General features: G+C 40.2%; 1 protein-coding gene and 1 long non-coding RNA gene across 2 annotated transcripts; one reads left to right on the top strand and one right to left on the bottom strand.

Annotated features, from left to right (window-relative positions):
* Positions 1 to 12318: 12318 nt before the first annotated feature.
* On the bottom strand, positions 12319 to 32615 carry LOC118356730. Its single transcript, XR_004819922.1, has 3 exons — positions 32201 to 32615; positions 21384 to 21600; positions 12319 to 12816 (listed from the first exon to the last, which is right to left on the bottom strand). It is a non-coding gene; the product is annotated as an uncharacterized LOC118356730 (long non-coding RNA).
* On the top strand, positions 22914 to 68357 carry NEIL3 (nei like DNA glycosylase 3). Its single transcript, XM_027599525.1, has 10 exons — positions 22914 to 23072; positions 37001 to 37128; positions 45877 to 46011; positions 46296 to 46509; positions 48744 to 48818; positions 50425 to 50591; positions 58758 to 58912; positions 60363 to 60786; positions 66273 to 66447; positions 68015 to 68357. Exons 1-10 carry the CDS (start codon positions 22917 to 22919, stop codon positions 68195 to 68197), a joined length of 1812 nt encoding a protein of 603 aa, XP_027455326.1. The 5' UTR covers positions 22914 to 22916; the 3' UTR covers positions 68198 to 68357.
* Positions 68358 to 72089: the final 3732 nt, after the last annotated feature.

The raw sequence follows: 72089 nt of genomic DNA, 5'->3' as shown, positions 1-72089 counted from the left end.
TTTGTAAGAATCCTCATTCATTTGTTTGCTACATGATTCAGTACTTGTTTTTTTTTTTTTTTCCCAAAGAACTACTCAGTAGTCATCCTCTATACATACAGAAATAAAGAAAGCACACCTCTAAGTTTTTAGGCTCATCCAGTGCGGAAGGAGATAGGCACACATTCGGGTCATGTATAAAATACCTTTAAAGGCAGTTCCGAGATCTGAGGAGAAGCAAAACCCATGAATCGTGCTCTGCTCGCTACCTGTGGTTACTCTGGGAAAACGCGAAACAGGATGAGCCAGAGAACAGCACAGAACCGGGGAAGCTGGATTTGTTGAGCATGATCAGGTAGAAGAAGCTGAACTGATTAAATTCGAGGCTGGCGACCTTGACTTTCTTGTCTATAAAATGGTATGAATACCTATCTCATAAGGGGGCTATAAAGAATAAAAAAAGAGAGTATCATGATGGCAATATTCATAAAATATTTGTAGTCATTCTAATACAGCAAAATCCCTCAATAATAACCAGACTGCAGATGGAAGGTGGTCCGTGATTGGCACAGATACTCCCCAGCAGCTGACCTGAGTTCATCTCATTAGCTTTACCATGACAAGAACAACTCCATTCCTTGCCTCCTCCCCCCCGCTCTGCTCCCCCTCATTTTACATGGTTGAATCTTTGATCTATTTATAGCATTATGGGGGGGTATTTTACTATTGAAAACTACATACTAATTGTTTATATTATTCCACTCACTCCCTTCATTTAATCCTGTCAACTCTATGAAGCAGAGAATTCTTACCTTGAAGCCTAGAGGCTTCAAAGACATTATGTAATCAGCCCAAAGTCACTGGACTCCTAGGCGAGTATGGCCAGAATTCAAAGCTAGGGAGTCAGACTCCAGAGGTTCTATTGGTGTAATTCAGAGTTTGCAAACCCAGGCACACAGACCAAATCCCATCCACTACCTGTTTCTGTACAGCCCACAAGCTGAGCATGGCTTTTATATTTTCAAATGCTTGGAAGTGTTACCCTTAACTACTACTCTCAAACACTAGCTGGAAATTAGCTCTTAGTGCCAACTTAATAACATTTCTGAATGAATTCAACGCAAAATTACAAGGTCAAAGAGGGTTTATACGCAAAACTTACACTACAGTGAAGTCATTTTTATGACAACTAATGTTGTTTGAAACAAAGTAGTGTGAAAGCTCCATTATACATGGCATGTACTATTTAAAGTTAAAGCAAAAAACAAGATCTCCATTTCTACACGAATTTGCAGCAGCTATATTTTCCAAGTTCAAACCATGTATTTCCAACAGCGCTTTTCAGACCTTAATCAAAATGCAAGGGGGGAAAAAACCCTTCATATTTCAAAATTCAATTAACTGTGCAATCGAGGGGCTTCCACCTAATCTTCCTTTGGAAGTTACTAATATGCCATATAATGACATGCAAAAATCAAATATCAAGAGGAAAATATAATAGAATTCGATATGCCTCCCAGCTGATAAATATGCTCAATTAAAATCATATGCTCCTAAATGGACATTGCTGTTTGGCAATACCTATCTGTGTGAAAAGATATCTTCAAAGATGGAATACTTCAAGTTTAATTATGCACCAAGTTTAAGGATGAATCTGCAATTGATTTTGATGAGAGTGAAAACTGTGAACCTCAATTAAGCAAAATATTATCCCCCCAAAAGAAAATTCCATTCTTCTCATTAGTAGACCTGTATTTTTAAAAATGAACTAATTATCATTATTACATTTTGAATTTTATCAATACAAAATTTGTGGAAATCTGTCTTCTCTCATATAAATACCTACATGCTGTCCTCAATTTTGCTTCTAAATTAAAGATTTTATTTATTTACAACTTACTTCTGAGTGCCCAGCTGTCCTTAAGTCTACACCATTCTGTGTGGCAGGGTTTTGGATCTCCAGGGAGTAAGGGTCCTGGCTTCCCCTAACTGCCATGCTGTCTAAAGGAAGCTCTCGGGCTGTGTGAATGAACTCATCAATATCATATCATATTTTCATCAAGACGTAAGGAACAACGCCTCATGAGCGGGTGAGCCATGAACAGCTAGTTCCCAAGGTTTGAGGAGGAGAGGTCTTGGATGGAGGCAACATACAAGGCAAAGACTATGAAAAAGATCAACAAAATACATTCCAACACCTCTGGCTAAAAGACAAGCTGTTCAAAGGCAGTGATGGGGTTCCCTGGAGAATGGAGGGTAGTGAGGCTATCTCTCAGAATGACTTCTGAAATGTTTCCCCTCAGGCAAGCTTCACAGGATCTCTGTCCCTTTGGGTTACCCAGTGCCCTGACTGGGAGAACAACAGGAAGAAAATTGTGGGAAGGGGAGGGCCAGTAATGTTCTGATTAAAGGAATTTATACCAAGTACAAATATAATTTAATCTTTTTAGAATTATTTTATTTTTTAAAGGGAAATATTTATGCACAAATGGATGTCTAATTGGCAGCCTATGTGAGGGATCTATTTCTGAACAGGGCCTCTCCTCCCTTGAGAATCTCTTGCTTACTCAAGAGTGTGGCTGGCCCTTCCCACAGCCTCTATTTGACATATAAAATCCTTCTCTGTGGGAGGCTTTTTTTTTTTTTTTTGGAGATATTAAAAGGAGGCTTGAAGAATCAAAATGTGAAGGGAAAGGGAAATTTAATTGTCATTAAGTGTTTAAATGTAGTAGAATGAGAGGAAGTAAACAGATATTTATACTGATGGAAAAATAATGCAAAAATAAATAAGCTTAAATCACAAAAGAAATTGATGTAAAATAGAAAAATAAACCTTCCTAATGCCAGGGCAAGAATTTCCAAAATTGTGAAGAAATGGATTGATTGTCTTTACCTGCCTGTTTGTTTCCTAAGATTTATTTATTTATTAGAAAGAGAGCGTGCAGGGGGAGGGGGAGGGGCAGAGGGAAAAGGAGAGGCTCTCAAGCAGATTCCGCTGAGCGCAAAGCCCAATGTGATGCTCTATCTCACAACCCCGAGATCAAGGTTTGAGCCGAAATCAAGAATTGGTGCTTAACTGACTGAGCCACCCAGGCACCCCTGTCTTTACCTGCCTGTTTTGATTCATAAACTATCTTCTCTGCAACCCTCCACCAGTTATATGAATTACATATATGTTGAGTGATCATAAGAGCATGTGATATAATGTAATTTCCAATGACATGCTTTATTAATTACATTCCATGACCAGAATCAATGGGAAATGGAACAGTCTTCTTTACCTCAGAACATCTTACATACCCATGGTCAGTTTTATATATTTACACCCAGCCTAAGCCCCTTCTTTCTTGTCCTCTTTTGATATCAACACGTTTCTTCACCCAGCCTGGGCCTCTGGCTCTGTGTTCCGTGTGCAGCTCAGGGGTGCACTTCTGGATCCTTCTCTTCCCTATCATTTTGACATGGGCAGGTTGAGCATCTCAGGCTACCTTATTCAGGATCTACTCAGGCCTTCCTTGTGGATAATTCTAATGCATGCTGGTTTTCTTTCAAATGGGTAAAAATGGTATAATGATCATGTGATTTTAAAATATGCAAAGACCATGAAGTTTAATTTCCATGTATATTATAGACAGCTGTTGCTATTTTACTTTTCCTTTACATTTAGTTTTATTTTCTTTTTCTATTTCTTTTCTATTTCTTTTTTTCATGCAAGACTCTTTTCCTCCACTTGGTCTTTTTATTTCAAAAAGTACATTTAAATCTGCTTTTATATTTTATTTTAGTCTCTGTTAGTTTATATTACATGGCTGACCTTTTTTTTTTCCTACTAACCATGTAATTGTAGGGAAGTACAAGCAGCAAAATAGTACATTATTAGATAATTGTCCTTGTCATCAATGCCTGAATATCAAGACAGTAGGAGGCTAATGGAAAATACTTTGCAAAGCTACGAACATGTTGTGTATCTCAAGTTGCCAGGTGGGAAATGTGGGTTAAAGGACAGAGAGCGTCGAATCGGAAACTGGAGATGAGGGCTACATCGTTGGGCTCTAGTCTGTAATAGAAACACTTTCCATTGAGCAGCCCTTTGCACTAAACTCTATAAAGAAGGAAACATGCAAAAAAGGTCTTCAAGATTCCTTTTCAAAGTTACAATGAAGTTTAAAATCATTACAGATGGGATTATTAGAAATAAAGAAAATTATAGCACCTAGGAACCAGGAGGCCCAATATGATTCCGTAGCAGTCTCAATCTGCAAACGTTCAGGTTCTTACTGAATCATTAATGAAGTGAGCTGGACCATCAGGCTTGCACAAGTATAGACTTTGAGAAAATAAAACACGCTACAGAAAAGCCATCTGCAATCGTGAAATACTGAGGGGAGATGAAGGATTCTGAAACATCCTCAGGAAATAGATGTGAAGCCAGTGACCCTCCAAAATAATGCCAGAGGACAGGCTGATGTGAAGGAGTATGAAAATCTCAAAAGCCTTCGAACAATAGGAAGAATGCACATGTCAAATACAGAAATTGCTAGAAATCACACTAGAAATTGCTACTAGAAAAAAAGTGTCCTGAGCAAGAGTAGACCATTAGAAGATCTATCATTAGGATGGGGAGCTCTCTAGAGTAAGCAAGCAGAATACCGACGTAAATAGGTTTGGGGAAATAAACCACATTAAACAAGCATGCAGTGTAATTTTAGTTCCACTACATTAAAAGAGCATAGTATGTAATACACCTTGAAGAAAATAATATACCTTAATCCTGAATCCTGATGCTTTTTAAGAACCTTCTCTTGCCTTAGGAAAACATCTGTTCTTCCTCACTCGTGTCTCTGATGGGTGTGGGTCCTTTAGGTTAAACTGAATTCACCAATGAGGGTTGGGTTTTGTGACCTCTCGGTGAAATAGGATGACACTTCTCAAAGGATATACTGTAGTTAAAAGATAATTAAGGAAGGACCCAAGTTCAAGTTCAGTTTCAATCTTTTATCAGCCTATGGGACTTCAGACAACTAATCTAAACTTTTTCAGCATCCCTGGCTTCCTCTACAAGATGTGTACACTAATTATCCCTTGAGCAGGATAACTTAACAGTGCAATATCAAGCACTCACCGCTGTCCCCAGAACTGATAAATATTAGCCTTCTCTTTTTCCTCCAAATCCCGAAGTTTCTGGCAAACCTTGAACTCAGCGATGTCCTTGCGGAGTTCCATAATCAAGAAAATAGTACCTGCTAATGGGCATGTTGAGTAAATCCATTAATGATGAAAAACCAGAGCTAAAAAGTGGTATTGTCACTTTCTCAATGGATTCCTTTGGAGAACATGCACAGTATAAAAATCTTTAGCTGTAGATAGCTGACAGCAGTGGACAGTAGTGCTTATAATCAGAGATAAGCTAAGTGTGAACGAAATCTTGCTAACAATTTGGAAGCAGAAATAGGACAGTAAACATTATGCCCAGGACAATGCCATGCCCCTGTGGGCACTCAAAAATATAGGATGGTGATTATGACAATGATGAACGGGACCAGGCCCCGCAATCTGTGTCTAGAGCCATTAGCAAAAAGCCATGCACTTAGGCCGGGGAGGCTGTTGCCTCCTCGCCCTGTTGGCACTCATCTTCACACACCAGGTTACAGGGCAGTGATTTGGGAAGGGGAGGGCTTCGAGAAGACAGGAAATGGCCTGTTTTGTGACCCAAATATAATGCTGACGGTCTGTCATGAAACCCATTTTTAGTTTCTGCCTTCAAACCTGATTTACATTTTTGTTCCTCTTCAATGTCCTATCTTTGGGTTGCTAAATTTCCCCAAGGTGGGGAAAAATGTATTTTAAGCTTTCTGTGTCAGAAAACCATCAACTTACGGATATAGCTTGGAAGTTGCTTTAACTAACTATCTGAGGTAAAGCCCAGAGTGTCTTTATTTTCAAATAAGGTATTGATCAGGAGAAAGAGGGGGAAAGGCTAAATAAACAAATGGGTCAAGAAGAATTGAGAAATGCTTCTCTGTTTTTTGTCGTTTTTTTCTACAACAGGCAGATCACTTGCCATTACCTATTCTCCCTTCCCTCCCGGCTACAACAACTCCAACTTTGTTGGAGTTGATCATCAATGTCCCCAGTTTAATATGTAAATATCTTCACTTCCCCAGGTAACTTTGTAGCTGGGGGAAACTATGTTACCCAGTTCTGGCCACTAAGATATAGGCAGATTTTTCCGGGGGAAGCCACCCTTTCTCAATACAAGACAAAGCCTTGTGGGAAAACCTCCTGGACCTTTCCCTTTCTTCTTGCAGGGGAATAGGAATGTGATCCCTGGAGGAGCTCTCACAAACAAGAATACAAAGGCTACCCACTGAAGAAGGCAGAGGAGGGCAAGCGAGTCCTTGATGACCTAGCTGAGCGTCAGCATTAGCAGACTTGGGACTACCTATCTCTACCCCATCGGGTACGTAAGACAAATGATCCCTTTCTGTGTTTAAGCCACTATTTTTCAGATTTTATGTAGCTCAAAGCCAAACATGATATCATGCAGAAACGTATGTTATTGCCAGAATTGGTTTAAAGCTTAAAACGTACAAGGGTTGGAACCTGATCGTCTTGGATAAGCTCTCATGAAGGCTTTTTGTCAAGATTGTGGTAAAAGTCAACTTCCCAGAAAGAAAAAGATGCAGAGAAGTTCAAGGACTCCAGGAATCTGCCCTTACCCATCCCACAGGTGACTCTCTCTGAGTCCAAAATCCATGTAAAGGATACAGTGTTGTCCTCTCATGCAGTTTGCCTTAAAAACCCTTGTCTTTTAAAGCCAAAAAAAGAGTCTGCCTGATTTAACCGGCTAGAAATGAGCTGAGACACCACAGAAGGAAAATGAAGAGGCATTTGTTTCAGATGCCAGACAGTGCTAAGACTCAGTCCCTCCTTAGGGTGGGGTACTGAGACCCAAGTGCTCCAAGAGACTCTGTTATCTGTGATTCCAATCCTATTTGATCAAACCTCACTCCTGCCTCATCTACTCATTTCGCCTGGACTTTGTTTCTAGAAAAGTCTGCGTTGACTTAGCGTTTCCCACTAGCCTCAATTCTGCCAGTTTTTTGGCCTACGTATATCTATCTGGCTGCTCAGTCACCTCAGCCGCCTGGGTCACCATGGCTCATCTTTCTGTTCCCTTCCCCATGGAGTAGGTCCACTGTTCTTGTACCCACAGCCTTAATTTCTCTCTGTCTTATTTAGCTGAATGAGAAGAAAGCACAGGGGGGCCAAGGCAACACAAATCTCTTAGCTGGAAAAAATGATAAAAGGGCAAATTAAGAGCTTTTTTTTTTAATTAGGCAGACTTTCTGCAAACTGTAAAATAATCATGAGGCTTAATGCTGAAGAACTCAAAATAGCATTTCCAAAGTGTATTTCTTAGAATGCTTCTCAATGGTCAAATAGATTTGGGAAACTAGGTTCCATACTTCCCCGTTAGAGTTCCATAGTGAAGAGTTAAGACCCTTAGGAGTCCAGACAAAATAAACCACTTTTACCTTTCTTTTTTTTTTTTTAAAAGATTTTATTTGAGAGTGTGTGTGAGAGAGAGAGAGAGAGAGAGAGAGCACGAGACGGGGGAGCAGCAGAGGGAGAGGCAGGCTCCCCACTGAGCAGGGAGCTCAATGCGGGAATCGATCCCAGGACCCTGAGATCATGACCTGAGCCGAAGGCAGACGCTTAACCGACTGAGCCACCCAGACGCCCCATCTTTCTTTATTTAACCCAATGTTTCCAAACACTTCATTTTTCTTGGAAAACTTTTTTCAAATCACATCATGTGGGACAGAATTTGAGAAATGCTAACCTAAGGAGTGAAGTTAAAAATTTAAAATAATGGAGGGGGAGTATGTCTGTTGATTTCAGGCAAGAGTCAAGGTGACATTACAGTACAGTTGACCTTTGCACAACGTGGGGGTTAGGGACACCCACACCCCCTTTGCAAAATCTGTATATATCTTCTGACTCCCCCAAAACTTAATTACTAATATTCTACTGTTGACCAGAAACCTTACCAATATCATAAATAGTTGATTAACACATATTTCGTATGTTCTATGTATTATATACTGTATTCTTAAAGTAAGTTAGAGAAAAGAAAATATTATTAAGAAAATCATAAGGAAGAGAAGACACTTTTTTAGTACTGTACTGTATTTATCAAAAAATTAATCTGCATATAAGTGGGACCCACACAGTTCAAACCCATATTGCTCAAGGGGTCAAGAGATATTTTTAAATGGATATGAAAAGAATATTAAGAGCAGCACAAATTTGAAACCTTGAACAGAAATGTTATGAAGTTATAGCTCCCTCAGTAATTTATGATTCATAGGGCGGGGCCATTGATGTTTTCAGGCCAGAAGTTGACCAAAGGAATTCACCATGTCTTTTACTTTATGCTCCTAATTCTATCACAGAAAATAATTTGAAGCTAACATTTTCAACCCTCTTTAATTCATGGACATAGTCAGTTACAACTATAGAGTTGGAAGCGTCCTAAGAAATCACCGTGTCCAAATCCTCTGATTTTATGGATCGTGAAGCCAGGATTCCAAAACACAGATGATTTGTCCTGTGCTAAGGAACATGCCAATAGCTGAGCTAAACCCAAAACCATTTTTCCTGATTTTTACTCAGGGCCTGGTCACCAGACAGACACAGGTCAGTAGATTCTCCAGCCTCAGAATCCCTCCTCTGCAATGTAGTTCACTGCATGCACGGGCATCCACTTGGGCCCTTTGTGTCACTTCTGGGGGCCTCAAGAAAAAGGGGGACAGACACAAACATAATGATGCTCATGCTGCTTGCTGTCTGTGAGTAATTAAAGGCATTTGTCTCTGATCCAGGAGTCTCACATCTTCTGCCAGAATCTATGAAATAGTAATAGGTTAATTTATTAGCTTGTAAGTAGAATAAAAATTAAATGCCAGGCCTGCTATAAGCCTCCTAGTCAACGCTGGGGATAGTTACCTCTTCTTCTATTTTAAGTGACACTCTCTGTAGTATTTGCATTCTTTCTTTCTTAAATGTTTGCTAGAATTCACCAGTAGAGCCATCTGAGACACAAGTTTCAGTTGTGGGGAGCTTTTGATGACAAATTCAACTCCATTATTACAGGGCTACTCAGATTTTCTGTCATGTCGGTTTTGAAACTTGTGTTTTTCAAGGAATTTGTCCAATTCAGCTAAATTGTCATGCACATTGTCATAAAGTTGTTCAAAATATTCCCTTCTTATTCCTCTAATATCTATAGTATTAAAAAAAAAACCCTCTCATTTATTCCTGAAAATATTTGGTTTTCTTTTTAATTTTTTTGTCCTTATCAATCTACCTCTAGTTTGATGGATTTTATTCATCTTTTCAGATGCTTTGGTTTTGTTGATTTTCTACATTGTTTATTTTTTATTTCTTGGTTTATACTCATATTTATTATTTTTGTCCTTTTGTATATTTGCGTTCCAATTGCTTGTCTTTCTCTAGCTTCTTAAGGTAGGAATTTAGAGTAACCTTAAATTTTTTTTTAATCTTTAAAATCTTTTTTTCTTTCCTAATTTAAGAATTTCCTTTTTAAGACTGCTTTAGCAGCATCCTACAAATGCTCGTAGGTTATATTTTCATTATAGCTTTAGTCAAATTAAGTTTTCATTTCCTTTGTGATTTTTTTTTTATATTTGATCTCTGACATTTAGAAGGAGGTTCTTTAATTTCAAATGTTTGGGCTTATCTAGATATCTTAGGCTATTGATGTCTACACTAAGCCTATCATTATCAATTAACACGCTTTAAAACATCAAGCCTTTTAAATTTATTGAATAAGTTTCATTTCCCAACATATGGTTTATCTTGGAGATTTTACTACCTACATTTGATAAAGGATGGTAAAAATCTCCATTGGATTTGTCTATTTCTCCTGTTAGTTCTACCAGTGTTTGCTTTGGGTTTTTAGTATCAACATAGCTTATCCTTCAGGTTTCAACTCTCACGGCCACCATGTGAAGAGTGATGGCAGATTTGCTTTTGACTTTCTATCCAGCATTACCAACCTAGTACACCTCCCTAGTCTTCCCGCATGTATGAGTAATGTGTTGTTTCGGAGCACTGTGGAGGAGTGAACTTAAGCAACAAGCTCTTAGGATGCCATCATTCCTTGAGAGCATCAGCTCTGTGAACCAAAGCTATATTAAACGAAATCCACTGCCAGTCAAGCAAAACAAGGATAAGAGGGAATGGTGTACAAAATCAGAATGTCATAGGCATCACCAAACCAGAATTGATACTGGTAAATATCTTGAAGCAACATGTGACAGAACATGTTGCTTGTCTGCCTACCCAATATCCATCCTCTCCTTGGTTTTTGCCAAAGGAACCCTCCTTTACTTTTTATTGGCAATACAGCCAAAGAGGAAAAGAGAAGAGAAAAGAAGAGAAGCAAAGAGGAGAAAGGAAAGGGAGAAGAAAAGAAAAGAAAAAGTGTCTACACTATTTTTCAGACTCTATTACAGCAAATACTGATCATATGACATTGTTTGGTCAATGAAATAAGCTGAAAGCCACCAGTTTTGCTTTCCTGACATAGGTGCCAGCCCTTCTTCCTCACAGCTTTCTTATTCCTCCTGCCTGGAACACAGAAGGAGGTTCTATAGAGGTAGAGAAACATGGAGTATCTTGGAACCATGAGGCCGAAGGAACAGAAAGACAAAATAAAGCCAGGATGTTGATGATCTCATGCCACCACACCAACCTCACCTACCCATGTCCAGACTTAATATATGAGAAAAAGAAACCCTTATTTGTGAAGCTACCATAATTGTGTTTCCATTCTAAGCAGCTTAATATATATATATAAAATCCCAAACTAATACCAAAAGAGAAATTCTTAAGAAATTCACGAATCTATCAGAAGCCAAGTTCAAACTTCTGTTGGAGACTTATGCTACATTTTCTACTCTTCCAGAAGAGTTTCTATAAAGAAAAATCCTTAAAACTTTCTATGTTCATTCAAGAACCCTGTGCGGACTTTCTCCCATCCATCAGGCATCATTGTGAGAATCAGAAATCCTCCAAGTAGTGTTTTTCTCTCTTTGAAATATCACTTCCTCTAAAATGAAGCACTAAATCCAAGCCATACTGAGGAAGAGTATTGACTGCCCTGCTGTAAAACAATTCAACTTCCTATACAGTTTGAAAGACACTCTAAGGTGAAACCTGTACAAAATTATTTTCTTATCCGGAATCCTTGCAAATGTTTCTGTAAGTTGCTTGGCCTTTTCTATCTGAGTTGATGTCATGCTTACCCCTTCCCTTCTGGGGAGTTTTGAATTCCCGATGTGCTGGGCTAATCCATCCCTTTCGCATTAGCACTCAACCTCGGAAGCAAGTCCTGATGTGCATGTGCTGAGGAATTAATCACACTATTGATAATCAGGCTGTCACATAAATGGCTGCTGAAGCAAACCTCCACATCTAAAGTAGACCGTAATTCCAGTCAGTATTTAGGTACATCCAGGATATAGCTCTGGATGCCTTAGTCAAATTAGTGCAGGAAGAGAACGCAGAATTTCTCAGCTTTGCTAATCTAAAGTAGAATATTTTGTTAAGGTGGATGCTTATCCCTGAAAGACTATGAAACACATACATGTGCGCACCTGTGCATGTGTGCGCATGCACGTGCGCGCGCGCGCGCACACACACACACACACACACACACACACACCCCTTCCTTAGCATTTTCCAATTGCTTCACAAATAAAAACAGTGGAACAGAAAAATCTCAGGTGTCAGTATTTAGCAAGTAAACAAAAAGCCCAAAATTTTAAATGTCTAATTGCTTTGGGTCTGATAAACCTTTCAAGTCCAAGAGATTAATAATGAAAAATAGAGCCTGTTGTGGCTTAATCACTAGCTCAAACTGGGTCCAAGCCAACAATAATTAGATGAGAAATGCCAAAGATCCTTCTTGAGGCTTAACAGATAAACTCTGAACCCTGTCTGCATAAATGAACAATATCAAAATATTGTTCTTGGTTTTTTTTTTTAATGGGTTTCAAGACATCTACAAATAAGACTGAGTTTTTTTGTTGCCCTTGGTAACTGATTAAAATTATATGCTAAAAGTTAGGGCAAGAAGTGATCTCGTATTTGGCTGGTGAAATGGACCCCTCTGTCTGTTAGGAATAACGAATCCGTTTTACTACCTTCTAACGATTGTGTTCTCATTAAGACATCAAACACAATGGATCAGACTCAGTCACCTCCTAAGATTTCTATTCGTTTTATTACACAGGTAGGTAGAGACAGATACACATCTCGCTGACAAGTTATCCCCCAGGTATACAAATGTGATTGAGAAGGATAGAGCATACCCAACTGTCTTTAACAAGCTCACTATATTTATATCTGACCTTTAGCTAATGGTATAACCTGCTTCTATATGGTCTGTCAAGCTCAGGATTGAGTATTTTTGCCCAGACTTTGCACACCTTTGATTACTTCATGCTAGCAAGGTCCATCTGTTGCTGTCATTCCCCAGCTCTCAATTTCAGTGTTTCCTGAACTTCAAATCATGCCTCAACACAATCCAGGTGAGTGTGGAATGTCCACAAAGTAGATGACAAGGCATAATGGCCTAATTGAAGCATTTCTGTTTTAAACTCCAGGTTCATTCTCGGGCTCAAGACCTTCCCGTGTGTCTTCTTTGTAGTGTCCAGAAGGATTGAGCTGCGGATCTGCTTTTCTTGTCCGCTGCCGCCTCCCACTCTGTCCTTTGCTTCCACTTCTCCAAATGCCCTGCTGTCCCTACAAACAAGCACATGGGTTAGGTTGTTAACTTTTTCAGAGTTTTCCAGTTCGTTATGTAAAACCAGAAACCATTAAAAATAACAATAAATCTGCCTTCTGCGCAGGTAGTGATCCTAGGGTCCTGGGATTGAGCCCACATTGGGCTCCCCACTGAGTGGGGAATCTGCTTCTCCCTCTGCCTCTGCCCCTCCCCCAGCCTGTGCTCTCTTTCTCTCTCTCTCAAATAAATAAATAAAATCTTTTAAAAAATGCTAGTAAGACTTCTATTTCTCAGCTCTTATTTCTTAAGGGGAGCTCCTCACTAAACCCACCCCCCAAATTCTGACCGAGTCAAGGCAGGTAACAGTTGCCCCTTTATCTTCCCTTTAGTGGGAATCCTGCATGTTTGAAGAATGATTACCTTGATGTATCTTCTTACTGGAACAAACGTGGTCCCCACGAGCATTTCAATGTTTATAGTAATCACCTTCGGGGACCCGATCCCTTTTTGTCTTTCAATTTGACCAATAAAACATAGTTTATGTTGACAAAGTTATTTCAATTCTTTGCATTAATAATCTGGCAGGAGTTGTGGGGGAAATGGTCTTCAAAAGCAGTTGGCCACATGAAACAAACATACGTAAGTGTTAATGTTCCTAATCCTTTTCCAAACTGCCAAATACTAGGAATTTCAAAATTCTGCTATGCACTTTTAAGCTCACTTATCTTATGATGAATTGCAGACAATATTTAACTGAGTAAATCAGCTTCCTCTAGAAAATGCCATAACATAGCTTTGGTATCCCTCCTTTCCTCCCCTGCTAACTAAGTACTTCAGAGTTAATTGAAATAGGGTCCTTTAAAGATTGATAAGTGAAAGTTTATAAGGCAGATAAATTTATCTTGCGAAAGCTCTTCCAGAAAAAAACAAAGTGGCACAAGTCACTTTCTAAGCTTAATATCTTGGTATAAAAATTGAATAAGGACAAAATAAAGGAAAAAGGGGAGTAAATAGTCTTAGTTCACTTCTGAACACAGATGAAGAAATAGGAAATAAAACAGTAGCCAAATAAATTCATAATCAGTTAAGAATGATACGGTGTGAATTGGTAGGAATTGTTTTGAGAACGCTGTAATAGTTTACTGATCAAAATTCTATCAATGTAATTCATCATAATAAAGGACTAAACAAGAAAAATAAATGATCTCAGTAGATACAGAAAGCATTTAATAAGTTTTGCGGTTATGTACTGCTAAAACAGAAGAAAAACTAAGAAAACTGAGAACAAATATGATGTCTTTAACTTGATAAGAGTATTTACTTAAAAGGCTCAGCTAGATAGCGCTTACTGAGGAAATTTTGAAATCACCAAAGTAAGGAGGATATCTCTTATCACCACTACTATTCAATATAGTACTGAAGGCCCCAGCCAACACAATAAGACAAGGAAAATTATTAGGAATGATAAGAATTGGAAAGGAAGAGATAAAACTGTCATTATTTGGAAATGATAAGATTATCTACATAGAAAACCCAACAGAATGAACAAATTAGGACATCTAATAAAAATGTTAAGTGAATTGCCAGATACAATATGAACTTCAAAGATTAATAGCATTTTTCTACTAGTCTCAAAATATTGATTCCCCTAAAAGTTGATAAATAAAGCATAAAAAAATAACAGTCTTTAGAAAGCAAGCCAACTGATCCTATGAGCCTATCATGACCCCAATATTTATTTATAAATTGCAGTTACATAGTTTACATACAAAGTAGTGTATATACTATGAGCAAGATTGCCTTGGGTTCAAATCTTGATTCTGTTACTTGCTGCTTGTGTGAACTTAGGCAAATTACATAATCACTCTCTGCCTTACTCTTCTCGTCTGTGAAATGAAAATAGTAGGAATAATAATAATAGCAACACTTAACCACTTAGGATATTGTGAGGATTAAGTAAATTCATACTTGGAAAGCATTTGTAGTACCTAGCACAAAGTTAGTGCCTCCTAAAAATTAGCTCTTCTTCTTCTTATAGAACTAATGTATTAATACATTAGATACCGTTTGCCTAAACATAAAAATGTTAAAGTAAAATAAAAAAAATAAGCATACAGAGAAGAGCTACTATTTTCCTCTCTTCCCCAGTGTATATGTTTCACACTGGAGTCTAGCCCCTCACATAGAAATTCAACAACAATAACTAGAACTATAATAGAAAATAATATGCCATTTAAAATAGGAACCCAAACAATGAAACAACTAGGAATTAAAGGAAGGAAGAAAACACAGTATCTTAACATAGAGACTTGTAAAATTTCTAAAGTTGATTAAATGAGACCTTAATAAAAGCAGACATGTTAACATTGTAAAACTATGAATGGTTTCCCAAGCTTATCTACATATTTAATGTATTTATAATCAATATTTCAGCAGAATTTGGGGGAGAACAGGAAACATTGTCTAAATATACCTTGAAAGCTTGAACATTCATGGAAAGCCTAGTATAATTTTGAGAAGGAAGGCTGAAAAGCAGGAACTCACAAGACATTAAGACACAGTATAATATCACAGTCATAATAATAGTATAGAATTGGTGCAGGAACAGATAGATCAATGAAACACAACAGCGAGACCGAACATATTTGTATATTAAGGATAACTTTGCATATAACAATGATGGCATCATAGCTAAAAGACTTAAAGATAAACGTGTTTTAATTACATTTCCCTAGGTTATGCTACATAACGAACCATCCCAAAATCTCAGTGACTTCCAACAATAAACGTTCTATTTCTCCTTCACAAGTTTATGATCAGATAAGAGAATTCACGCTCCATTGAGCAAAGGTAGTCACATGGCTGGTCCTGACAATGGGGTGGTGAAGTCTAGTCCTCTATAAGAACACATGGCAAGGGTAGGGTTAATGATATTGTCTTGAAGAGGTGAGTAATAATTGGGAACAATAACTAATTGATCATAAGAAAACTATAAGTAAAGTTAATAGAAAAAATGTAGAGAGATATTTTATGACACTAAAATGACCTTGGACGGGGAGGGGAGTATGAATCATAATGTGAAATCCTGATAAATTTGAATATATCAAAAATAAAACTTTCTATTCAAAATAGAAAAAGTTAGCTGATGTACAAGGGATGGGGAAAGGAAATTAGCATTATACAAGAGATTATTTTCTGGAGTATAACAAGAACTCATAGAAATCACTAGTTTGTAAACTTCAAGAGAGCAGGAATTTTGTTCGTTTCCTGCCTTGCTCACTGTTGTATCTCCAGTACTCACACAAGTGCCTGGCATGACTGACATCTCCTTACTGTTTATTCTGCCTCAAGATTTGCTTTCTATCTATCCCATCCTCCAAAACAGATATATCAATTTCCTATTGCTGCTATGACAAAGTACAAGTTAAGCGACCTAACACAACACAAATTTATCCTCTGACTATTCTGGAAGTCAGAAGTCCAAGATCAGTCTTACTGGCCTGACATCAAGGGGTCAGCAGGGCTGGCTCCTTTTGGAGGCTCTCAGGGAGACTCTGTCCTTGCCCCTTCAAGCTGCTAGAGGCCACCCACATTCCTTGGCTTGTGGCTCCTTCTTCCATCTTCATAGGCCTCAGACTGGTGTCACCACATCTCCTTCAGTGACTGCTTCTGGGCTCACGTTACCTTTTCTGTCTCAGACCCTCCTGCTTCCCTCCTCTCAGCACTTATGATTACACTGAGCCCATTTGGGTAATCCAGGCTATTCACCTCATCCCACAGTCCTTAGTCACATCGGCAACATCCCTTTTGCCGTGTAAGGAAACAGTCACAAGTTCCAAGGATTAGTGCGTGAACTAGGGGAGCAGGGCATTAATCAGCATAGCACATCAGGGTTTCTCAACGTCAGCGCTATGGATATTTTTGGCTGGATACTTCTTTGTTGTGGTGGCCCGTCTTGTGCATTGTAAGCTGTTTTGCAGCATCCCTGCCCTCTGCCCATTAGATGCCAACAGCACTCCCTTCCCCCTAGATGTGACCAATCGTCTCCAAAAGGGCAAAATCGCCCTGGTTGAGAATCACTGCTTCACACTGTTCTGGTGACCATTAAGTAAAGTTTATATAATCACGTCATTCTCCTGCATAGGATTCTTTATTTGCTCCCCCGTTACTCTCAAAATAATATCCATACTTCTTTGCGTATCATCTTAGATTTTTCATAATCTTGGTTTGCTGACTTCTCCGGACGCCATCAGCCCTCACTTCCTGACCTCTTGTCTTCCAGACATTCTTACAGTTCCCCTAATATGAAGTTCTCTCACACCTCCTGGCTTCAGAAAGTGTTTCTTCCCCATCTGCCTGAAAATCCCCTTCTCTGACTCTTCATGAGATGCGCTTCTCCCTCTTCCTCCTCAAAAGGGAGCTGGGATGTCTGGAATCCCACGTCTCCTGGCCACATCTGCTTGTGGCGCTCAGAGTTCACCTGTTAAGAGAACTGGTATTCATTTCCTCTTCTCCCTGCGCTAGTCTGTGAGCTGCTTCAATCTCCGACTTCCATCCGTATGCACGGATCTAGCACCCTTCCTGCAACATAGGAGGAGCCCAGTGATTGTTTTTTGAATGAATGAGTAAATGGTGCATTTCATGCCTCAACCTGAATCCATTCTCTGGAGGCTGAGACTGTTGAAGAATGTTGCCCCAAGATATTAACAAAAAATAACTCACTGGTCTCTTTCAAAATAGCAAAGAAATCAATTCTCCTATCCTCTCTCATGGGGGAAAACCCTCACAAAGGGATTATTTTGGCTCTTCTGTGAGGGCTTAATAACTCTTTAGCTATTGATTTCCCCCAAATCAATTTCATATTCAGAAACCACCTTTAGTTGCTTAATATGCTTAGGTTACAAAACAAATGAGAAGAATCCCTTCTGCGGAGAATTGTGCGAAACAAAGCTGGAATGAAAGCCCGGCCATCCTCGATTTCACAACACTCTGAAAAGCCTCAGTATGTCAGGGTGGTGGTGTGCATCACCTAGGAGGCCGTGGTTGGTTTCGTAGTTTCGATTGTGACTTTGCTGGCAGAAAACTATCACCTGGCTCTTCCGGCCTTGGCAGTGGGATGAAATCCACTGCAAAGTCTCAACATTTGCTACCTGCCTCAAACAATAAAACTGTTGAAATGGTTTCTGTTGCTGTGTGTTTTATTATTCTTCTGGTAGTCAAATGTTAAAAGTTTCTCTTAATGGGTAGAAACTGGAGACTCTTTAGTAAATACCACCAAAAACACCTGCACCTCATGTTCACTAATGACTGTTTGCTCTATTCAGAGCTCAAATTAAGAGGATGTTGAGAGAGGATAGATGTTCTCTCTCTACTTGTTAAATATATTCAGGTAATTTATGTAAAACACAGAAATTAAAGAAATTACCCCCTTGCTACCTTTTTATCATTCCACCTAAAAAAATTTGCCCACAGACTTTGTAAAGAGAGGGCTGAAAACAAAATTTCACTATCCAAAATATGTCAAAACTTAACACACTAAGAGAAGGTTTTAAGATTGTCTTTAATTCCTACATAAGGCTGACTAAACGGTTGCTTTTCCTCTAAACCACCATTTCTTAAGTCATTGCAGAAAATATCTGGTTGAAGGCCCGTGTGATATAATTAATGTTGCTGAAAATATTTGGCTAAGACCGTGGCTTGCCTGGTTGGATCCCAACTCTGTGGCCTTGAACAAATTACCTAACCTCTCTGTGCCAGTTCCTTCATTTGTAAAATGAAGATAAGGATCGTGCGAACCTCAGAGGATTATTGTGAGGATCAAAAGAGTCTGTATTTGCACAACACTTTGAACACTGCCTGGCACATAAAAGCACTAAATAAGTATCTGGGATAATTGTTACTGAAAACAGAGGAATTTGGAACCAAGGACTCTTCAAAGTGGTATGAACTCAGCATTATGTAAGCAACTCTGCCCGCTTAGTATGAGCAACGGTGACCCATCTATTTCTTTTTTTTTTTTTAAGACTTTATTTTTTTATTTGAGAGAGAGAGCACAAGCCAGGGGAGCAGCAGAGGCAGACGGAGAAGCAGACTCCCCACCGAGCAGGGAGCCCAATGTGGGGCTCGATCCTGGGATCATGACCTGAGCCGAAGGCAGACGCTTAACAGACTGAGCCACCCAGGCTCCTTCATCTATTTGTTAATGAAGAATAAGCAAATTAGGGATCCAAACTGCAGAGCGGGTTCCTCTTCATAGTTTGAATGGAGTTCTGGATTTCAGTTTTAGTAAATAGGTATCATGAATTTGTGGGCTTGGGGTCCCTACATCTGCTCAAATGTTTCATGGTTGCCCATATCCCAGGAAAATGAATTTCACTCTTCCTTATCCTGGGCTCTCCACCAACGGTCCCTAGGAGTCTTTCCACCATCATCTACCACTACTCCCCTGCCTGACAATGTCTGCTTTAATCACTCTTTCAAATATATCACATTTTTGCCTGTATTCCTCTGAATTAGAAGGCTCTTAATTGACCTTTCTACTCGCCAAGGGCCCTCCTTCATAAAGGACTGGCTCAGACTCCATCTCTTCTCTGAGCCTCTCCCAGATATATTGCTTCTGAGTGGCGTGTCTCTTCAATGAATTCTCTCCGTCTCCAAGTCCTTTTGTATACATACCATAAGCTCTCTTTTCCTTTTACATCTTATGTCAGTATCCCTAACTACATTGAAATCTCTCGTGTGCGGCCTGACTCAGCGCCTCACGCAGAGCAGGCATTAAGTATGTTTTTATTAATGCAAATCTTTGGAAGTAAAATTCAGGTTTATGTTTAGCTCCTCTCCATCTCCTTTTGGCGATTTCTTACCCTGTTCAACACGTTTTTCACTAGTGCCACATACCTATATGGTATATTAGCGACTTAAGGTCCTGGAGAAAGCTATCTCTTCCAAAGTTTTAGACATCCTTATTTCATCTACACTTACTTGTGGTGTTAGTGAAAAGAATACTGGTCTCAGAGTCAGAAAATTTGGGTTTCATTTCTCTATGTTTGTTGGTCCCTACATGTGATTGTGGAAAATAACCACTGGTTTGAAACTCAGTTTCTTTATCCATAAAATACAAATATTAGCTATCCTGACTATCATACAGGGTTATTGTGAAGATAAATAGATAGAAATGAATGTACACAAATGATTGTACTTGTGGTTGATCTGATTTCCTCAAGATACATCAAGATTCTTGTGTTGTTGATCTAATAAAGAAAGTATACCATAGGGTAACTTAATGTATTACCTATTTTTGTTGATGTTTATTTTAGCAAGAACTTCTGAGAACATAAAATCTCAATTCATAAGAATGACACTAAAGATATGAGAAAAGGTATTTGGGAACAGAGAGTTCCAATAATAATAACTGAATTCAACAAATATTCATTGAATGTTTATTATGTGCAAAAGAGCATCCTGGGTGCCCTGGGAAATCTAAAGATAAACAGGACGCTCACTCGACAGTCTTCAAGGACTTCAAGGAATGAATCTAGTGGGAGACTGGTATGTGCCCAATTAATTCTAATACGAGGTAGGTTTGGTAAAACCAACTTCAGAAGACAAGAGATTGATTCTGACTATACCTGGAAGGTTTTTTTAGAGGTTATGCATTCAACTAGGATTTAAAGGTGGGAGAATATCAGTAAGCTAGGTTGAAGAGGAGTTAAAAAGAAAAAAAAAAGGTAAGAATAATAGCATGAGCCAAGAAACAAAATACAGAAAATCTTCTAAGAGTAGTAAAAAGAATGTATCCTAATTCCTTGAACTTCTAGAGTGTTTTCCATTTCTCAAAGTGCTTTCAAGTATGTTATGTTATTTGGGAATTAGAACAATCATGTGGAGGTTAACAGGAAAAATGTATTTGATTTTGCATATGAAGACAGGGAGTTTTATAAAGTCTTCATGCTTAAGAAGATGACTCTGATAAGAGTGTGAAAGGCTAAGGGCAGTTAGGAGGTCTCTGACACAGTCTGAGGAGACCACCAAGAGTCTGCACCCAGGTAGATTTGCTTGCAATGGTCAGGCAGCTCTATAAAGGCACCGCAGATGCATGATGCATGTGATTTTACTCGTAATTGGATGCAAGGAAGCATAACAAAGAGAAGTATCAAAAGACTCAAAGGCAAGTCACGTATAAACAAAATCTGGCTTGGCTCTTCAGGGCACATCCATGAAGTCCCTTAGTATCTTCAGTGTTACTCTCCAACTCTTACTGAGCTCTCTGAGGAATGGAAACCTAATTCTAACTAAAGATCATATTTGATCCAAACGGGCACACTGTGCAACCTGAAGAGAAATGAGAAGTCCATGATGAATCATTCAGATTAATGAAGATGGTGATGGTTTTAAAATACTGTCACCAATTATTTAATACTCTCCCCTTCAAGAGATAAAGATTCATTCCCCACCTCTACCCCCTATGGGCTCCACTGATGGACTGGATTCTAACGAATAGAAGTAGTGAAGGTACGGATGTGTCACCTCAGAGACTAGGTAATAAAGATCATTACAGCTTTCTCCTTGCCTTCTTAGATCATACCTCCTGGGGAACTCAGCTGCCATGTCGGGAGAAGATTCAGAGGATGAGACACCAAGACCTCCTGTCAACAGCTGTGCAAGTGAGATGGATCTTCCAGCTAAAATCAAGCCTTTATATGACTGCAGCCTTGGCCAACATCTTCACAGCAGCTGCTTGAGAAACGCTGACGCAAAACCACCCAGCCAGACCACTGCCACATTCCTGACCTGCAGGAACTCTGAAATAAAGAATGGGATAATTTACCAGGTAGCAGTAAATAATTAATACAAAGGTAGAAGCAAATAAGGTATATAGCACTTTCCTCCATCAAAGGGCAGAGATTATGACTGAATTTAGGTTGTAATGAGCAGAAGGATTCTTTCTCGATTATTTAGTAATTGACCTGGAAGAGTAAACAACAATTAAACAAGGGAGTAAGGTGCAAAGAATCCTGAACGTGATCCAGCTAATCTGATCACTAATCTCTCCCCACAAAGAGAAAGATTTAATGCTCCTTAAATGTTTGAATTCAAGGCTCTAGTACATATATATATATATATTTTTTTTTCTTGTGGTTTAACTACAGCACAGTGATGGGCTGATTAAATCACAGACAAATTAACATTCTGTTTTAATGTGCTATATTTTAATTTTCAAAAAAGATTAGATTTTTTTATTATTTACAAAAGTGTATGGAGTCATTAGCTTCATATATTTATATGTATGCATCTTTGTGTAAATTTGAAAAGCTATGCATTGCCTTCATATTTCTATAGAGCCCTGCCTTTTACAAAGCAATTTCAAATAGCATTCATCTGGGGCATCCCATAAAAGAATGGTTGATGAATTTGGGTAGAGCTCACTTAGCTCAGCTATCTAAAAAATGAAAGGGTTTTTAATATAGAGACTAAAATGTATTTGGCATATAAAGCCACATTTTCGAAAATATGCTAACTCTACAGGAGAATATATATAAGCTGCTTGTTCTAAAGACCCTTTTCTGAGTCCTCCTCCTTACCCACATCTGAATAGGGCACACAAAAACCAAAGCCTGCCAAGACTGAGACGACCTTGAATTTTAGGGCAGAATATTTGGACAAGATCACAGAATGGAAGTGTACTGAATAGTTCAAGGGCAAGAGCAAAACCTCAAAACAAAAAGGTTTGGAGTTTCTGAGGTCCCAATTGCTTGGGCTCTTACAGTTTAGCGGGGTTGGGTGGGCTCCACGCACTGTGGGCGGGTTGGGGCGGGGCCAGGCGGGCCTCAGTGGGCGGGGGCGGGGCGGGGCCAGTCGGGCCTCAGTGGGCGGGGCAGGGGCGGAGCCAGTCGGGCCTCAGTGGGCGGGTTGGGGCGGGGCCAGGCGGACCTCAACGGGAGGGGGCGGGGCGGGGCCAGGCAGGCTTCAGTGGGCGGGGCCCGGCGGCCGAGGCGGTGCAGGAAGCGCGGGAGATTTGAATTTCCTCTCTGCGCAAGTACCGGCGTAGGGATTAAGCTGCACAGCGACTTTCTCCGCGGGGGCCTGCAACTAGTGAACCACAGTTCGGGGAGGGGAAATGGTGGAAGGACCAGGTTGTACTCTAAATGGAGAGAAAATTCGGACGCGAGTGCGCCCCGGCCAGGCGGTGACGGACGTGCGGGGAAGCGCCCTGCAGAGCTTGGGAGGCCAGGTCTTGCCTCACGCAGCCTCGCTGGCTGTGGTCTCTTCCCAGGTGAGCCATTAATATTATTTGCTCTGGGGTCAGCAGGGGACAGTGGAATAAAGACGCCGTCAGGTTTCCAGGGCCCAAAGTGTCATCTCTTTGCTCTGGAACAGGCGCCCTGGGGCTCCGCGGTTCCCTAACTTTAACTTGACTTTGCAAGGGGGACAAGTCAGTGCTCACGCGCCTGTGTAGTTAGGGACTACCTGACAGCCGAGCGAAGGCTGCCAGAGAGAGATGCCCAGGCAAGAACTGACCGAAGGTGTTTTATTACTAATCACCTTGCTTAACTTGCTCTAACCCAGCAAAAGATGTTCTCCTTGTGTCTGTAAGTGCATTTTCTGCTGTTAATATCATTAGACCTCTCCATTTTTTTCTGCACATTTTTAAGACTATAAACTTTTAGCATGACTGCTATTCTGCGGTTGACAAGTGTAGCAGAACTAACATATAATTCTAAAATTGCACACAGAAAATTTAGCAGTGACCTTCCCACTCAATATTGCCAGTCTAATGAAGAGGCTGTGGAACCCAGCTCTTGTTCCCTTAAGTGAATTTCTTTCTTCTTAAAATAAATTGTAGCACAGCTTCTGGCCACTCAAGGCATTCATTGCAGATGGTGGAATATTCATTTGTTAAGAATTTAGAACTTGTACTAAAAATATTCTGATTAAGCCATCATGCCTTAAAAGCCCTTTGGATGTGTGGATGATTCTATTTCATGGATGCGTGCAATATTGTGCTGTACCTAATTTCTCCTGCAAAACTCCCTCCTAGCCTTTGGTCCAGGAAGAAAAAGTGGCTTGCTATGAAATTAGCAAACGCTTACAACTTGAAAGAAATGAGGCTCTAAGGCAGAGAAATATTTTTCAAACTTGGAAGAGAATAAGTTTTGCATCTTCTTCCAACAGTCCTCATATTTTATTTATTTTGACTTAATACGACAAGTGCTCTGCACCTATTCTTTTAGTGTAGTGTTTCTCAAAATCAGGTCAGGGTACCACAGGGCTGGATCTTGAGTGTTCTCCTAGAATATTAATGTTTATAAAAATCACGCATTCCACAAAATTTTGAATATTCAAGTCACCTGCAGAGCAAAAACAAACGGTTCCCTTGTGGAGCCTACACTTGAGTTGGGAAGGTACCCGGGCAATCATTAAGAATATAAATTGATAAATTCTCTGAAGCCTCTCCTGCCTGGTTCTGTAAGGACTCGGGAAGGTCAGGAGAGGCTTGGCTGACAATTAAACTGAGGTATGAAGGGGGAGGAAGGAATAAGCAACACCTGGGTGGGAGGTTGGATGGCAGAACACGTTAGGCAGAGCATTAGCAAAGGAAGAGAGCTTCAAATATTTGAAGGATTGAAAGAAAATCAGTGTGACTGGAAAACAGAAAATGAGCTAAAAGGTAGGTCTTTTGAGGTTGCTGGGCAGGAGCCAGACCATGGAGATAGTAGACCTGGTTAGGGACTTCGTATTTATCTTAGGAATAATGGGAGTCTTCAAAGTGTGGTAAGATCCACTCACACTTTGGAAAGATGACTCTGTCTTGAAAAGGAAAAAGAAAAGACTGGAGGAAAGTAGATACTGCACCCTCACTTAGGAGAGGGCTGCAGGAATCTGGGGGGAGGGGGCTGGTGGTGGAGGTGAAGAGGGGACAGAGTTGCTATTTCCCAAATAAAGGTAGTAGGGCTCAGAAATGGATATGATATGAATATGTGTATGGGTATCATGATTTACATCATTCAACAGTCATGTATTTTGTGTTTTATGCTAGCTCCCGGGGATGCACAGGTGAATAAGATAAACTTCCTGCTGTGAGAATCCAACTTAATGTTTTAAATTAATATCACCTCATGGGTATTTAGGCCAAACTAGCAGGAACGTTTCCTCTAAGTTTGTTGTGATTATCTCTGGTGGCAAAGCATAAAGTGCCTTTGAAGAACCTTTACATTTTATGTAGTTAGGAGAAATAATAACCCTGTGATTCTACAGTTGAGGAATGAGAGGTTCAGAGTGAGTTTAATTAAGTTGCCCAAGATCACATGACTAGTAAGGGTTTGAACCAGGGGTGAAGGGGGGAAGGGTTCCCTCTTTCAGAATCCAAAGCCTATTCTCTTAATTGTAGTTTTTCTCAGATATAAAAGATTCAGTGGGAAAGTGGCTAATTCAGAGGCAGAAACACCATATTGCCAATATATAGTAGTGATTATTAACTAGGGAAGTGAGACCTTGGGTTTTTGGTTATATCCACCCACCGTTGTAGTTTTGTTCCATTATCAATTTACCTAAGCTGAGAATTCTCTTTTAAGGACTTTCAATCCTCTGTTCAGATGGCACAAGATAGTGCAACCTGGTAATAGAACGCAAACACTTCATTAATTGTTGGGCAGTTGTTAACATCTCTCTTGGAAGTAGTACTAAGTAAGCTATACCCCTTAAATAAAAAGGCCTGCACTTAAAGCTGTTCTGTTTAATACCTTGACATAAAGAGGTATTAAAAATTAGAATATGTCTCTATGACTGGGATCAGGAATCTGGTTTTATGGGAACTGGATTTGAAAATCAGTATGGAATTCATAGCAATCTCTTTGTGGTTATTGGGAAAATTATAAATATTTTGCCATGGTTTCGCTTGCTGGGCCTTTGATCAAATAATAATAATAACAACAATAATAATCTTTGTAAACAGAAAGGGTCTTTCGCATTTTAGAGGGTTGCTGGATCTATAGTAAATTTCATCAGCATGTGGTAGGTTGTCACTGATCTCCAGCATGGTCATTACTGTAACGGATGATCCCGCGTTTCCTGGGCATTTACGGCAGGGAGTTAAAGCTGTTTAAATGTGTCTGCTACTGGCTTGAAATCACTAGTTTTCACAAGGCAGAGTTTAAAAATAAACTATTGTTTAAAAATAAGTTGTTAACTTATTTTTAAATTTCTTTACATTGCACTAAACATGAAAAAATACAAAGAGTTAAAGAAATATTAACTGGGCCTTTAAAATAATGCAGGTAATCACTGTACTGAAAAACCAACCAGAAAACCCCCCATCTGTGTAGCTGCTGCCATTAATGAACCAGTTAGTGTATGGGATAGCATTTCTTGCTTTTTGCTTCAGTTTAGAGTTCAGAGAGAACACACCTTAATGTGTGTCTCCTTGTGACAACTGATCCTCGTTTTGAAGAAGCCTACCCGTACAAGATCTCAGCATCTGCTAGTCGTGTATGCATTATATTATTTCCCTGAATTTTGATCCACTGTCTTTTTTTTTTTTTTTATTTATTCATGAGAGACAGAGGGAGAGAGAGAGGGAGAGAGAGGGAGAAGCAGGCTCCCAAGGAGCAGGGAGCCTGATGCGGGGACTCGATCCCAGGACCCTAGGATCATGACCTGAGCCGGATCCACTGTCTTGTCAGCGTAAAATTATGCCACTGTGTAAGCACATTGCATAAAACTCTGCTGAAGTTTGTGGAGCCTTATGGTAAGAAATAATATTGGAATATTGATGGATGAACGTTTCTGGTTGATGAGCTGCTAAGAGTCAATCCTCCGATTTTAATTGTCGGGTAGATACAATGTTTTAGTGAAATTGGTGTGTAATCTGCATATGTTTTCAATGTCCTTTTCACCAATCTGGATATGAAACAGTTTATTTATAAGCATTCTTTTCATTTGAAACATGATGCCCTGGCTCTTGTATCCTTCCTTAAGATTTGATACATGTATTCAATATGATAGCGACTCTTACTCATCTTTATATGTCCTTCACAGTGTCGTGAAGAGAGTAGGCATTTAATAAATATTTTAAATGGATGGAGAACAGAAACGTTTGAAGAGCCCAAAATGATTAAGGATTTAAAACTAAATTCAGTCTGGACTCTTTCATTATGGGTATGTGTATTTTGTTATGTATGTTATGTGGAAATTCCTACCATGAGAAAATAATGAAGCCACAAAGTAAAAGATTTCCTCCCTTCTTCCTCTTGTTCATAGTGGGGAAAAAAGAAATCATAGCTCATTTTAGTGCCATTGTATGAAGGGATGAGCTAATCCACAGAGATTCATTTTCTAGCTAAAGGAAGCTTATTCCTTTCAATACAAAGGGGTTTTAAAATTTCATAGAACATGCAATATGATACTGACCTGGCAGGGGAGATACCGTGATCGAGAACATGCATTATATAATCCCTTGCCTTTTTAAATGCATACTGAGAATGGTTTTACCTTAATGACTGAGGATCATTATTATCAGCTTTCAGCCTTATATGGAATCATGGAATAAAGAATAATGGAGAACAGGTAACAATCTTACAGATGAGAAGACTAAGGAAGGTGATTTTTCATGGCCATTGTAGCTTTTAATCTGACACTGAAGTACTTGGTTTGATGTAGAGAAGAGAACATTTGACCATCTTGATTTTGAATTCCAGCTCTTTTGTTACTTCCTCCTATAGAGATGCATACACCCACATCTTTGCAGATTGGGTCAGGATTAGATTAGAGGATGCATGAAACTCTTAGCTTAGTGTCTAGCAAAGTAAATGTCCTGGTAATTGTTTGCTACTTTTTCTCCCAGATCGGGCTTTCTTGCCAGACCCATACATTGGAGTAACGCTCTTTTCCTTAATGAAGGGTTTGCAATCATCTGGTGCCCTCAAATTATGTACAAAGCATTTAGCCTCTGGGTAAATGCTTGAAGGCTCTGCTCTTAAAAAGATTGCAGAATATGCTTTGATGTATGAACCTAAAGACCTCTCTTTTGGTGCTTAGAGACCATTTTAAAATTAGGTTCTTTGATGGTTTAAATTGGTAGGTAAGGGACCTCTGATTAAGAAAAGTGTTGTAATAGGGGAGAAAAAGGCATGTGGCAAAAAAAAAAAAAAAAAAAAAGGAGAGACTATGAAAGTAAATATGGTATTTTCTTTTCTCTGTGGGGAAAATATATAGTTACACTAGAGTTAGAACATTTATCAATGGAAAAGTCTTGCTGTGTTCTGAAAAGTTCGTCTTCCTTGTTCACCCACTGATAGGCAGGATAAATGGTAATCAGCACAATAAATCATGTGCTGTCTCTGAAGATACATGTTGTTTTGGTGATTTCATATTATTAAGCCACTTGAAAATGGGAAGGTGAGCCCTTCTCAATCATACTTAAAATTGTGGCATAGGAGATTTTCGTCTCTATTTCAGGGGAAAAAAATGAAATGTTCAAATCACACAGTAACAGGATTATAAGTGTCAATGTGAGAAAGTCAAGCATCTATTGGGCATTTGTTTATGTTAACAAAGATAATAGGCTGGTGGAAATTAATTTCTGAATTTGTCAGGGCAGCTGGAGCTTATACAAAGAGGTGATAACCCCAGATTCTACAGTAGCACAAGTGAATATCTTACAAATCTTAGGTTTATTGCAAAAGCCTTGGCCAGTTCATACACAATAGCTCTCAAAATAAGTGGAACAAGCCATCATTGGTATACCAGAATTTCCTCCTAAGATGGAATTAAAAAAACAAAACAAAACAAACCCTCCAAAATACATGCAAGTGCTTGAGATGGTCATTCATAAGTTGAAAATTTTATTATGTCCTAAGTATATTTTCCAAAGCTGATTATTTTTAAATGATAGTGTGCCGGGAATCGGGTAACTTGGGTCTAGTGCCCAAACGATAGACGACTGAATTAAAAGAACTTCATGTATCATTACCCTCAAAACCCACATGAAGCAGTAGAATCGATGTTTTAAAGCAACCATTTAAATGCTGAGTAAACATCTCAAACAGAAACCAGGGCATGCAGCACTGGTACTGGTAGCTGAAAATACATCAGTCCTTTCCTAAATTCCTCCCCCTGAAGAATTTTTAAACAGAATTCCTAAACCTTCCCATAAAGCTTACTTTATGCGAAATTCTGGTAAATACAGGATTTTACTCCCATCTAGCTTTTGGTCCTTATGCGAATGTGGTTCTCTAAAATGTAAGCCTCACTCCATTGCAGATCATTAGAAAACAAGATATTAGGGGTGCCTGGGTGGCTCAGTCGGTTGAGCATCTGACTCTTGATTTCAGCTCAGGTCGTGGTCTTGGGGACGATGAGATCGAGCCCCTGTCGAGCTCTGAGAGTCTGTTTGGGATTCTCTCTCCCCCTCTGCCCCTCCCCCTGCTCTCATGTGCTCTCTCTCTCATGATCTCTCTATCAAATAATAAATCTTAAAAAAGAAAGAAAGAAAGAAAACAAGAGACCGTAGTGTTAATAATTTTCGGAGGAGATGAAACAGTGGAGTAGAAGTTTTTGCCAAGAAATCCTGGGAAAGGTTAAGTAAGGATGGAGATGGTAGGTGGGGAGACAGCCTGTATTTTTTTTTAAATCATTAAAGTAGAGTTGATGCGCAGTGTTGCATTAGTTTTAGGTGTACAATGTGGTGATTGGACGTGTCTATACATTATGCTATGAGTGAGTCTGTATTTTAAAGCCACACGTAGTTTTAGGAGGGGAAGGAGGAGGGATCTGATTAATCCCACACATGTTTATGTCACTCCAGGCACTGTGTGAAGCTCTCAAACCAGTTAAACACCAGAGTCACTGTCCCCAAGGAGCTTAGAGGCATTCAGAGGAGAAACACAAGTCCTGGTCAAATACTCGCTCAGTATGGAAAGTACTGTGATGGTGGTTGTTCTATTTGGCAGGGAGAAAGCCTCAAGATGACTCTGCTTCCCAGGTGGGGGAAATCCTAGTCCCAGAGAAAAGTGCAATCTATATGTGTGAGCAAGGAAGAGGTTAGGCTAACATCTCATTTTAATTCCCAAACACCTCATCAAGTATTAAAAAACTACTTCCGAAATGTATTCAAGCCAAGGTCATGCAGCGTCTGTAGCTGGAATGGTTTCGGCCGCCCTGAAGTCGTCTGAGAGTCCTTGCCCTACCTGCGACCCTTCCTGCACTTGCCCTCCTACGGACATCTGTGTTGTCCCGCACACTGTCGTCGGGCCATAAACCTCTTTTTTCAGTATGTGTAGAGCTGTTAGTTTCATGACCGTTTCAACATTCCTTCCTTCCTTCCTTTCTTTTACTTTCTTTCTTTCTTTCTTTCTTTCTTTCTTTCTTTCTTTCTTTCTTTCTTTCTTTCTTTCTTTCTTTCTTTCTTTCTTTCTTTCTTTCTTTCTTTTTCTTTCTTTCTTTCTTTCTTTCTTTCTTTCTTTCTTTCTTTCTTTCTTTCTTTCTTTCTTTCTCTCTCTCTCTCTCTCTCTCTCTCTCTCTCTCTCTCTCTTTCTTTCTCTCTCTCTCTCTCTCTCTCTCTCTCTCTTTCTTTCTTTCTTTCTTTCTTTCTTTCTTTCTTTCTTTCTTTCTATGTCATATTGTGTGTTATCTTTAATCATAGAGAGGAGGGTAAAACACCAGTAAAATAGACCTGTATTACACCTGTAAGGATTTGGTGTGTGGTTCTCTTGGAGGCCCTCTCAACCAGAAGGACATATTTCACTTTTCACTGACAGCTGTGCAAAGAGATTTAATAGTCTCATGCATTTTAAGTATATCGGCCTTTATATTTTTGGACTCATCCTCCTAAGCGTGACAGAATTTATTTACAAGGGCACGTACTCCCCTTTGGTCTTTTAAATATGTGGTCCAATAACCATAAAGTTTTGGAGGGCCATGCACTGAGACTTTCTTTTGCTAAATAGCCAAATTTCCCATGGTTGGATCTCTTAAACTTTCTAAAATCTCTGATAGCTGACAATATCAGCTATCAGGGGAGTGTATAGGTGCCTGCACCAGGACAATGTCTGATGTCTTGAGGAACTGATCCTGGATATAAAAACATTTTTTTAACCTACCTCTTGGCATTGGCCATAAAGGATGTGTCAGCTGTGCTCTCCATAAGCTGTCTGTGGAACCAAATTTCCCACAGTGAGGGTTCCAGATAGTCCTGAGGAAGGACCTTATAGACCCCTTTCGCACATTGTTAGACATCCCTGGGAGGGAAATCTGGGATAGAAATCAGGATAAGCTAGGTCTGAATTTCTTCTTGATAGACATTATTAGGAGCTCTGGGGCATTTGACTACATGGATTAAAATAAAACAAAACAAAAGACAGAGGTTTTTATTAAAAACCCATATTTTTTTTAACCAGGTTTTTACTGTTTCTTTCGATGAATCTCTTCTGAAATGTATGTCATAGAGTGGTTCAAAGAATGAGTGGCACAAAAAGTTTGATATGAATTGTACTCTTAAATATTTTGTTTAACCAATTACAACAAGACCCACTGATGTATTACTGCTGAATTAAATTCGGATGTTTTGATAATGCGGCAGCTATGGATGGTCCAGTCTAGCCACTGAACAGTGAGCACTAGTCCTTACAGAGTGGAAAATTTCCCAGGAAATAATCTGGGTTTTCAGAAGGCATAGAATAAAATAAAAAATCAGGGAACATTAAGATCCTAGTAAGCCCGATTATGTAGACAAATACAAATGGGTACTTCCTTTTAAGAAGATTGACGCCATCAACTGATGAGCATTAGGTTGATGTAAGTAATTAAGGATACCGAATGTGGTCCTAAACAGTGGGGTTTTAATGACATTTTTTCATAGATGTCTCTAGAATGGAATGAGGGACACCGTTTGTGTCAAGCCATTGGCCTCTACCTGTGAATGATGATTCTGAATCCAGTCAGAATCTGGCAAAGATGACTCTTATTATTAGGTGCTGCATATACCTACAGAGGAGGCAGGGTGGTGAGGCCTACCTTTCTCTTAGCTGATCCTTTGATTCCCATTTTACTGAGGAAATGTATCGACCACTAGAGAATCGGCACAACCACATCTAACTGCAAGCATCTGAAGGAAGAAGCTGCCTTCTTCCTGATGCTATAGATGGACTGACCATGTTCCCTGACGGTTTCCCATTCCTCCCCTGAGCCCCACCACCAGGACATGGCAATGCGCTAGCCCACCGTTCTTGGGCCCCTTCTCTTGGTGATCTGTACTTACGCTCCTGCTGACGTCATCCAGTCTCAGAGCTTTGGAAACCATCTCTCTGAATGCTGACGGCTAGATACATTTACATCTGCAGCCTAGACCTCTCTCCTGACCTCCAGACTCACGCCCAACTGCCTGCTCGATGTCTCACCTTAACTTACCTGAAACCCAGCCCTCACCTTCCTCTCCCATCCAGTTCCAACCCAAATCTTCATCATTGCCAGTGCCACTGTCTTCCCAATAATTCAGGCCAAAAATCTCCCACATCCAGGGTGCCAGCAGATCCTCTTTGCTCCACCTTCAAAATCTCTCCGGCAATCTGGCCACTTCTCACCACCTCTGCCGCTACGGTATCGGCCCAGAGTTCCTTCCTCTCTCGTCTGGATCGTTGCAGTGGTTCTTCTGAGTTCTTGGCCTGCTTGCACCCTGATCCCTGGAACCAGAATTCTTTTTTCTTTTTTTTTTTTTTTTTTATAATTTTTTCCGGAGCCAGAATTCTACCCAGCAACCAGAGAGAGCATTTTAAAAAGTAATGCAGATCCTATTTTTCTTCATGCTCTTTTGTGTCGAGAAGCAGCCAGTCTGTAGAGTGGACCTTGTGGGCCTCGTGGTCTGGTTCTCATCTGTCTACACCTTCCCCTGCGAGCCATCCTGGCCTGCTCGCTCACTGGTTATCGGAAACACTTTACTGGAGGGCCTTTGCATCACTGTTCCCTATGCGTGGATCATGGCTCACTCAAAACCCCCTTGAGACATGCTCAGATACCATTTTCTTCATGAGATTATGACTGCCTCATTTAGAATTAGAACCTGCTACACCCTCCCTTAATCTTGATTTCTTTTCCAAATGTTTTAACACAGTTATTATAGTTATTGCTTACTCTCCCCTGCCTGGAAGATTATAAGCTTTGTGAAGGCAGGGGAGTTTTAATTTTTTTTTTTTCTCTCACTGACGCATCCCCAGCATCTGGAACAAGGTCTAATACATACTGGAAGGTCAATAAACTTTTCTAAAATGAATGAATCTGATGAACAGTCATGAATGGTCCCTCTTTAATGGTGAGGGGCATCTTTCCAGGTGTCACATCCCACCTTTGTTGTCAGATGGGGTCAAATTACAGACACAGCCCAGTGAGTGAGTAACAGTGAACTGTGGTAGCTGTTGACAGTGCGTTTTAACCTGAATGGTGCGAGTGCTCCTCAAAGCTGTGAATCTGGCAGTGTGAGCAGACTTCACGGGACTCGTGTACTGTTTATTAGGTGTTGTGCCATCCTGTCTAGTTCAAGGTTACCTTGTCTGTCTCTTTGCCAGGAGCCATGATAACACACGGTAAATTCGGAATGAGGTGGAGGAAAGGAGGTGTGGGCAGGGAACAGAGAAGTGGTCGAGTAAGAGCTGCTTCCCATTGGGTGAAGTAGCGCGGGGGGGCAAGATTAGCTTCAGGGCGATACCGTGAGAAACAGAGAAACCGAAACGTGGGAAGTGAGAGGCATACTGTGTTTTACCATTCCCTGGGGGTCAGGCTGTGCTGAAGGCTAGACCCTAACAGGACGGTGGCCAAGGTAAAGGGCAGCTAAGTGCTACTGGAAGAAACCAGCCTGATCCCAAGTTGCTGAGAAAACATGCACAGCAGGTTCAAGTGGCCCAGTAGGCGCTGACAGCACCAGGCGAGAGAGAGCCCAAACCCAGCCCCTCACAAGGCATGGGCCCCACGGCCATCAGGTCCTGTGTGCAGGAGACACATTCAGTGTGACTCCACACCCCCCACTTTGTGCAGAGGTGGAAGGACGCCGAGCCCTCCCCCTGGGGTCTGCAATTCAGAAAGCTGGGGGGGTCGTGCCTGAGGGCCAGTGGTGCACACAGGAATGTACATCAAGCCTGGATGAGGGAAAGATACTCGCTCCCAAGGCAACAGAGTGTGAGTGCTCTTTGTCTCTAGCCGGGAAGTGTTCCAGGCCCAACGCCCCTCCTTAGGCAGCCAAGGGGATGGAGGTATGACGGACTGCATATGATTACCTTCCCAACACACTGGAGACAGGTTGAGTTCTTGGTGAACTTGTAAAACTTGGAGGGTTAAAGGAGATGGAAGCGCTATGGTGGCAGTGGTCGCCAATTCCCCCTTGGCCAGCAAGCAGGAAAGCCACGACAGCGTGTGGGGCTGTATGTATGACATGGGAGCGACCAGCTAGCCTCTGCTGGGAACCCTGACAGAAGCCAAAGGACTTTGCAGGGCGTGGCTAAAAACACTTGCTAGCAAACATTGTTGGGAGAGGATAAGAGATTGTTGACATGGGAGCGGTGGGGAAAACATTAATCTAGAAGTGAATGTTTTTAAAATGTCCCTAGGACCTTAAATCCAGGATCCAAAAGTGTATCAAACCCAATCTATGCTGAGGCAAAGGCGATTCATAACAGATCGATATCTGCTCTGTATATCATCATCTTAAAAGTGTCCAGGCTAGTTTAGAAGAACTTTTTACCTACTAATTGGTTGTCATGGAAACCTGCATTGAAACCTACCCTCTTAACCTACCCTTGGCTCCAAGTATATTTATGTGGCAAGGTAAAGTCTGTTAGGCAGGAAAACATCAAGACTCCTGGTGCTTCTCAATTCAGGGCTGTAGCAGATTCCCTTATGAAAACAAGGCAAATGTGCAAGTATATTTTTCCCTCCCTGAGTCCTCAAGCCCATTATGAGAGTGCTTGATGATCCCCGCTAGGCCCTGGGGTTCAACCAAGAAAGAGGAAAGGAATCAGAGGCAGACCCATCACCGGGCTAACCCATCCCCCACCCCTCCCCTCTAGAACCCTCAGTTTGTTTCTCAGAGTCCATCGTCTCTCATGGTTCCTCTCCCCCTCCGATCCCCGCCCCCCGCCGCCCCTTCATTTTTCCCTTCCTTCTCCTAAAGGTTCTTTTTGTGGTTTGGGCAGAACTGGAAGACTGCAACTTGTAATCCCTTCTGTGCATTGGTTCGTTGGTCACTCCAAGCGTGTGACTGATTCCCAGTTCTTATTATGTGGAGGAGGGATTTGAAGCCCGTCCCCTGAACGTCAGGCAGCTGGGAGATTCTAGCATCGGCCGTAGCCGTTGTAACTGAACGGGGGTTTAGTGGAAGGATGTTGTCTGTTCCTGCCTTGGTCTGCTTGGGCTACCATGACAAATGCCATCACCCAGGAGGCTTACAGAGATTTATTTTCTCCCAGTTCTGGAGGCCACAAGTCCAAGCTTAAGGTTCAGGCCAGTTTGGTTTCTGGTGTGAGCTGTCTTCCTGGCTTGCAGACACCACTTCTGTCTCCCGTGGCGCCACCTCTGAGCACACAGGATGGGGAGAGGGAACTCTCTGTGGTCTCTTCTAAGGATGCTAATCCTGCGGGATCGGGCCCCCACCCTATGACTTCATTAACCTTAAGTACCTCCTTAAGGCCCTATTTTCAAAATTGGTCACATTGGAGGTTAGAGCTTCAACGTGTGAGTGTTGGAGGGGACAAAATTCAGTCCCTAGCCATTTTCAATCTTTGTTTTTTGTTTTTGGGGGTTTCTTAAAAATCTCTTATCCTCCTGTTCCTTTGAATTAAATACTATAATGTGTCTTTTTAAACAAGGCCCAAATGAGGAAACTAAAGACTAGAGTGGACATACCATCTTAACTATTTAGAATGACAGATGTCTGTAAACCAAAAGTTTGAGAATCACTGAATATCATTCTACCGTAAGTGGAGGGGAAGTTGTGATTTTCTCCTAGACTATGTCTAAATTGTTTTATAATTATCGCCCTGTCACCCCCATCATCACTACCTCACCACCCACCAAGATTTTATCCTGGATCTTCTGAGAATGAGTAGGTCCATTTGAGAAAAAGAAAGGTTAGAAGTATGTGAGGATATTCCCTTAGGTGAAGAGTTAATGTGTAAATATAATTATATGTACCTATTGTATCTTATAGAATAGCTAGGTATTAATGATTGTTTTAAATTTTTATTATATGTTGATTGCAAATTAAAGAATATTTATAAACGTTATCTCAAGAATGAAAAATAACGATACAAAGAACACCGGTTTACCTACTACACATTGAGAAAAAGAGCCTTACCAATATCTAAACCCAGTACCATTCCTTTCCCTGCCCCACAGAAGGGAAAGTTTATAACTTCCTTGATCTTGGTAGTGTTTAGGGCATATACTGTAATCCTCACAATATATTGTTTGGTTTTGCACGGTGATGGGAGGAAGAAGTAGTGGGTTTCCTTTTCCTTTATTCTTGACGTTGTGGTTTGAGGAGGGAGAGAAGAGCATGTCATGCATTAGCTCCTGTCACTCAGGGGAGCCTGGTCTTTACCACTGATTCCCTACACCCCACAAGACCATGGAAACTGAAACTCCTTCCCTGGGGCCCGTAGATGCCTTTCTAACAAAAGCCTGCTTTAGAGAGCTGCTTATCTTTGGGGTTCTCACCCATTTTTACTTGGTTTTCAACCTCTTATTGTTCCTTCCTGGCTTTTGAGTTCATCATCAGAGGTAAAAATATTTGGTTTCCATATTTTATCCACTGTTGTTTAGCTCTTTCTGAATCCTCTCTCAGAGACCTTGGCTATGCTTCTGGAAATGGAAGACTGTCCTATATTTTAGTTTTAAAACATTCACATCATTTTTCTGTGCTTTCTTTTCATATGTGCAGAGCTATATGGTCCTGGAAGAAACTCATTTTGGTTGTGAGCCAATTACATTCTTTTGCACTTAATTTTTTTTTTTTTTTTTTGGCCTCTCTCTTGAAATGACTCCACAGTAATTTGACAAAATGTATGTAAACAGCTGATTCCATTACTTGACTTGCTGGAGATTATTCCTCTTACTGGGATGCACCTGGGCATGAAGTAATAGAAATACGTTTAAGAACGAAATTATAATTTTGTTTAGAGTTTGTACGTGTGTTTACGTGGGTGTGGGTGTATTTTCTCCTAGGCTGCTGCACTGAACAATAACAAAGATTCCAGCCCGAATTCCTTGAGACTGTTTAATGGATACGTTTACAGTGGTGTCCAGACTTTGGGGAAGGAGCTCTTTATGTACTTTGGGCCAAAAGCTTTACGGTAAGATAAACCTGCATAGTACATCTTATCTCTCTGTTTAGAGATGTGTAAAAGGCTTTTCTCGCCGCTCACCCCGTGTCACATTTAATCATGTAGAAAGTACTCCATTTTTAAGAGAGCTCTAATATAAGAGGTTGAGATTCTATCGTGGAAAGCAATAAGAAAATGAATAGATTGTGATTATTACTTGGAGGGCTAGTCAATGTATTTCTTTTAAGAAAAACAGATTTGCTAGACAGGCTTCCAGGGGCTGGTAGAGCAACACAGCTCGGCTTGGCTCTTCGCAAATCTCCCACACGGCTCTTCTCCCAGCCCTTCTCCCCTCCTGTTTTCCCTCGTGTTTTCCCCAAGCTTTTATTGTATTAGCGACATTAGTTTCTTTATATGTATAACAGCTTCCAGTTTGGTTTCAACCTGTCTCTAGATTTTTATAGTTCTGTGTCTTCCTTCTTTTTCTGAAGGCTTGTACGGAATTGGAAACTTATTTATAGAATTTCACAACTTTTCCCAGAAGTCCCGAGTTCTCCATTCTTCCACAGTCCTTAGGGTAATTCATCGCTGATGGGTTGGCAGTGAAGGACAGGCAATCTCCCGCGTTGGTTGACTTAATGATTAGAATGTCAAAATGTGTGTACTCGCCAGAGCATGATCACCTGCTGAATTTTTGCAGGAAAAAGAGAAAGGCCTATGGATTAACATGTCTACCAAATCTTTGTCTTCTCCGAGTTTACCTAAGGTATTGCAATGTGTGAACGAAGGTAGTGCTCCCTTGAATCTCTCTTAATGTTTCTGGAAGCTATTGAAGAATTTCACCTTAAAGGAAAGCCCTGTTACTAGGCCGTGGGCCTCTAACTGGAGATGACTGATGCTCACAGAGAGCTAATATGACTGTATGATGGTTATTTGCCGCCCCTCATCTACTGCACGTTTCGAGGATGTCAGAGTTTATGTAATTGCTTCCCCTTTGAAATGTTCTCTCTTTGTTGTCAGCAGCTGCCGTCCTTGGACAACAGCGTCACTTGGTGGGTTTTTTTTCTCAGTCTGGAAAGGATAATGTCAGCATAGGCTTCCTGGCTCATGCAGCAATGATCTACTGCAGGTTATATTGCTGTGGTGATAGATGGATGTGATGGAAAACTTTGCTCTGAACGGAGGAGGACACAATGGCATCCATGGAAGATGGTTGAACATTGATATGTTATTGATTCCCTCGTGTTAGGTGCGGATTTATTTCTCTAGGATGAGACGGTGGTTTTTATCAAGTGTTCTCCACCAGACTGATAAAGGAAGAATCATTTCTCAGTGCAGGGCTGTCAGTAAATGTTCCCTGAAGTTCTAAACAAGGGCAGTCACTTCCTTAAATTCACTGAACTAGTACCATCCCCGGGAAGTTCGTATCTCAGTGTATGCATGGGGAGAAGTGCAGTGGCTTGCTTCCTTTTAATTTCCTACAGCCCTAATGACTATTTGATATAATAATTCAAGGGCAGTGGCAGATCAGCTATTTGAATACAAACCGAGCAACCTAAAATCAACTGCGTCCCCTTTCACAATTTAATAGAAGTTTGTTTATATACATACACACACACACACACACAAACACTCTCTCTCTCTCTCTCTCTCTCTCTCTCTCTCTCTCTCTCTCTCTCTCTCCCCCTCTCCCCCCCCTCTCTCCCCCTCTCTCCCCCTCTCTCCCCCTCTCTCCCCCTCTCTCCCCCTCTCTCCCCCTCTCTCCCCCTCTCTCCCCCTCTCTCCCCCTCTCTCCCCCTCTCTCTCCCTCTCCCTCCCTCTCCCCCCCCCAACCTATGCTTCTTAAGAGAATGGATGACTCTGTCACAGAAATGTGATCGTTGTGTGAGGTTGCAAGTCTGTGAGCATGAGATAGAAATGTAGTCTTCATTCCTCACCTCTTCTTGCTACCCACCAGGCTGGTCTGCATTTTAGAGAGCATGTAGCAAGAAACACGCTTAATGCTCACTTATATTTACCCCTTAACATGCACCTTTTTACAGTTAAAATTGCCCTGGATTTTAATGCATCTTACAGGGCAGGCCATGAATCTTCCTAGGATTCATTTGTCACAGAAATAGAATACAGACCTAGCCCTCTGAGAGAGAATCTACCATGCAAAAATCCACACTTCAGAGAGATACAAATTAGAATATTTCTGTTACTAAAAGATTTATCAAAGTGCTCAAGTGATCCTAAAAGTGCCATAGAATGCAAAAAAATTATTTGATATGCATTTATTCCAAGAGCACAGTTGTGGTGTTATGTGTGATTAATACCTATACTCCTGAACACTTTGAAGAAGCTCATCATCTTTAACAAAACAGAAATCATTTTTAAGTTTTTGGCTATATATGTAACAAATACTCATTAGAGAAAACTGAGACATAAGGAACAAGCAAGGATAAATTTATACATTCACAATCTCACTCCCAAATATAACCTCTATTAACTGTGGATGTATATATATTGCCAGTACCGTGTGGGCATGTATCTACCCGTCTATTCACTCAGACACACCCACCCCACCCTGGAAGCTGCCATTTTCCATCAAAATGAACCCAGCTGTTACATCTTGGACTTGCATTTAAAAGATATATTTTTTTAATGAATCTCTCTTTCCAAAACACTTTACTATTTCCAATTTGTGATTTATATGACTCTGATGGTTTGCAATGATCATCTTCTGGAAGCATATCTGAAATATTTTACAGGATTGCCATTTTAGAGAAGCCTTATACATTATCAATTTTGTAACTTATTGGAGTTTAAGTCATCTGATCCTCGAAACAGCAATGCATGAGATAATGTGACAGTTCTTTGTAGTTTGTGAAACAATCTTTAAGGAGTCTATTCTACACTACTCAAAAAAGGGTTTTACAGCTTAGACATAGTTTTTGTGATCTGCCACGTTACCATGTTAGAAAAATTGAAGCGTGATAATGGTTCTAAATGAAATCAGATACTTGAAGCGTAGTCAGTCCTGCTTTCTGTCTACCCAACATGCTCACTTGTCTTTTAGGGACAGCGTTCCTTCTGGAAACTGGTCATCCGGCCACACTGACCACAGAGTTCAAGTTAACTCTAGCATGATCTTACTGGACATTCTGTCTCATACATAGTCAGTTGGGTCAGTGTGGTTCTTCCGTGAGATTTCCTTATCTGGAGCCAAGGAGGGTCAGGCTCTGTAACGTAGGCAAGCTAGGATGTGAGGCCTTCGGACTTGTAGGTGGCCGTGTTACTCGGCTTGTGAGGTGGTAAGAAATAAAACCAGCCTGCACAAAGCCGAGAATCTGAAAGGGCTTCTAGCCCCTCCTTCCATCTGTTTCTGAGATCCAGGGGCTTTCCTTCCTTTCCTGCAGCTTGATTCTTCAACCCTCCCTCAGGTCCTGTGAGCTACTAAGTATTCCTTAGTGCCTAAACCTGTTTGAGTTGGGTTTCTGTCGCCTGCAATTTAAGAAAACTGACCATTGTCAAAAGACACAAACTTCCAGATAGGAAATAAGTCCTGGGAATGTGACATACAGCACGGGGACCACCGTGTTTCACAATACCGTCCCGCAGAGTTGAAAGTTGCAAAGAAAGTAGATCTTAAAAGTTCTCATCACAAGAAAGAAGTGTGACTGTGTCTGGTGACTGATGTTAACTAGACTTAATTGTGGTGATCATTTCACAATGTCTACAAATACTGAATCATGTTGTACACGTGAAACTAATTTAATGTTATATGTCGATTTAAGTGAAGGAGAGAAGGAAGGAAGCAGGAGAGAAAGAGAAAATAAGAAAACTAACCATTAAAAGTAATCTACAGGCAGAAAATGAAACATCTTTAGTTTTTGAAATGGTAGATTTTGAAATTTTTATTTTCTATTTCAGTTACCATGATGCTTTCAGGTGTAACTGGAGAAAATCTAGAAAGCTTTACCTTTTTCATTGGCTTTCCCTTCTGCCCCTGACAGCCTACATGATTACTAGTTCTGCTTTCCTTTTCTTGCTTTATTTAATAATACACATCATTTTATTGCATTTTTTCCTTATTTTAAAAGTAATATAAAAGTCAGTTATAAAACATTAAGATAGTTCCAAAAAGTCTAATGGCAAAAATAAATACCACCCGTAATTATTACCACCAAAAAAGGGCACATTTAAAAGTTTTTGTAAATATCATAGATAAAATATAAATTGTGTATATACCATATATTCATACATAATTTATATTACATATGCACAGATCATGATATCATCACTACTGATTAGCATTTTCCCCCATTTTTCACTCTAATGAATAACTCTGAAGTTAACGTCCTTGAGCATATATCTTTTACCATTTTGATGTTTTCTTAGGACAAATTCCTAGATGTGGATTTGCAGGATCTTGGTTACTGGTGCTTTCTTATATCCTTTTTGAAGGCATATAGAAATCTATCATGAGTGGGAAGCATCTACAACGGGCCGTACAATAGAGAATGGCCCATGCATGGCCTGCCTTGGCTCTGACTGTGTAGATTTATCTACACCTCTGTGCAAGGTTATAAAAGCCTGGAAACATGTTAGCATAAAATGCATGTGCAGCACTATAGTAGTTGTGGAAGGTAGAGATCTTATCGTAGCAGAATTACCTGGCATGGTATTCTCAATTGACAACTGTAATTTTAATTGTTAAGTTGATTTTAAATTATCTGCCTCATAGTTCCAACATCTGGCACATCTTTGGGTCTGGCTCTGTTGACTGTTTTATCTCTTGACATTGAGTCCCTTTGTTTTTTTTTGTTTTTTTTTTTTCCTTATGGGTCATAAATTTTTTAAATTCCAGATAGTCGTGTTTAGAGGAACAGTAGAGACTGAATTAAATAATCTTTAACCCCCAAAATAGTAATGCCTCTTCTATCAGGTCATTAGTGCAGGGGATTGATTAGTCGAGCTTGGTTCAGATTTTGTTGTGTTGTAGTTGGCTTTGGTGCACCAATGACATCAAAAACTTCAGCGGCTCCGACTTCTTTATGCCTCAAGTGTGGCCTGGTGTGGCTGGAGCTGGTTCTCTGTGTTTCTGTCCTCTACTCTCAGCTTTTAGCAGACCCTGGGTATTCGTAGCATGAGGGGATTTCTCCACACGCTTCCCTTCCCCTCCCCCACTCCCCCCCCAGTGGTAGACTGCTGTTGTCCGTTTTTCAGGGAGAAGTCCATGATGGGGAAAATGGTTCTTCTAGACCAGCCTTAATCTTAGGCCCTGTGCACATGGACCTGAGGGTTGCACTTTTCTCAGAGCTACTGATCCTTTCCTCCCCAAGGCAGTCAAATTCTTCCTTCCACGTGTGGGTGATCTCCAGTAAAAGAGCATTTCCTTCCTCTCTCTCTCAGTGGGAACAGATGTCTCCACATTTCACTGCAGGATTCCGTGACAAAGCTGATGCCCTACCTCACCCCTAAAGACAGATGGCTTTTGCTCTGCTCATCCTCAGCAGAGTGCATTTGGCCTGAGCCTGGTGGCAAACACTTTCCTGCCCTCCCCTATGGCCTCCTGCTTCTGTTTGCTGCCCTGTGCAAGGCTGACTCTGTGTGCACGACGTTTTCTGTTATTCCTTCAGGGACAGAGAGCTTTTGGTTGGACCTCTCCCTCGGCTACAGGCCAGTGCCATGTTACCAAGAGTGGCTCTGTCCGTCCCCTCCCATGACTCATCTTTGTCACGCCCAACTGGTGCATACCCGTGGACAAGAGCTTACGTGTGAGCCCATGCTCTACTTGTGTCTGGGACTCCAGGGATTCTAAACAGTTAGCCACACCTGCTATTTAGAAGTTTGTGGAAAATTTTAACGGGTTCCTTCTTACCTATTTTTACAGTAGCTGACTCTTCTGCCTGTACTCTGCCACAGATAAAATAATTTGTGTGTCTGTCTTTCCCCATGGAGGGGGAAGGGGCTTGTTACTCTTTGGAATTTAGCTCACCTGGCTCCCTGCAGCCTGATGTCTCTGATGGGTTCAAGAGAATTTACGGTTCTGTAAATAATATGACTTTTCTCTCCATGTTAGGATAGGAGCTCTATGTCCTTTGAGCTTCTGTACCCTAAGTAGATGCAGAACTCCCTGTTCCTTTTTTAACTCCTATGTTCATTCCATATTGTTTTATAACTTTCTTCTTTGAATTCCTAGCATAAGCTTTACAATAATTCTATTCAACTATTTTACACTCATTATTATCCTTAGGTCACTTTTGACCACTTGATAATTTTCATACACAGTTGCCTTATTAGCAATGTAGTTAGTCGTCACTCAGATGAACCTGTGACAACACCATTATTTATGCTACTTATGTTTGCTTAAGGATGTTCTGATCATTCTGATCATTCTCATAGTGATAACCTGGAAGCATGTGGCTGATGTTTAAAATAGTATCAGGTCTTATTTATTGATTTGTTTTAGGAAGTTATTCCTAACTAGAGGCATTTTCTTAATATCAATTCAGTGTTTAGTTTGGACATAATTTTTATGTTAGAACTTCGGTTGTAAGTGACAGAAGTGACAGAAGCCCAACTTAAATGAGTTTGGTAATTATTTCTTACAAGAATATGGGGTATCTTACCTGAAGATAATGCGGTCGGGTTTCAGGCAGAATTGGAAGCAAAGGCTAACTGCTACGAGGACTCTGCGTTTTTTGACTCTGTCCCTCACTGAATTCTGCTGTACTCTTCCTTTCTATAGACAAGCCTCCCTTGGCTTCTCTGCTGCCCATGTTGGGTAACATTCCCGTAGACAGTTCCCATGTTGGATCTCCTAGTACTAATGGGAAACTGATCTCTCTGCAGCCAAAATCCATAAATTCGTCAGGAGAAGGCAGATGAATCCAGGTACTGGATACTGATAGATCTAGCTTGACTTGGGTGTCCATTTCTGATTCAACTATGTCAAAACCCAAGATCTGAGACAGGAACAAGACACCAACTCAAAGTTGGGCCTAATGCCCACTATTGGCAGGCAGTCATGTTATGCAGAGTAAATGATCTTAGGTAAGGTTGGGTTGGGGGTGGAAGGGATTTGAGAGGGTAAAGAGTTAGAAATAGGATCTAATAAAATTTTCTTAAACTAAGTTGATTATAATGAGGAATCTTGAAAAGCAAATCGAACTCTTGAATGTAAATGTGATATGAGCCTATGTCCTGGTCTATAAAAGATCTATATGGCAATTGTTATAACAGTACAGATGTTACTGTGCCAAAAAATTTCCATGATAGTGGTGTATGTTTCTCAGTTTAATATAAAAGGTACTTAACAATAAACCCAACATTTGTTGGTTGATTTGGGCTCAATTATCACAACATTTTGCTATTTAATAAAAATAAAGTAAATAAGAATGACCTAAAAATTGTGATTTTTTTATGCATATGTTCTTCTAAATTGAATAGATTTAATAAGGCCCAAAAAAGCATACTTAATTTGATTCAGAGTTCTTATTGGGGGTACTCCTGCATTTCATTTGGGTCTTAACCTTTGAGATTTTTTTATGTGGATGCAGTTTCATTATAGAAAGTGATTTAGAATCCACTTTATGAGCCATGCAGCTGAAAAGATTTTAGATATGATGGCTTCTGGGCATGACAGTTGTACACCTTTCACTGGGGTTGAACCTCCATAAGCTAAATTATGGAGTACTTACAGGCACACATTTTTCCTGTCAAGAACCATGGGGCATGCATGTAAAATGCATTTATGATTGATAGTAGGGCACACAGAGTTTAAAACCCACATTTTTAAAGTTAGACTGGTTAACCTTGTACAATACTATAACGTGGTGCTTTTGAATTAGAAGCACAGTGCAGTAACATTTGCTGCCAAAAGAGCCGTATTTATTAACTCAACAGAGCTAGAAGGAGAAGGATTTGAAAGGCGGAACACAGTATTTCATCTTGAGAATCATTTTTGATCTTCATCATCAGAGGTCTCATAAAACCACTTTCTCTCTCTCTCTCTCTCTCTCTTTTTGTTTTTACTGGACATGCTAATCAATCCTATAAAAACTGAAAGATTATAAATTTTTCATCACTGCATAGTGGCTTTCAAGCTAACCGTAAATATTTATAAATCCCCTCTTCCCAATACATATAAAGGTAAGAGAAAACTAAAAGAATTGAAGACAATAGCATTTTGACTTGTTTTCTTCTCTTTTGTTGCATAAGATTTTGCAAAAAAATTGTTTCATTGTGTATCCTAGAGCAAGGGGGAAAAAAAGAGTGTCTTCAACTGTAGATATCATTTTGGAGTAGGTAAACATTTCCCATCCATTGTGGCTAGAAATACAGAATTTGAATGTCAGTGGCTTTGTAGAATTTATTTAAAAAAAAAAACAAAACTGTAGGCAATTTAAATTTAGCCTCATCTCATCCAAAGCCTTTGACTCTGAGAGAAAGCTGAAACACTAGACTGTTCCATGAATAAAAGTACTTTCATCTGACAAGAAAAGAAGAACAGGGTATGTTTTCTTGGGCTTATTGTCAGACCCTATTATTTCTCTAGGAATTTATTTTATTTGTGGTTTGAAAAACTGAATTGTCACATCTTCTAGTTTTATGAGGATACAAAGCCATAACAGAAAAAGATATAATATTGGCTTACAGTTTTTGTCCCCTAAAAGTGCCTATCTTGAGTAACATTTGTTTGCTTATAATCCAAAAAGTGAAATGAAGGAACAAAAATTAGGTATACTATGTACTTGCTGCCACTCAAAGCTGTGCTTTATGTTGTTTCAGGATTCATTTTGGAATGAAAGGCTCCATCATGATTAATCCACTTCATCATAAAAATAAAAATGGAGTTTCTCCTGTTTTTGAAGTGCAGCTCATCAAGGATCTGATTTGTTTCTTTGACTCATCAGTAGAACTCAGGTAAAAAAAAAAAAAAAAAATACTTCAGCTGAAAAATTGCAGTGATGGGTCTGCAGTTTGGTTTGAAATGTGGAGATAGATGTTTTACAAACGGTCTATAATTGATAAAACCTCATTTTGAAAGCGCCTTCAGATAATCTAGTTTGTTGGGGTCTTCATTGTTTGGCTCTATAACTCATACCCCGATTAACAGAAAGTGTTTATATCAAAGCTCTTTTTTAAATGACACTTTGTGAAATTATAACTAGACTTATGATTAATGTGTTTTATATTCCTTGCCACAGAAACTCCACAGAAAGCCAACAGAGAGTAAGAATGATGGAAGAATTAGATGTATGTTCCCCTAAATTTAGTTTCTCAAGAGCAGAAAGTGAAGTTAAGAAGCAGAAAGGACGGATGTTGTGTGATGTGTTAATGGACCAGAAAGTGTTGCCTGGGGTAGGGAACATCATCAAAAATGAAGCTCTCTTTGACAGTGGCCTCCACCCAGCTGTTAAAGTAGGTCATAAGTATTTTTTTTTTTTAAATGATTTCGGTATTTTTAGATACTGTTGAGGGACCAACAGGGAACACTTAAGCCTGTGTTTCAGTAAAACATTCTCCCCAAAGAGAGGCTTCTGGGGTCTGTCTTTGTGTCAGCTTCTCAACGCATCCAACACTGACCACTCCGTGCATCCGCTCCTCCCACTTCACCTTCCCTGTCTTCTAAAACTTGCTTTGCTTTGCATTTCCCCCATACCATTGATCACTTTCGAACATAACCTAGTTTTTACTTGTTAGATTTATTATTTAAAATCTGTCTCTTCCTGCTACATCGCCATCTCTTACGAGGAAGGTGTCTGTTGTGTTCACAGGATGGATCCAAGCCTCTAGAACGCGGTGTCTAGCACAAGGAAGGCATTCAGGAATTATTTTTTGGGTGTAGGAATGAAGTAAGCTCATAACTTGCTCTTTGTACCTGGCATATTAAGTTCACACCCTATACACAGTCCTGTATTCCTATTTCTAGCTACTTTGACGTTAGCAAATGCTGTTTTGAGGGAATAAGCACTGCAGTTGGGGAGTGGGGACTGAGGAATAAGGGACTAGTGGTGAGATGGAAACAAAATTTGGAGCACTTGAAAAACAGCTCTACTGAAATAAAGGGAAAACACAGGCCACACTGGGAGTTGGGGCGGGCGGTCAGAACAAGGACCGGGTTTGTTGTATTTTCCTTGTTCTTCAACTGCAGAGACACAAACTTATTTATATAAGAAAAAAAAATAGGAGGGAAAGGTTAAAATTGTAGGAAAGAGAATGGTGATTAATAGGGCCAAGTTGTAAGAAAGTCAGAGAGATTAGAACCCAAAGCCAGGTAGAAGGCTATGTATATTTTAGTTTCTAAGGGAAGAACTCTACTTTAGGGCTCTTATCTACATCCAACTGGTCTCTTTAAACGAAATCATTTTTCACGTGAGTCCAAAGATACCTTTTGATTTTCTGTCATTATTTCCTAGATAGTTTTCGTTAAATCCAAATCAGTAAGAAATAAGTTTTCAAAGAAACCAGTTAGTGATTTTTCTAGATTAGGTTCTGCTTTTTGACTCTTGGGACAAGTTGGTTAAATTTCTGTAACATGGGAGTAATGAAGCAGAATTTTAATAAGAACAAGCTTTTTGAAATCATCTAGACCTCAATGGAAAAATGTTTTAGAAAAAAAGAACCCAGAGTATTGTTACTCAGAGTATTGTCATTATCTATGATAAACTGGGAATTTACTTTTTATCTGTATATCCAGCAGGCCATTTCATCTAGTAAAAGATCATTTGCCCATATGTCTGGGAGTTTAAAAGTTAATGACAGTTCTCAAGTTTAGCTATTAGCCGCCTAAAAGCGCATGCACAATTATTGAAAAAGTGCAGTTTAACATTTGACTAAACATAGTATATAAGATATGCTAAGAAATAACTCAGTTTCAAAAGTGTTTATGTTTTAAACTTTAAATAAATGAAAAATATACATATTTTCATAATGATTATGTTGATTCAATGATTTTAGGTTTTATAGTCACTGATAAATTAGTTTCTATTGTATATAGATGTTTGTATACATTCATGTACATAAACAAGAGTAAGTCATCAGACAGGATGTTTTCTGACATCACCATTGAAAGCACATGCCAAATGATAATGTATTCTACAAAGATAACACTGAGATTTATGCCAGGCCATGACACAAAAAATTCTTCTGTAAGGGCTATTTCTGAGTTCTTCCAGGTGTTAACAAGTACTCTGATACTAATACATGTATATAAATTCATATCTTTTTTAAAGCTTGAAGGTGACCTTGATGGTCATCTATTTCTGTGCTGATTTTTCCCTTTTCCCTCCCTTCCTTCTTGCTGTTTTTTTGTTTGTTTTGTTTTGTTTTGTTTTTGCAAATCCAGCGAGACTTTTCAAGGTGGCTGACACACAATGCTGGGACTTTGACGATGTCTGATACAGAAGAGATACTCATTTAGAATGACTTGTATTTAAAATTAAAATTTATAAACAAGAATGGTATTTTTTTATCTGTAATGCCGTCACTTAAAGCCATTGTTAATGACATTAAATAGATGTGTGAGAAATAGAGATCTAGAAGAAATGCATATATTTTAAATCTGTGTATGCTTTTCTTAGAACTTGCAACTGGTATTATTTTTCAACAGAAACAAGTTATGAAACTGTCCTCAGTTGTTTTTCTATTTTAAGGTTTGTCAGTTGACAGATGAACAGACCCATTACCTTGTGAAAATGATACGTGACTTCAGCATTCTTTTTTACAGGGTAAGAGGAAAAATGTTTCTACTATGTAAACTGTCAACTATTTGCCTTTGGATTGCACCAAAAATGTTAAGGCTGTTTGTAGCCATCTAGTGGTCAGTATGTAGAGGTACAGGAAGGGAGATGGACGTGTGTGTGGCATAATTCACTTCTAGAAATTTTATGTCATGGGTCAGTCCAAACTTGTCTAACAATAATTGTATTAAGTTCTCTTTATACTAAGTTGGGGAACAACTATGTTAGCATTTTACTTAGATTCTTGTTCTATTTTTGGACATCTGAAAGTAAAATGTAGGAACCCCAGAGAGAGAGAGACTCAATTCTTTGGAATAAACGGATCTCAATTCAGTCAGATTTTGCCACTTTCTATCAGTGTGGTTTAGATTATTTACATAATTTAGGTTTAGTTTCTTCATCTGTAAAATGGGATAATAATATTTTTCTATCTACCCCAAAGACTGTTTCGAGAATGAAGTAAGTACTTGTTAGCCTGTAAATTTTGAAAGTTGTATATATGCGTGTACATCTGCATATATAGAATTCAAAAAAACACATTTTCTCTTTTCAACAAAGCATAATAAATATGTCTGTTTTTTTTCCTCCACAGTCCATTTTCTGTATTCAGAATTTTTATTTTTACTATGTTCAGAAAGGCAGGTATGATAGGAGTCTTCATTTATTGGCCTAAAGTCTTAATGAACCTCTTGCTTTACAAGTCTGCCTTGAGGATTATGGCTATTTTAATATTCTGTGTGCTTACTTATTCTTTCAGGGAAACATGATTGTAGACCACTACCCATTTTTGACCCAGATTAAGTTTTGGATATTTTAGTACTTTGCTTAAATCAGTAGAAGTTGTTTGTGTAATTTTCAACTTATATATGGCAAGTCATATTTCTGCGCCTTGAGATTTTTTACAGTGCTGATATAAACCCCAAACATTGTCTTTTTGGAAGCCTTAAATATATATGAGTAGAATAAAACTGTGACAGAATATCAAAATGTCTTTTGAATTAGAATGTCTACCAAATGGGACATGTTCTTTGCTAGGAAGGCATTTGAATTTTTATTTTCTTTTTTAGTGAATTTGTGAGATTAAAAATGAAAAAGCATCCTTTGTCAGGTCAACGAAAAAAGATGATCTCAAGTTTTTCACTGTAGAAATAAATTTTTTGTTTTTGGCTGTTGAAAGAAAGTGAGCAGCTTTAGTGTTCTAAAAATAATCAGATTTCTAGCTAATCTAGTCTTTTTTCTTATAACCACATAATTATGTTTAATTTAAAAAAAACTTAAAAGCATAAAAGACATTTTAAGTTGTAGAACTTTTACATCCCATTTAGATAAAAAGATAATGCTATGCAAAGGACAATTTTGAATACTAATTAAGTTATAAAATAATGGGTTATTTCACACAAATCTTGTTTGACAAATATTGCTGAATCCTATCAATATCTTTTTTTCAGATGAAAGAAAAGATTATACGGACTTAGGTACAAACATGTAAATTTTCAACAAATTATTTTCAGAAATGACTTTCAGGAATGTATCTTTGGCTCCTTAGCAACACTGTTTTATAGATAATATTATAATGTTGTTTGTTTGTTTTTAGTGCCATAAAACGGGATCTGTTATCTCTAAACACTATAAGGTTTATAAGCGTCCTAACTGTTGTCAGTGCTGTTGCAAAATAACAGTGTGTCGCTTAGGAGAGAATAACAGAATGACATATTTCTGTCCTCGCTGTCAAAAAGAAAATCCTCAACATGTTGACATTTGGTGAGTTATCTGCTTTAAACGTATACTATTTGCCCTAATCACTAACTCAAAGGCTATTAGTAAGAACATAATTCAAAGGTATTTGAACCCTTGGAAGGAAATAGTAAATAATATCATCAAAAAAACTGGATAAGCTGAAGATGATGTATGGACCACTTCTGGATTCAGTAAAAAATATCCAGCTCAGATGTTAATATCGAGCATTTTGCTTTAATCCCATTTGTAAAGTGATCAGCAGGAGGCGTAGATATGTCAATAATTGGAAAAATGCAACTATCTTCAAAAGTTTTTGCTTTATTTAGAAGTAATACTATAAAACACAAGCAAGATGTCTTTACAAAATTCATGTCTTTTTGGTGAAACAGTCGACTTCTTACTAAACACATATGCAGTGCTTCTTCCAGCTGCTGAGTATGTCTCTTCTAACCACACCTTCCAGAACTAGGGAAATAAATGAAGGTTGGGCTCAGGGACGCACTGAGCTGGATCTGAGCTACAACTCCATTCATCCCCTGACTTCCATAAGCCCCAGCTCTGACTGGAGGAGCATGCTTTGAGTCTCTTGAAATTAGGGTCTGTTTGGAACCAGTGTCCGGTAGTTCCCAAGAGGTCTGATTACTTCCTTTTCCCCGATGCACATTTACCCTGAATAAAAGGCCCTACATCCCTCTGGGAAAGACTAGAACAAATATGAATAATATAAAGGAGTGTGTGTTTATAAGCAAAATAACCAGTGCAGACATTAAGTGCTAAAAGAGTTCAGGGATGTTAGAGGCTATATATGCGCACAAAGCGGGAAAGATACAGAAACAGGGTGATTTTGAAGTTTACTTTAAAAAGACAGAATTTTGGGGTAAGTAAAGGAGAAAATGGTGAGGCTAAACCTCAGAGGTAAAGAAGCTAGTGCAGTGTAACAGTGAGAGAAGGTGACCGGGCCTGAGGTCAGGACACTGGACACGGAAAAGAAAATGGGTACTTCAGTTAAAAGTTGTAAAAAGTCGACAAGAATTGTGACGGATCTGATACTGTAGAACAGTGCGAAAAGTTTCAGACTAAGTAAATGTTCACCGTATGGGTCCGGGAGAGTTGGGGTAGAGTGGAACAGATGAACTCTGCGTCTGTGAAGCAACAGCGGACTGTCTGAAGAGATGTGTGATGGGTCATCTCCCGGGTGGCGGGTAATGGCTTGACGGTGGCTAAGTGAAGTATTCAAAAGAGATCAGTTCACAGGGAAAGTAGAGAGGAAGGAACCAAGGTCCGAGCTTCAGGGAATATCCAGAGTAGGAAGAAAAGAGTGAGCCAAGAAGCACAGTGATGTGGTTGGGAATAGGCGGCCAAGCGGGGCAGGATGCCACTGTGGAACCTGGGGCGGGAGATGCCATCTTGCCCATGGCAAGCTTCGGTGAAGGCCAGGGGCTGGACGTGGCGTGCGGGGAGGCCCCCACCTGCGCCTTCCCGAGTGTGTCTGTGACTTTCTTCCTCTCCTCCCTCCCCTCGCGACTTCCTGTCCTCCCTCCCCTCGCGACTTCCTGTCCTCCCTCCCCTCGTGACTTCCTGTCCTCCCTCCCCTCGGGACTTCCTGTCCTCCCTCCCCTCGCGACTTCCTGTCCTCCCTCCCCTCGCGACTTCCTGTCCTCCCTCCCCTCGCGACTTCCTGTCCTCCCTCCCCTCTTGATTTCCTGTCCTCCCTCCCCTCGCGACTTCCTGTCCTCCCTCTCCTCGTGACTTCCTTTTCATCTCTCCTTCTCTTGTCCTCAGCTCCTTTTCCCTGAATCTCTCACGGCTCCTTCCTCACCCCACCGTACTGTCATAGAGATCTACATCTGTGTAGATCTATCTACATCTGTGTAGATGTATCTAAATACATCTGTGATGTATTTAGATAATATATTGTGCAGATTTGTGGTTTTCTTATTTTTAATATTATAGGTGTACATACGACCAAATGTGTTTAACACAGTGGTATATAGAGGACATTCCATAAATGTTTGTCTACTGAAAAAATGCTTAATCTTCTATATTTGTTTTCTTTGAATTGATAACTTTTGAGGCTTTAAAAAATAAAGTGTTCTTGGGGCGCCTGGGGGGCTCAGTCGTTAAGCGTCTGCCTTCACTCAGGTCATGGTCCCAGCGTCCTGGGATCGAGCCCCGCATGGGGCTCCCTGCTCGGCGGGAAGCCTGCTTCTCCCTCTGCCACTCCCCCTGCTTGTGTTCCCTCCCTCGCTGTTTCTCTCTGTCAAATAAATGAATAAAATCTTTAAAAAAAAAAGAACAAAAAACAAAAAAAGTATTCTTCCAAATCATCAGAGAAATATGTTATTTACCATATCAATAATTGTCAATTCCAAAGATTTTTTGAAATTAGGTTTCAAAAGCTCAGGGGTTCCCTGCAAGAGACATGGGGCACCTGTGGGCTAGAGGAGGCCCTGCTCTACTGGAAATTCCTGAGCTGCAATCCCTCCTCCCTCCTCAGCTACTTCTGATTTATATATTGGCATTCAGCTTAAGAGGTCATTTGGAAAAGCAACTAAAAATAAATGTGTACATAATAAAACATTTGAAAACCAGTAGTATTTGCCTTATTAGAGAGTTCTATAATGAAGTATATTCTGTTCATTTTCTCCATGAGTTTTTGAACATTTTATGTTGACTACATTTTCTCATTTTAAGTTAAAGTCATTTCGAATGAATTTGAAGCAATAGGAAAAGCCCCACAGCATTGATCTAAATCCCCGTGTTCCTTCAGTTGTACAGAGTTGACTTAACTTCTTCATGAAGTCCTCCCCAAATTTTGCAGTCTTTATTGATTTGAATACCTGTATCATCTGTTGTTGGCTCTAATTTATATACGGGCTAGCATAGTTTATATAGGTAAGTATTTTTTCCTTGAGAGGAAACTGCTATCGTTTCTTTTTCCGTATTAGTCCTTATTTTATAAATTCTTAAAAAAATCATTTGTTATGACTTTTTTTTATTAGTGTCTGCTGTATTCCCCAGTAGCGAATACAGAGACAAAATAAAATGCAGCCCCTCAAAGTACTCAAAGTCTAAGGCAGGGAGTCAATGAGTAAATAGCTCATTAAAACCCCACTGGGTTTGGAATGGAAGCTCTGCAGAGGGCACGGTTTTACTAATGGCAGTGGGAGTCGAGAGGAGGAAATACTTAAATCTATGCAGGAAGAACAAGGAAGTCTTTCTGAAGAAGGTGAACTTTGAGATCCGTGTGGAAGGAAATAGAGATTCATTGAAGACAAGAGGAAGGAACGTGCTTTTGTAGAGCCACACGAAGGGGAGGGTGTTTTGTTCCTATAAGAAGACACATTCGGTGGGATGCCTGGGTAGCTCCGTCAGTTGGGTGTCTGCCTTCAGCTCAGGTCATGATCTCAGGGCCCTGGGATGGAGTCCCACATCAGGCTCTCTGCTCAGCAGGGAGTCTGCTTCTCCCTCTCTCTCGGCCTGCTGCTCCCTCTGCTTGAGCTCTCTCTTTCTCTGTGTCAAATAAATAGATAAACTCTTAAAAAAAAAGTTTGGGTCTCTGAAAGCCCTCTAGTTTGGAAAGTATTGAGAATTGTTTGCTAGTGCATGAGAAGTTACTGATTTTGCAAGCCAATTGTTAAGGCAGGTCTGAGCTGGTAGAGATTTTTGAGGAGGGTGGAGCAATTACAGAGCACTTGGGAGTGGAGACACGAATTGAAGAAAATCTGTAATGGGTTAACCTTAATAGGATAGGCTTGTTCTGGCAAGATGGTTTGATGACCCAGTTGTCATGTTTAAAAATAATTTAAAAGGGAGTCTTTTGAGGACAACGAAAGAAACCCAGCTCAAATGATCTTAAACGAAAAGGGGAATCTTGGGGTCATGTGGCCAAAATGAATATTGGTGGAATTCACAGGATTAATAACAAAGCTATCAAAACTTGAGTCTCGGGACGTGGAACCCGTGAAGACCACCTTGCCTGGGCTCTCCACAGCTAGAACGAGGAGAAAGAATAAAAGTAGGTGTGAGCTGTTTCCTGCTCAAGCCTCGCCATAGTAAATTCCTTCTGGTTTCAGCAGAAGAAACACATTCTGGAGGGGCTTCCAGAAAGTATTGGTGCTCCGTGAGTGAGGGATCAGATTAGACTGCAATAGCAGTTGATTGCCCTGAAATAGCAATTGGGCAGCCACTTAGTCGTTCTTTTTCTTCCAACCTTTAAATGCTACTTTATCTTGTGTACCTTCTTTTGTTTTATTAACATTTACATTGCTGTCCTTAAAAAATAATCAGTTTGGTAGACAAGGGGAAATCAGTTGCTTGCCATGCCAGCAACTGATCTCCACTGAGAATTGCCAACACTCCTTAGAGACACGGTCGTCCTCCACCTGTTTTTTATGGCTCTGGCTTCTGAGAACAGAGCTCCTCCCCGTGACCCGTCTTGGAATAATCTGAGCTGAGAGTCAAATCTGGTAGTATTCGCACTCCCTGAGAGTATGCACAGAGAGACGCTAGGAAGGTCCAGGAGAGAGCCTTGAGGTTACCTGGACTTTGCTGATCAAAAGAAGAAAACGCGCCCAAAGAAGAGCAGTGGGAAGTTTTGACAGAGTGACATCCAGGGAGTTTGAGCAGGCGGGGCTTGAGGGACGGCCACCGCCTTTGACGACTCAGAAATGCTGATCTTCCAGAAAGTAGCCTCCATAGGCACGCAGGGCAAAATCCATTCATTTCACCTGTATTTGTGGCCTATTCATGGAACTCTGTATTCCAGCGGGAGGAGATCTTAAAAATAAAGCTCTATGTCCCTGGATGTATAAGGTATCCGGCAGCGATACACAGTGCTCTGCAGACGCATCCCCCTCAGTGAGGGGACACATAGTGACAGGGAAGGTCATTTTCAATAGTTTGGGTGGATAAAGTCTCTGAGGAGACTTTTGAAAGAGTCTGATGCCTCGTGAAAGTGGAGGAGAAGGTGACTGGAGAAGCATGAAGTCTCTGACTTGTTTTTTGGGGAGAAAGAGGTAGGCGTGGCTGTGAGCCGAGCAGAATGAATGCGGGCCGAGGGGCAAGAAGTTTTGGATTTATTCTGAGTATGATGAGGTGCCTTTGGAGGTTTTGAACAGGAGAGAAGTAGCTGATTTATATATTGAAAGATGGCTCTGGGTAACGTGGGGTGTATTGACTTTGAGTTAGCTGGGAAGCCGCAGGAACGTTTTGAGCAGGGGGGTGACATACACGGATTTGTGTTTTATGAGGACGGTGAGGCCACCGTGTGGAAAAGTGACTGTAAGTGTGACCAGAGTGAAGAGATGGCGCCTGGGTGCCCTCAACAGTAGCGCCCGTGATAAATGATGGCAACTTGTGGAGGGAGTGGGGGCAAGAAATGGCTGAATTAAGGATCATTTTAGAAGTTGAGGTAGGGTTAAGGGCTGAAACTTACACAATTTAGGGGGCCTTCTTTATGAAAAAAAATGTATAAGTATGAATGCTAAGTTTGGTCCTACTATGAATATTTAGAATAAGAACAAATTATAATTTGTAAACACCACAAAGATGAGATAAATAAGATACTCTTACCAGCTGCAAGCCACAGCTGTGTAATCACTTCCACGTTTTGGCCTCATACTTCTTGCCTTTGCTGGGGGGTGCATGTGTCAAATGGCCTTGCAGCCTGGGTCATAAAGGCCCTTTAGCAAAGAAAGGGGCAGACCTTTTCAGGTCCTTGTGAAAGTAGAGACAGTTCTGCTCCTGATGCCACCAGGGCGCCTCGTGCCTGGCACTGAGCAGATGCAAGATGGTGCTGGCGGTGCATGGGCCTTGCCTGGCCAGAACCCCAGGACTGACGCCCCCGACAGTGCTCTTAGTCCCCATCTCGTGGCTGGGGTCACTGCCTGCATTCTCCCCGATCCCCACTCTGGTCTGTAGAGGAGAACACACCGAGCTATGGAAGCTTCAGTAGCTTCAGAGTGAATTTGCCTCTGGAGCAGAGCCGACAGGATTTGCTGGTGGACTGGATGTGGGACGTGAGGGTAAGAAGTATTAAGGACCACTCCCGGGTTTTTGGCCTGATCCGTGGAGGGCACAGTGAAGCCATTTACTGAGATGAGACAAACTAGCAGAGTTGCAAGGTGTGGGTGGGGGGTGTGATCTTTAATTTTACTTCCACTAGATTCCTGTGGCAGCCCTAACAAATGACCACAAGCTTGGTACCTTAAGGCAGCAGAAAGTTATTCTTGAAGTTCTGGATGCCAGAAGCTCAACATCAATCAGCTCCAGGGGGCCAGAGGTGTGGGCGGGGCTGTGCTCCCTCCAGAGGCTCTAGAGGAGAATCCGTTGCCTTTTCCAGCCTCTGGTGGTGGTCGGGGCTCCTTCCTTTGTGGTTTGCCTCACTCCAGTCTCTGCCGCTGTGGTCATATCGCCTTCTCTTGCAGGGGTATCAAATCTCCCTCTGCATCTTTCTTGCAAGGACACTGGGGTTTAGATTAAGGGGCCACCCAGATGATCCAGGAAAATCTCCCCGCATCAAGGTTTTTAATTACATCTGCAAAGGTCCTCTTTCTTTATAAAGTAACGTTTACAGGTTCCTGGTATTATGACCCATTATTTTTGGGAGATGGTTACTCAGTCCATGACAGACGTATATTAACTTTGAGATTCCTGTTGCACATCCAAGTGGGGATTGGAAAGAATTTCTTAGTAGGTGATTAAGAAGTGGGACAGTAAGGGGAAGAAATGCTTCCAAAGCTTCTGCATGTAACAATGAACATAGGTTTCTGATTAGTGAAATCCGTAGGTTAGAAGGTAAGAATGTGGTGAAAATTGTAGGATAGAAAATCCGAAGATTATTTAAATTGTGTTTGTTTAATTATGAATAAATGCATTTTGCTCCCTTTCAGAGTAAGTTGGTAGGAGGGCAGGAGTTAGGTCAAGTATACAAATTCTATGGGAGGTCTGGGGCTCCATAGGAATAAGAAATACTGAGGGGCATTACAAGTCAGTGAAGATAAAAGAACCATAATGAGATGCGCCTCACTTTCAGACTTTCTTATGCTATTTGTTATTTCACCAGACAAGCCTGAATTTAAAAACTGGTGTAATTATATGTACGGAGCAAAATGTTACAGGAGACAGGGTACCTCTGAAGTCAAAGAACTCATGCTCTGAAAAGGGAGGTCCCATAGCCTTTACCAAAAAGCTCTTCTCAGTATGAATGTTTGGAATCCTGAAGGAATCTGCGATGCTCTCCTGTTAATTACCCACGTGACATGCTCTGTGGAACTATGTATTTAAGAGTAGGACTTTATCAGAGCTTTTAATGGCATTTTGTGTAACAATAAATAGTCAATTAAGAATTCCAGGTGGGAGGGGCGCCTGGTGGCTCAGTCGGTTACGCGTCTGCCTTCGGCTCAGGTCATGATCCCGGGGTCCTGGGATCGAGCCCCGTATGGGGCGCCCTGCTCAGCGGGGAGTCTGCTTCTCCCTCTCCCTCTGTTGCTCCCCCTGCTTGTGCTCTCTCGCTGCCAAATAAATAAAATCTTAAAAAAAAAAAAAGAAAAGAATTCCAGGTGGGAAATCATGATTTACATTTGTGTCCAAAAGTCAGCGTTGGTTTTATTGCTTTCTTACCGATCTCTTCCTTAGATACCTAACAGGAAACAGTTTTACCTTAGGGGAAGTAATATGAGGCCAGGTATCTTTTTCTTCATTACAGATCAGCTGATCGATATAGTGCTTAGCAGACAAGTGTTGAGAAATTCTAGAGAGACATGCACATGAAGTAACTAAAATTTTTCTCACTTTACTTTCCATGTTCTAATTTCTGCCTAATTCTTTTCTCCCCCCATCTTGCCCCACCACCCCCCAAATTTGGTTCAGTGAAGATATCTTAGTTTGGCTTTGGGAAGAGTACCACGTACTTAAAACCTTATTTGAGAAATGCTTCCTAGCAATTATTGTCGACTATTTTTAGTGAGTTAAAAAAAACAAAACAACTCTTGTTCTAAATAAAAAGGTTTATTTGTTATTTCTGTCTTTAACAGCAATCAACAGGGCCCAAGAAGAAACATCTTATTCCGAGAGAGTTAGGGCCTGTACCCACTTGGGTATTAAGATTATAAGAATTTCTAAAATACCTAGAATGTACAAGAACAACAGTAACAGGGTTAATGAGTAACCTTAAAAATCCTTTTGTAGCAATCTGCCCAGAAGAAACACTACAATCAGGTGGCCATCTAGTAGTGGGGAGCACTTGGCTGGCAAATGTGAAGAGCAATGGACGTGTGTGGTCTGTACGCTGATAAATAGGCCGTCTTCGAAGACCTGTGACGCTTGCCTGACTTCAAGGCCTACCGGTAAGCCTGAATTCTGATTTTGAGTTCCTAACACTTCAAAGAGGACTAATGATACAAAGGTATATATCTTGTTCCATCTTGATATTTCATAACTAAGTAAAATGCTCTCTTTCTGAAAGGTTTAAAGGAATTGCCAGACTTTGCATGTAAACCACGCTAATATTCTATTGAGTACTTTTTTTTTTTTTTCCCCAACAGGGAGGGAAAACATGCTTGTGCTAAAAGAGTATGTGCCTTTGTATCTCAAAAAACGGAGATGATCACATCTGTTCTCTACTATTTCTAATGAATTATTCAATAAAGCTTTGTTTTATGCAGATTTCAGCAACTTTTGGGTTTGTTATTCAGTCCAAGTGCTTTATAAACAGAAAGGCAGGATTTCTGCAAGAATACCGTTGCAGGTGGAATAGAAAAATGCTGAATTTTTTCCCTTCTTTATCCTTCCTACCCCTTGTTATTAAAATCTTTACCCAGACAATTGTACTGATTTCATTGAAATCCTTCAAAATAAGTCTTTACAGCTCACAATCTCATGCGTTCAGAGAAAGTTAAACCTCAGAGAGAGCCCGTGATTAAGAACCCGCTCACTGATGCAGCTCCTATTGTGTTCTCAAAGCGTTCTTTCTTCCTTCAATTAGAGATGAGAAAGTTCATCCTTGACTTGTGGACCCCACATTGTGCTGGCTGCCAAGCTGCGTTTTGTTCTCTGGGCCAGAAAGGCGGGCCTGGCCCCGCGCACAGCTTTGCTGGAAGGGACAGCGCCTCCTGTTTCTGGATCTTTGAGCAGAGAGCCCTCAGAAAACCACAGGCTTAGGTCTCCTCGTTCATTTCCACTGAAATGGCTCTTGGCCTCTCATTAACTATTTTCTTGTTATTTCTCTGAGTACAAAAGACTACAATTTAGAACATATTACAGCACCGATTCCAAAATCCTGGGATGCTTTGCTGAAACATTTTTAATTAATGTTAAGTCTTTATAATTCATCTTTGCTTAATTTTACTAAGCCTTTCCCTTTACTATGTCATTCACAGAAACATTCCTGATAATCTAGAGACAGGTCTCTAGCTACTGATCTGACCAACCTCTTAATTACGACTGCTTTAATATGTTGCCTCATAGTAACAGAATTGATAGCTGAATGACCTTTAAATGGTTAGACATAGTAAGAAGCAAATATAAATCTTTGTTAAACCCACCTCGGAGCCTCTATGAGTAATTGAACTTTTGACACTTCATTTTCCTAGCAAGAACATGGCTAATCCTGAATTGTCCAAAGTAACTTTGTGTTATTCGTTCTATGTATTCACTATCATAGGGGAATAAGTTTTAGTCATATAAATAGATGTTTCAAATAGTCAATATATTACAAATATATATGTTTTTATATATTTCAAATAGTCCATATACTATAGGAATACTGCAGAATTACCTCTCTCTCTCTCCTCCCGGATTCAGTAATCAAGAATGAAGAACATTCTATTGACTTTAACAGCTTAGTGAAGTATCCGTGTAATAGCTTTGGAAAACCAAGTACAGAAGTGAAGATCAACAGGAAAACGGCATTTGGAACTACAACGCTTGTCTTGGCTGATTTCAGCAATAAGTCCAGTGCTTTGGAAAGAAAAGGAAGCCAAAAGCAGATACTAGATGGAGAATTTCAAAACCCTCCTCAGACTGACGTTTGTTTTAGTGATCCACTGCATCCTTCCGAGGAGAGGGCACACCAGACAACTCAACCATCTAACAAAGTAAACGTATCGCCTACGGTCTGCTCTCGGTCTAAATTATTTAGCCCAGCATATAAAAAATTGAAAACAACCCACACCTCATCACCAGACCTCAAGAGTGGTAACCCTGGATTTTCTAACAGGTGTGATACTTCTAACCTTGATCTTGAAGGTATTTGCATTAAGTTTTAAGAAGGCAGAGAAGTCATTCACTGCTAAAGCAATTGCATTGATTTTGGAAGGTAAATCAAACCTGGAAAGATGATTATGGTAATTTACTTCCCTTGCTTTCTCTAGCTTATAATGTTAGAGAAGGGAAGAGAATGAAAACAGAACCTTCTACATCTCTTCGTAAAAAGTTATTTTATTCTGACTGTAACTGTCTACAGTTCAATACAGAATAGTTGGAAAATATTAGAAAGTATAAAGAAAAATGTTTAAATCCCCCATAATCCCACCTGATATCAGTCACCACTGTTAAAGTATTTTTTTATATTTCCTTCCAAAGAAAGATAGTTCTTCTAAAAGGGAGACTTACTCATGACAGTTAAGTGTCTTCTCTTCTAAAGAGAGGGAATTGGAGATACTTTTAGTGACATTTCTGCTAAAGAAAGTGACTTTATCTCAATAGCCGTGTGGGATGGTGTTGTGTGTTTCGGCCAATAAGGCCCAAAGAACACGTCTGCCACTTTTGTATCTGAACTTGAAAAGTTGTCATTTTGATTAGTAAATACTAGCAGACCAGATATGTTTTGAGACTATGAACTTCACATCTAGAAGCCCCCACCCCCCACCGCCAATTGCTGTCACCAGAGATAGCAATGTTAATAAACAATGTCACCCCTTCTCTTAGGATTCTTGGCAGCACCTAAAACTACCTGTTCCATACGACCTTGCTTAGACCCTTTATCTAGACTTCCTTACTCTCACAACCTGATACTAGGCTTCCCTCAGAGAGAGACATTTCTCCACAATTTTTTCCCCAGCTGTTTTTTTTTTTTTTTTCCTTCAGAAAGCGAGGGCTGTCCATCCTGCATTTTTACAATGAAGTGAAGGTGCAGAGTCTTCTTCCCATGGGTCTTTTAGAGTCTTTCTGCCCATGGGAGATGGGCAGAAAAGAGGTGGTGTGCGTGGGACTTAAAGTGATCATTGTGGGGGCGGGGGGAGTTGCATTATTAGCTTCTCCCCAGATGGGCTGTGTCTTTGCTGAGGGGAAGATTCCTCCCTCAGGCGGCAAGACGGGGGACCACCTGGGGTACCGTCCCAGACTAGCCTCTGGGAACCCTTGGAGCATATTTCATAATTCTGAGGCAGTGTTTGGTTGATAGATTCTTTTGTCTCGAGTCTTCTATCCCAACTCTAAATTTACCATCAAGTTAGTCTTGATGATTTATCCTTGGCTGATTTCTTAAAAAAAAATCTTGCTCATAATCATTTATAACTGCTTTAACTTTTGTCCATAACTTAGGAATGACAGACATGTGAATTAAGCTGTGGAGACGAAGCGTTTAACTGCCTGGATCAGGACACTCCCTTTACACTTTCATCCTAATTAACGTCTAATGAACCCCAGTCAAAGGTCATGAAGGAGCTAGGGTCTGGAGTGTCTGAGTTGGGAGGCTATCCTCTAAGAAAATCCGTACTGAAGTCTTTTCTGTGCTGTAGCTTCGGCGGAAAGAAGTAGATGCGAGCAATTTAAAGTGTTGTGGCCTTCCCTGTACCCAGATGAAATATCTTGGCATATTTTTATTTCCTCAGTGCTTTGTAGAAAATCTCAGACAATTTAACTAATGAATTAGGGACTTAAGAAAACATTAATGTAACCTTAAATTTAAATGATTTCTTCATAAGCCATTTGTAATAGGGTCATATGATTAATCACAGCACACAGCATTACTTAGAAGCACTGCAGCCTGAGTATGTGTTGAATATAAGAACCCCAGGACTGAGACTCTAAAATCAATCAAGATCAACTAGCAGAATAAATGTCAAGTGATGAAATACATTCACCCAGCAGCCCTTCTGCACCCAGCTACTTTACAAGGAATAAATTGCAAATTACTGTCATTTATTTCATTTTTCTCCTTGTCTGGCAGCTACAGTGTTCATCTTGTGGACAAGATGCCGAGCAGAAGCTCACAACATAATACGATTAAAGCAGGTGGTCCACTCAGAGAATTTATAGCCAGTTTCTTTTTTTCTTTAATAATTATATGGTAATTAATTCGCCTTTTGTTCTCTTAATTACTGATCTCCTCACCACATGATACATGCTATGTTGATGAGGCATATTTCCAGATTGGTCTTTGGATATACTTGAATTTTATCCAGCTACTGGATTATAAATTAGATGGTTGAACCGGTTTTTAAGCAGCTCAGAAGAACTGCTAGAAACAGTTTTAAGTCTTTGATCCAATTATTCTAAAGGCAGAGCAAAACACTAGGGTGCGTCTGCAAAGAACACATGTGTTTTCGGTTAAAGCTTTTCCCTAGCTGAGCCGAGGTTCACTCGCAGGAGGAAATAAAACTGGCAGAATCACCAACACTTTCTTCTGTCCCTGGGCAGGGCTGGCAGGCTCCACCTCTCACACTGGGGAAACACTGACCCCTCAGACGCACTTCCTGTCCCCTTTGCAGTTTGCAGCCCCCAAGGATTTTAGAACCACCTGGGACCAGCTAGGATGAGTCACTGAACCTCTGTTTTATTTCTTGAAATACACTGAGCTCCAAAATCTACATTCAACGGCACTGATTAGTTCAAAAACATTATAGGCAGTGTTTTCATTGTAATGAATCACCCTATCTGTAAGATAAGTTAAGCCATGATAAATCGATGGTTGAAAACTGTCCATTTTAAAATTACAGACTGTGCATGGTCATGTCCTTGTTCTTGATAATAGTCTTTATCTGATCTCTGTTCAGTGTTATTTATTAACAAGTATTTATTGAGAACCTATTAGGTATCAAGCATTGCTCACTTCTAATGACTTTTACTTTACCATTGGCAGGGCCAAATCCGGCCCACCGCCTGTTTTTATAAATAAAGTTTTATTGGCACACCTTCCATTCCCATAGGCTGACGTATTTTCTATGGCTGCGTTTTGTGCTACAACAGCAGAGTTGAGTAGTTGCAACAAACTGTTAAGACCCACAAGCCGAAAATATGTGCCATCTGAAAAGATTTGTCAACCCCTGATCTCTCATATTAATAGGCCATTTATAATCCACTGTTAATATTCAAAATGATGGTCCTCGTTATCAAAATAAGTTAAACTATTTTGCATGCTAAGTTTACCTTAAAATGCTCTGCTACATTTTAGAAAGTTTTTAAATGATGATGGAAACAAAGAGGAACCAAGATATCCTCAATTAATCAGAACATTTAATTATCCTGGATAATGTTTTCTATCATAAAATTAAGATTAACTGTGCATATTTAGAGTTGATGTGATCACAGGTGGCATCAATATCTTGGTTACATTAACTCAGTGGCTCACAAGTTAATGTGCATATGAATCACCTGGGAATCTTTTTAACATCCAGATTCTAATTCTGCGGCCGATCTGGAGCAAGGTGGGTAATTCTGTGTTTCTAAGGCTCTCCCAGGTACTGCTGATGCTTCTGGTCAGTGGATCCCACTCTGAGTACTAGGAATAAGGTAGCATGTAGATATTTTTGTCTTTAACTTAATACTAAGGAGGAAATGGAATGACAGACAGAAATGAGGAACCCGGGGGGGACACGGGGGCCTTTTCTTCCCCCATCGTAACCCTACCTTCCACCTTGCCCCTCCCCAGGAAAGCTTCACTGGTAAGAGAATTTAAACCTCTCCTGGGTATTTGGAGCCCTGGAGATATCTAGGTAGAAGCAAATGGGTTAGAAAATGTTCAACTAATTGTTATCTAAGGCAGCCACCTTCAAAATAATGTAGAAAACTATCTGCATGTGTGGATTTTTTTTTTCTGTAAGAAAGCATTTCTCTCCTTTCTATTGGCATTCTTCACCTTTTTTTCTTTCTCTCAACAGTTTTTTTTTTTCCAAGCACATTTATGATCCCCTTGCTTTGGTTTTGACATTTCTTGACTTCTCTGCAACCATCTACATATTTAGTTTCTCTCAAAGTTTAAGTTCCAATATCCCCTCTCTTGGAAGGGGTATTGGTAAATGGAGGGATACAGAAAAAGAAAGTCCTCTTGTCTTCAGGCTTTGCTATTTCGGGATGGTATGACCTCTAATTCTAAAATACTGACTACCGTCCCCCACCCCGAAGAAGGTAGCCACAAAACAGTTGCTGGCAAAATATTGAACTATAATGATTTCCTTAGCAATGCCTACTGCATGGCCAGCTTCAGAAACCACCCTCAGAATATTTGAGTTAATTAATTTATTTCTTTTTAAAGCTTTTATTTATTTAAAGTTGAGTTAATTTAAAGCCATGTATAAGTGTCTGTTTTATAGGTGATTTTAAACCAATTTCATCACAAATAAAAGACCTCGTATGTCAGTTCGGTCTCAATAAAACTGGAAGGAAAAAATACCTCAAACTCTGAACATTTCAGTTAGATATGATACCTTGAGGTATCATTATAGGAACAAGTATATGAAGAATGTAGCTTAGGAAGCAAGAAAAAGGGGATGTATTTATGATTTTTCAGTATTTTTTTAAAAATTGTCTAAGTAATATTCCATCATAGAAATTATTTAATAATGATATTTTAACCAAAACAAATTTTATCATTAAAACGTTTTTAAAATAGGGATATTAAGGGGAAGGACTTCTGGTTTTAATTAATGTGAGCTCTTTTTCTCTTCAACCGTTTTATTAAAAAGACTAGTTCTTATAAAGGCATTATTAAAAATATGCAAATATTAAAAAAAAAACCTTAAAATAATCATGAAGCTCCTTTTCCAAGAGAAAATTCTGCTTTTCCAGCTACAGTAGAAGTCCAGCTTCTGACCTTAGTCCACTCTGTGTGGGAATAACCTGCAGATACTCTTGATCGTAATTGTGGGGGAGAATAAAGCTTCCCTAGTAGCTTTACAAAACACACATTCCTGCTCTGCCAGGCAGCCCGTGCCTTCCTGAAATATGATTGCAACTATTGTAGCAGCCTTGATCAAAGAAAAGCATAGAAAATTGTCTCTAAAGTGGACAATAGAAAGGGTGATCTCTTTGGCCTTGTCAGAGCCATCGGCGAGAGTTTGCTACCGATGAGAACATAATTAGAGAAGACTCATTCTAGTTACTTCGGGGGGTGGGGAGCAGCGGACTTGAGAATATTTTAAGGGAAATAAAAGGGGCCACACTGTAATCCTGAGGAAGGGAAGAACTGGATATCACAAATGAAAAGTAGATAAAGTGGATGTATTGGGTGCACATTTCAGCTGTTTTTATTCTTTAGAAATTTTAATCGTGTGCTTTGGGTGCATAGGTAGCTTCGGAAGTGAATTTGGATTACCTGGGGAACCCAAGAGTTAAAAAGATGTCACAGTGTGTGTAATGACCTACAGTTGGCCATGGTCCACTTTTTGGTACCATGTCTTGGTACAGACAAGACACGGGGAGGTGGTGGGAATGATCCCTTTTACCGCTGTTACACTGTAGTAACTTTGTAACCTGTCATTTCAGTGAACTTGGAATTAATATGACAGATGGTACTCGTGCATTAAATGCTGACAGTCCTCGCTGCAGTAAACACAACCGCCTCTGCGTTCTCCAGGTTGTGCGGAAGGATGGTGAAAACAAGGGCAGGCAGTTTTATGTTTGTCCTCTACCTAGAGAAGCGCAGTGTGGATTTTTCCAAGTACGTGTAAGATTTTTCAAGCTCGCTCTCATGTAATTGAATACTTCTGTTATTAAAATGTAATGAATAGTGGTGCGCCTGGGTGGCTCAGTCGGTTAAACGCCTGACTCTTGATTTCGGCCCAGGTCATGATCTCAGGGTTGCGAGATCGAGCCCCACGTCGGAGCTTAAGGTTCTCTTTCTCCCTCTGCGCTTCCTCTCTGCTTTTCCAAAAAAAAAAAAAAAAAGTAATGAATAGCAATTTTTTTTCCCATTTCATCTTTAAATTTTATTTCCCTTTTCACCTTTAAATTTTAAGTTGTCATATTGACACTTGATTCGAAAGCCTGAATGTTGAAGAACTTAAAATTCAAAGAGCTTCATCAAAAAAAGAAAAAGTAATCAAATAATAGCTGTTAGATGATTCTGGTTATGTCACACACGTAACCACAAGTGTAGATGTGTTGCCCTTGGTTTATAAAGATAGGAAGGTATTACCCAGGTGGCGAATAATCCAAGATGCAAACGTGCTCTTCCTAACTTCTGCTATGAAACCCTTGGTTTGTGCATTGGATAGAAGTACCCAGGAAGAATAGTTTATATACCTTGGATTTAGAGTAAACGTAGTGAATCCGATTACACAAGCTTGCACGGTAACAATGTAAATAGAGGGCGATTCCTCCCTCCTTGCCGATCTGTGAGTGTCCCTGGGAATGAAGATGGGATAGGACACTTGAATCTGGGGTCCTTCTCCTTCCTCAGGCTCACCTTCTGTGTTTCTCAAGGTGTGAGTCTCTCACTATGCTGAGTGTGACTCTAATGTGTAAAGATCTGTGTTTTTCCAGTTGTTGTATCTGGTGAATAACTGAAAAAAAGAAAACGCTGATCTGTTTCAGTGCTGGAACAAAAATTTTTTGGTTGGGCTCATTGAGAGAGAAAATCTTTGTCTTCAGGAATTTCCCAGGTCTTAACCCCTGCACAAGATGTAACTCCATCCTCCTGGACTGACACATTTCCTCCTCAAGGAGCTTTTGTGGATGTAATGGAAAAAATATTAGGTAGCAAATTAATAATATCACAGCTTGTTCTAAAGCTCCCTTGAGGCCAAAATTTATAAGAATAATACAAGGGAATCTGCCTAAATTCATCCATGTAATTCTGTATTGAATTCTTTCTTTTCCTAAGAGATGAAGGAACTTTAGTATCAAACTCATAACAAATCTTTGATCTTAATCATTTTAACTGAAACAGACTGATAGAAACATTGGTGATTGCTTTCCAGCAAGATTCTGATCGTTTCCAAATATTTTCAACAAAGAGGAAAGAACTCCTATAAGTATGCCTTTAGACAAAGAGAAACTCAGAATCATGGCAGTTTACTGCATAATTCAAACAAATTTGTAGAAGAGATGCTTATAGTCTATAAGCTGTTTTAAGGGCAAGAACTAATGACTTGTGTCAATTTTACAATGTCAGATTAAGAGTAGCAGGGAATGTGGGGTGCACTGATCATGTGCACCCAGGCTCAGCCTGTACATATTTCTAACCTGCACTTGAACTTTACAATCCTTCTGTTTTCACCCTGTAGTGGGCAGATTTGTCCTTCCCATTCTGCAACCATGGCAAACGCTCCATCATGAGAACGGTGTTGAAGATTGGACCTAACAACGGAAAGAATTTTTTTGTGTGTCCTCTTGGGAAGGCAAAACAGTGCGATTTTTTCCAGTGGGCAGAAAATGGACCAGGAACAAAAATTATTCCAGGGTGCTAATGTTTTCTCCTTCTGTAGAATATCTGGCATTTGATTTCTTCAAACCATATATAATGTTTAGTCCCCTTTTGTTTAATTGTTTAATCTTTAATAGAAAGATTGTAGAATGTGGCACATTTTATAGTTCTTGCAATATTTGAGATCTGTTCTTTTTTTTTTCTTAATGTGTGCCATCTTTCCATTCTTTGGGTATTTCTTTTACCTTGACAAAGACTGGGTGTTTCATCAGATGTACCAAATATTCTATTTATCATGTATATATAATGCATTTAGTAATGACAATAAAGTATTTTTAGTGTGCTGTTGGTCTCTTGTAACTTCTTTGGGGAAGCAGTTTTTTGTTTTTTTTTTGTTTTTTTTTTTAAGGAAGCTTACATAGTCCAGTGAAATAGCTAAGTCTTCCATCTGTAATGAGTCATGTTCTTGGGTACCGCCACTCTTCACGGCATACGATTAAAGTACTTCTTGTTTTCATAAATGAAATTTAAGGAAATGAGATCTCCTTTATGGAAAAGAACATTTGCTTGGTTGTATTCTATTCAACAGACATCAAGTTCCCCGTTAGATGCCAGAGAGAAGCCAAACACTTGGATAACTTCAAATGCATTTTCCTAGAAGCCTATGGGGATTCAGAATATAAAAGTAATATTTAGGAACGGAAGTTGTCTGCAGATCTTTAAAAAGAGTTGATTTCAATTTTTCTGATCTTGATTTTAATATCTGAAATTAATTTTTAAAATCAAGTCCATTTAAAAAGCTTACTAATGTGCTATTGTTTTTTTATTTCTCATTTTAACTTCCCTCTGTGTTTTTGTACCCCCCCCTAAATTTAGTGCAGGTAACTATATAATTATTTACCAAAAGAAAAGGAAAACCTCAGTCTTATGTTGTTTCTGCATGTTTGTGGAAAATTCCACTTAGAGCTCGTTCAGTCTATTAAAAAGATTTTTAGACAAGCAAAGGACCGCGGAGAAGATGGCTTGACCCCCTTTCCCATTCTGTCGCTACACTGTCCATGCAGAGCTCTCAGAGTTCTCAGCATATGAAATTCTCAGCAAGGCCAGAGCATATGCTGCAGTGTAATCTGTGTTTGAACTCTGTGTTGAAGAGACAGACTTGGAACCAGCCCAAGATCGGTGACCCCAACCCGAGGAGCTCAACAGGACAATGACTACAAGGCAGACCCGGGCTGGCTGGACCACGGGTGAGCTTAGCTGACCCGGGTGTGCGTTCAGAACAAAACTATAGACTCCTTGTGCCACAGGGAGGGAAAGGCCCGTCCCTAACGAGGCTTCCATAAATGAGCGAATTAATGCCAGGGAAATAGAGGCAAATGAAATGCAATCAATTTCAGTATAATGCATGTAGATACTTACCTGGTGAGAAATATGCAGGATTTATGTGAAGAAAATTTTACTGAGAAGCATCAAAGAACCAGATGGACAGGCAAAACAGGGTCTTGTTTGGAAAGAATGGATGTTTGAAAAATGACATTCGTTCAAACCTGCTTCTGGGTTTTGACTGCGTTTCCCTTCAAAACCTCAAGGAGGTTTCTGCTTCCATGGTGGGGCAAGTTCTAACTGAACCCAACTCTAGTTTCTGGGCAACCGGATAAGCAGGTTCTGCACACACTCAGCAACAATCCTAGGGAGCGAACCAAAACTGGCAGATTCTGGAGAGGTGTAAGTTTTGGGAGGCGAGACCAGCTGGGGGTAACTTCTCATGTGTTAACCGTTTTTATTCTGAGGGCAGAACAAAGTCAGTACCAAGCAGGCTGGCCAAAGTCTGGCAGAAACGGGGCCTGAAGAGGCCACTGGAAAGGGGGGAAGTAGGCGAGATCCCAGAGGGGGAGCCCCAAGTTCGGTGCTTAAACTCTGCCCTTGTCCTTGCCTGACCCCTGGACCACCCCCACCATGTTCACGGACAGAATGAACACAGAGCAGCTAAGGACAAAAGAACCAAATCAAGATTTGATCCTTTGCCTGAGAGAATTTGCAGTTCGAATCCAACCAAATTCATTGCCAGAAGAGACAAAAACATCAACACTCTCTAGAGGAATATCCCAAATCCAGACCCACCTCCATGTGATATTCAGGATTCCATCCAAATTATGCAACATACGAGGAACCAGAATAATGTGACCCAGTTTCAGAGAAAAGACAAACACTAGAGATCGACTCCAAGATGACTGAGACATGGGAATTAGCAAAAAAGGGTTTTAAAGCAGCTATTCGAACGATGCTCGTTGAAGTCCATGCCAAAAGAGCGTGATGCCAGATGGAAATGCAAATCGTTAAGAAGCAATACAGACAGCCGGAAAAGGCAAATATCTAAGAAAGTATAAAATATTTCCTATTTTCTCTTAATTTCTTTACAATACATGGGACTGTTGAACGCAAGATAATGTAAGATTGTCTTGTGAGATGCGTAACGCGTGCAGGTATACTATGATGACTAGAGTGTGAAGATGGAGAGGTTGAAGGAGCTATAAGATTCCAGGTTTTCTACATCTTAGGCGAAGCGGTACCGTTTTATCTCAGTTGTCGGAAGTTAAGTATGTAGATGTAATGCCTACTGCTTTTCAACCACTCTTTTTTTCTGATATTTTCTCGGTCCCACACACTGCCACCATCCTTCTGAGATCTCAAGGATATAAATATTAGCTCCTCTGTTTGCTTTGGTCCCTGAGTCGGCTCCCTGCCATCTCCAAGCGAGACCATCCAGCAAGCTTGTTTATGTTGGAGACTATGCTTCTCAGTCCTGTAATTTCCAACCTGGTTCTTTTGTGTAACGTCTGGTTGCTGAGATTTTCCATTTTTTAAATTGGTTTCAAGAGAACTTAGAATTGATTCTAGAAGCACTTTGGAAAATCCTGGTCGGATAATCCAAACATCTGATTCACCTCATTATCGCCACTGGTGGAGTGTCTTTTCTTCTTGATTGTGGCTTTCCTGGTTTGGGGCCTGATGGGTGATCTTTTATTATATCCTGGATATTTGGTTATGATGTTAGGAAACTCTCGAGCCTGTTTAAGTCTTTTACTTTAGCATGTTGTTGTTCCACTTGGATGCGTAGGTTCTGGCGTAAATTGTGGGCGTCAGGCCCAGGGGCGGTGTAGGTCACAGAGCCCTTGCAATGCGTCTGCTTGGCTTCCTCCTGCTCTTGCTGAGGCTCCTGCTCGGGGCTTCTGGTACTGTCTCAGGCAAAGAGGTGACTCCCCCGGGCTCCCGGAGGCGTCTGGGCCACCTTCTGCAGGGGGGCGAAGGCAGAAGCCATCACATCTCTGTCTCCTGATTCTTCTGGCTGGAGGGAAGCAGGTATGGGTCTTGTCCCACATCGACAGCATGGACCGGGGCTCAGCCTTTGGAGCCTGCTCTTCATCACTGTGCTGCATTTCCAGGACACGCTACATGGTCTGCTGCTATGCAGCTCTTTGGAGTTAATCTGCCTGTTCCTTGGGATTTCAGACCCATATCGTATGAATATGAAGGATTTCAATGGGGCTTGGGGGGGTATTGAGAATGAGGTAGGAGGTAAAGTGAGGAAGATGGTGTGAGGAACCACTGTTGTCCTGGGCCCTTCTGTTGTGACAGTGGCTGTCATTTCCCTGGAGCATCTCACTGAATCCTCTTGACCACCCAGGAAATCGGCTTTGTTATTGTTGTCGTTACTTCTTTTCCAGTTTAGAAAACCTGGTTCACGTAGGTTAAGTGCGAGAGGTGCCTGTGTCACAGGCCGTGGCTTGAATGAGGTTTGCAGCATGCGAAAGCTCACCCTCTGAAATAAGCTGTTCTCCTTTCTACGTGTTAAAGAAAAGTGCTGTTCTCAGAACTGCACAAATACCTAACATAACACAAATGAAAATAATCGTAGTGCGATGATAAGATTATGC

Source organism: Zalophus californianus, chromosome 2, assembly GCF_009762305.2.
Source record: "Zalophus californianus isolate mZalCal1 chromosome 2, mZalCal1.pri.v2, whole genome shotgun sequence".
Classification (NCBI taxonomy): domain Eukaryota; kingdom Metazoa; phylum Chordata; class Mammalia; order Carnivora; family Otariidae; genus Zalophus; species Zalophus californianus.
This window is presented reverse-complemented; position numbering and strand designations above follow the sequence as displayed.

Excerpts from the sequence above, each read along its gene's own strand:
- NEIL3 (XM_027599525.1), top strand. The coding sequence starts at position 22,917 with ATGGTGGAAGGACCAGGTTGTACTCTAAATGGAGAGAAAATTCGGACG. Across the intron at positions 48,819-50,424 it reads TCAGCATTCTTTTTTACAGG|TGCCATAAAACGGGATCTGT; the intron begins GTAAGAGGAAAA and ends GTTTGTTTTTAG. Across the intron at positions 58,913-60,362 it reads TTGCCTGACTTCAAGGCCTA|CGGATTCAGTAATCAAGAAT; the intron begins CCGGTAAGCCTG and ends TCTCTCTCCTCC.